Genomic DNA, 72,089 nt, shown 5'->3' on the forward strand with positions numbered 1-72,089 from the left:
TGCTATAATTGGTAAAGAAGCAGAAGTCATTCACATTAGCCAGAATAGGGGAACGTATCACATTTTTTGTGGTTTGCAGACTGACTTTATTTTTGTTTATATTTAGACAAGATGTTGTTGGGGTGGGCGTTGACCCCACTTCTTCACGGTCATACAGTGACCTTGATGTTGGTGTTCCATGAGATTGTTTTTGTTCAACAGACCACCAAGGCCTATCTGGGAGTCAGGCAGTTCCTACTTGTCAGAGACTGCTTTTCTCTTTCTCATGCGTATATTTGTAATTCCATGAATACCTTTTTTTAATTCCTTGAATTTGTGGTGAAATACAAATAAAAGTTTTTTATTTGTAAAAAATAAAAGTTTGTTATGATTTTTAAAGTGGATATCAACAGAATATGAAGCTCTACGTATGCATCATATGTTGCAAGGGTGTGAAATCCAGCTCAATATCATTTGGGAAAAGGGGAATTTATTAGAAGACCCATGTAACATGAGGAAGACTGGAGTGTAGATGGACTATGAGTCAGCTCATAGCACGAGGTTAAATGCCAAGAAACTCCCCATCCACCTCTCATCTCTTCAGCTATCTCCACAGGGCAGGAAATGTAATTGCCTATAATTTCCAAACTTTATTGTCCCAGTTCCAACATAAGATGGAGACTGATACTTTTCCCTGCAGTTATAGTTTAAGAGATCTAAGAGAAAGGTTTTAATTGGGGCAGGCTGAGTTACACGTTCACCTAGTGCACTCAACTAGGACCAAGAATTGTGGAGTATTAGAGAAAGGGTTGTTCTAATTGGAACCACACAGTCAGATCAGGGAAGAAGCATTTCCTGGAAAAAGTAGAATTGAAGTTCTAGGTAAGCAAAAGATTTGAAAAAAAAGATTTAAAGCTGGGAGGAAAAAAAAATCAGTTCTGGGTTCTAGAAGTGTAACATTTGCTATAAAGAGAAAAATAAAAATAAAATAAAAAGAGAGACCCAGTTAGGCCATCACAATTATTTCAGTAAAATATACCAGAGGCTTGAACTAGTGCAGCACCAGTGGGGATAGAGAAAAGAGAATGCTTTCAGTTAGAAATGTTTCAGAGTTAGAATCTACAGGACTAGCTAATTCCATAGATGTGAGGAGTCAAAATTCACAAATAGACCTTACATAGGATTTATCATGTAATATGCCCTGTTCTACACACTTGACATATATTCATTAAGTCCTCACCACAACCTTATGGAGTATTATTTCCATTTTCAGATGGGGAAATTGAGGCACAAAAAGGTTAAGAAGTTAACGAAGGTTGACCGGGTGCAGTGGCTCATGCCTGTAATTCCAGCACTTTGGGAGGCTGAGGCAGGTGGATTACCTGAAGTCAGGAGTTTGAGACCAGCCTGGACAACATGGTGAAACCCCATTTCTACAAAAAATACAAAAATTAGCCAGGCATGGTGGCATGAGCCTAAAATCCCAGCTACTTGGGAGGCTGAGGCAGGAGAATCACTTGAACCCAGGACGTGGAGGTTGCAGTGAGCCGAGATCGCGCCATTGCACTCCAGCCTGGGCAACAAGAGCAAGACTCCGTCTCAAAAAAAAAAAGAAAAAAAAAAGAAGTTACCCAAGGTCATACAGCTGATAAATGGTAGTGTTCACATCCAGCTTATCTGGCTCCAAAATTCATGAGTTTAGCCACCTGCCATGACCTCTCCAAGGTCTGAATTTGGGTGGCTGGTTGTGTACATCAAGGGTGGAAGCACAAATAGACTACATTGTAGACTGGGAGAGGAATGTGCAGAGGAGATAATATTTGGTTTCCTGTACATTAAGTTGTAAATGTGTTAAAAGAGTAATAGAGGGAAATGCCCAATGGGCAATTTGAATATATAACTCGGGTAAGGGTAGAGGCTTAAATTTAGAATTTGTTAGAACCTAAATGGTAGCTGAAGCCAATGAGTGAATGAAATCTTCTGAAAGGAGTAGAATGACGGCCTAACATGCAGCCCAGAGAAAAACAAAGAGAAGGTAGAAGAATGATCTTCAATAATGACCTAGAAATTAACTAACCCAGTGTTTCTGATGATTAGGAGAAATAGGCATCATCATATACTGTTAGTAGGAGTGTAAATGGTACAATTTGTTTGCAGGGAAGTTTGGCAATATCTAATAAAATACAAATTTTCCCTACCATTTTTTGACCCAGCAATTCTACTGGAAATTTATGCTACAAATACACTCCGTCAAAGATATATGTACAACAATGTTCACTGCAGCCTTGTTTAATAAATAAGAAGGAAGAAAGAGAAGGAGGGACGAAGGAAGGAAGAAAAACAGCAACCTCAATGTTCATTAGTATTGTGCTGGCATTCCATACCATAGAATTCTATGTGGTTATTCCATAAAAATAAATACCATGTGGTCATTAACAAGAACAAAGTAGATCTCTGGGAACTTCTATGGAAAGATCATCAACATGCACTAGAAATATTCAGTGATGGGGGAAAAAGACAAAACAACAACAACAACAACAACAACAACCAACAACATATGTTTAAAAAGAAAGAAAAAGATAAGTTATATTAGTTCATTTTCATGCTGCTGATAAAGACATAACCAAGACAGGGTAATTTATACATGAAAAAGGGGTTTAAGGACTTACAGTTCCACATGGCTGGGGAGGCCTCACAATCATGGCGGAAGGCAAAGAGGAGCAAGTCACATCTTACACGGATGGCAGCAGGCAAAAGTAGAGAGTTTGTGCAGGGGAACTCCCGTTTTTAAAACCATCAGATCTTGTGAGACTCATTCACTATCACAAGAATAGCGTAGGAAACACCCTCCCCCATAATTCAATCACTTCCCACCAGGTTCCTCCCATGACACAAGAAAATTAATTCAAGATGAGATTTGGGTGGGCATACAGCAAAACCATATCAGAGGTATAGGAGAATACATGTAATGTTCCTTTAGTGTAAATAATAGGCCTGCTATGCCCTTTTCCACTTACCTGGCAGAAAAACAACCAATATAAAACACAGAATCTTACAGAATCTTTTAAAATCTTCAGAATGGAGGTACAAGAAAAGCAAATCCAGAGACCCAGGAGAGGTCACAGAAGGCACCAGGCAGGCAGCAGCCTCACCTTCTTGAGTCTCCCGCCTTGGCAGCCTTGCACAGAGTGGGCGTGAGCCACGACCTGTACTGAGAATTTCACTGGGCAGGTGCACAGGGGAGGAGGGAAAGAAAAGCTCTAAAGGAAGGGAAGGGTGAGTGCACACCCTTGAGCTCCCCTCTTTATGAGAAACCCGAGATGCCCAATAGAGCATTTAGGCCTGAGAGACGGTGTAGCTCAAATGTGTACACGAAAGACCCAAAGCAAGTTGGCCCTTGTGTAGTGGATAATCTGTTATTATATGTACATATATAAATACATCTGTAAAATAAAAGTTAACACCGTGGGGTGTAAGGTTCAAATAAAGAACTACTAGTCAATGAATCATCTAAAAAGTACCTTAAGTCTTTTAAAAAAAAAAATCTTCCTTAATAAGTGCAATTAACCACAGATGTACTTAAACATAATATACTGAAATCATGCATTTATCTTCAAACAAGTTCAAGCACTTTACTATCTCTGCTATTAACAATGCCATTTTCAAAATACTTCAATAATAAATGAAATATGATATTTCCTTCAACATCCTTCTAACAGCCAATGTCATTTAGTCTCTGCTTAAGGATCTGGTTTTCTCTCAGCAGTTGAACATCATTCCGTAACCTTTACTAGCAGAGATAAAATGCTACCGTGTGGCTTCTGAGCTAGAATTATGATAATTCTCTCAAGAGAATGCAACAGTCTTCTGGCAAGGTCACCACCTCAAACCTGTATTAAAAATAGGAAAACAGAAAAGGAAGAAAAAAAATAGACTCTAAAGACTGTTACTATATAACTTCTTCTCTTGACCTTCCTTTAATAAAATGTGTCTTGAAAGAGAACAAATTAGCTTCAAGTTTAACAGCAAAGAAATTTTAGCCTTCTACCACTAAACAGACATATTTTTCAGAAAGACTAGCAACATAAGATAATCAACAGTTTTAGAACATCCAGACTACAAATTTTGGACCGAGTGCAGTGGCTCATACCTGGAATCCCAGTAAATAATCCCAATGTAAATTAAACTGACACTTGGTGTACACCTTAATCTGCTGTAAACTGACCAGTCTAACATCTCCAGAATTGTCACTTTGGGGCATGTATTAGTTTGCTAGGGCTGCCATAACAAAATACCATAGACTAGGTGGCTTAAATAACAGAAATTTATTTTTTCACAGTTCGGCAGGCTAGAAATCCAAGATCAAAGACATGATTAACTTCATCACCTCTCTCAAGTCCCTATCATCAAATATAGTCACATTCTGAGGTACTGGGGGGCAAAGTTTCAATATATGAATTTTGGGCTGGGTGTGGTGGCTTATGCCTGTAATCCCAGCACTTGGGATTACGGCGGGCAGATCATGAGGTCAGGAGTTCAAGACCAGCCTGACCAACATGGTGAAGTCCCGTCTCTATGAAAAATACAAAAATTAGCTGGGTGTGGTGGCATGCACCTGTAATCCCAGCTACTCAGGAGGCTGAGGCAGGTGAATCGCTTGAACCCAGGAGACGGAGATTGCAGTGAGCCAAGATCGCACTACTGCACTCCAGCCTGGGCAAGAGTGAGACGCTGTGTCAAAAAATAAATAAATTGTGTGTGTGTGTGTGTGTGTGTGTGTGTGTGTGTATATATATATATATATATATATATATATATATATATATATATATTTTATCCCATAACAGATCATATAAAGTTTCTGTACCTATGAAATAGAAAGCAAGACTTTGGCCCACGATGACCAGTGGGGAACTACCCCTGTTAAGCCCTAACTGACACACCAGCCACAACTCCTGTACTTCATCCATAGACAACATAAGGAACATTCATTTTCTCTAACCCCATTCTGAGCATTCATGTTCTTTTAAAAATATTTTGTATTTCCTCATCTTTAGCAACTAAAATAGTTTGCATTCCAATTTAGCAAGAAACCACATAAATCCTAAGTAATGTATTAATTCATCCTACATCCATTTTCTTTTTTTTTTTTTTCTCTGGAGACAGTCTCACTCTGTCACCAGACTGGAATGCAGTGGCACGATCTCCAATCTCCGCTCACTACAACCTCCCACGTTCAAGCGATTCTCCTGCCTCAGCTTCCCGAGTAGCTGGGACTACAGGCGCGTGCCACCATGCCCAGCTAATTTTTATATTTTTAGTAGAGATGGGGTTTCACCATGTTGGCCAGGCTGATCTCAATCTCTTAACCTTATGATCTGCCCGCCTCGGCCTCCCAAAGTGCTGGGATTACAGGTGTGAGCCACGGCGACCAGCCTATCCTACATTCATTTTCTTATAAGAGAAATTCATTTTAGTTCAGTTTTATTGTACCAGATTTACCGGGTCCAAAAACAAAAAGAAAAACAGTTAACTTCTCCTCTAGGTGTTAAGTAGATTTTTTCTCATTCTCTTAACACTTATTGTAACAGAAATTAAAGTGCACAAGACCATCAAAAATATGTGATTTGGTTGTACCCTAAATATGGGGCACATGTCCTCAGGACCTCCTGAGGCTGTGTCATGGGGAAAAAAAAATATAACATACATACACATATATATATATATATTCCAGCCAGTTGTGCTGCCATATTGAAGGTTTCAATTCTTTTTACTGTTCCTGAAGCTTTGGAAGTTTTTCTTCATTTTAAATAATTATTAATGAGGCATACATAGTTCTGCAACTGGTGTTCCAAGTAATGCATACATCAGAACAACTTTTACATGAAGAAGGCTGCAAAAAGTACTCAGTGTCCAGCCCACCAATATGAACAGTGATAAAGGGGACAAATCAGGAGTGTGCCATTACTATTTGCCAATAATTACTAGTTGAAGAATTGCGTTAGTGATACTTAGACAGTACCTCTTTTTATAAACTGGGAAACAGCAGGAAGGGATGGAACGAACATGAAAAACTAGCAGCTGTGACAATAAAGGTCCAGAAATTGATCCTGAGACAGAAGCTGATCACAGACACAGGAGCAGCAGCAGCCACTACATCACATTTTGGAGTTTCTAACAATTTTCCTAAATTAAACTTTATGACCAGACATCTAACGGCAAACTGCCAACAACAAAATATATTTTATAGCATTTTAGTCATAGATAAGCATATGCTTTTTTGAATCTTAATATTATGGTAGAATACTACATATGATATAAATACTAAAGTTTTAAAAGTAAATGTACTAAATCATGGTTTTAAAATAAAGATTTTCTAGGCCAGGTGCAGTGTCTCACCCCTGTAATCCCAGCACTTTGGGAGGCCAAGGCATGTGGATCACCTGAGGTCAGGAGTTTGAGACCAGCCTGGCCAACATGGCGAAACCCCGTCTCTACTAAAAATACAAAAATTAGCTAGGCACGGTGGCATGCACCTGGATCCCAGCTACTCAGGAGGCTGAGGCAGAAGAATCACTTAAGCCCGGGAGATGGAGGTTGCAGTGAGCCAAGATCGTGCCACTGCACTCCAGCCTGGGTGACAGAGTGAGACTCCATCTCCAAAAATAAAAATAAAAAAACAAAGATTTTCTATTTAGAATTGCATAACTTACACTGTACCTTTTAATCAAAGTACAATATATATGCATATATTTTAAAATTAAGTATAACTTAGCTGTCTTGAACATCTAAATATACCACGGAAAGTGCTGGGATTACAGGTATGAGCCACCGCACCCAGGCCACCCCATATCTATTAATGTAAACCAATTCAAATCTTTCTTAGAAGTGGATAGGTTATAAAAAGAACTAAATACACATAAGTAATCCAAGACACTACAAATCACACTCAAACACATCTTTTTATTATATACTAAATTTAAAAATACAAATCTTATTAAAAATGCTTATCAAACATTGTATACATAAGTACTGTCAAATACTATTGGGTTATGACATTATGTACATTTGCTAATGTTAATTAGAAACAGAACAATGTAATATCACTTTGCTGACACTGAATTTCAGAAGTTAAGTGTTTTAAAATTTGGCAACTATGAAGTAGTGATCTGCACAGGAAAATGTTTGGAGAGGTAAAGTAATAATAAAACAAACGGAATAACGCAGATATTTCTGCAGTAAGTGTTAATGAGTACATTTCTTCCTCATCTTCTTAACTCTTATTGTAACAGAAATTAAAGTGCACAAGACCACCAAGAATACTCGATTTGGTGTACCCTAAATATATACTACAGCTGGCTGTGCTGCCATATTGAGGGTTTTAATTCTTTGTACTGTTCCTGAGGTTTTGGAAGTTAATTTTGAATGTGGCTAAGGGAAGGGAGGCCAACACTTTCTAAATTGCACCAAATGGCCTTAAAGTGTAGAAATACCAAAGATAAAAATATTAATTTGGAAACAGATTCAAGGAAATAATCCCTGTCTACTTTGCCCTAGGAATAAAATTAGAATAGGACACAGTTTTACCTCTGGAAAATGCTTACTAAAATCTGTTTCAAAAGACCAGACATGTACAGCAAGCACAATACTGTCAGTTATTGTTCACCACTTATATACTGCATCATAAATACCAGGTATAAATACCTGCCTCTAAAGGGCCACTAGAAATACAGGTAGAAGCATGTGATCACTTTACACTAATTTTACTCATTAGGTATAATTTGTAAAAATAGGTCACCACCCCACCATACAATCAAGGAAGAGGAAAAGAAAAGTTGCTATTCTACAAAAGTGCTCCTTTTAGCTTTCAAACCCAATAGCTTAATTTTGGGTAAAACAAGATTGTAAGGTACGGCCATCAGTTCTAAATAAGCTGATGATGCCATATATACATCCTCATATATATACATATATATATACTCATATATATATGTTTAAATTTCAGTTCTGATTTAACACTAATGTACTAGTACAAACCATTTATAGGAAACATTTTATCGGCCTTATTTACAAACACACAATGAATGACAAAGATACGGAAAATTTTTAAAATTGCAGATAAATGTAGTCATAGTTTACTAAAGATAAAACAAATTTGCATAACTTTTTTTAAAACCAAAGAAAAATCTTTAGAAAGAAACCCCTACCATATACAGTATATCTGTTGGTCATCAGACCTAAGAGGCAAATCAATGTAAGGATCATGACAAAATTTTTATTACTGTTTCTTTTAATAACATATCAATGAGATCTACTTAGAGTACTACCTACAAATACACATTCTCTCATGATTCAGTGAGAATATTAAGTTATTGAATACATTTTTTTTACTCTCATGGCACATTACATTTGGTAACACTAATAAGGTAAATTTAGATAACACTTAAATCATGATTATGAATGTTTAATTGAATATTTTCCTTTCTGTAGCTGTGAAATGTAAAGCTTAGATTTGCTTCCATCAGGCCTCTTAAACCAAACTTCATCATGGTTAATTGTTGTAATTACAGCACTAAAAAGGAAAAAAAAAAAAGAATGAATGAATGAATTACAGTATGTCTCCTCAATTCATTTTAGATTATTACCTATATAAAACCAAAATACACTGGCCTACGACAGTAGACTCTGGTATATAATTGTCATTTACCAGAATGCTGCATATCAGCAGTGCATGCTGCCAAAAATATCACATTCAGCAATACTTAGTAGATCATCCTTTTCTTAATAGAGTTGGTAAAATTTACTATTAGCACTATTAAAAGCACGTTCTTCCTACTCCATCCCCACCCCACCTCTAAAAAAAAAAAAACAAAACTGGAGTTAAAAGCACTACTTATCTGGTATCATACTTGTAACTCATGTCAGTCCTGGCTTCAGAAAATCTTTCAAATACTAATCTCTAATTCCCAATGTCAAACCATCTACAGTACTTATACCAGGTTTTTTTTTTTACACTACTCATCTTTACATAAAAAGATCTACTTCTTGAAATAGATGTGTATTTTATTCTTTTTTTTATTATTATTATTTTTTATTTATTTATTTTGAGACAGAGTCTCACTCTGTTGCCCAGACTGGAGTGCAGTGGTGCAAGCTCAGCTCACTGCAACCTCTGCCTCCCAGGTTCAAGTAATTCTCCTGCCTCAACCTCCCAAGTAGCTGGGATTACAGGCACATGTCATCATTGCCCAGCTAATTTTTGTATTTTCAATAGAGATGGGGTTTCACAATACTGGCCAGGCTGGTCTTGAACTCCCGACCTCGTGATCCACCCTCCTCGGTTTCCCAAAGTGTTGGTATTACAGGTGTGAGCCACTGCACCTGGCCTAATTATTTATTTTTAAAGAGTGAATAGGAATTCTTTTTTTTTCGAGACTGGGTCTCTCTGTCACCCAGGTTGAAATACTCTGTTGCCCAGCCTGGAGTACAGTGGTGTGGTGAAATGAGCCCAAGAGCCTCAAACTCTTGGGCTCAAGCGATCCTCCTGCCCAAGCAGCTAGGACTATAAGCACACACTGCCATATCTGGCAAACTTAATATGAAGCCACAATCAGGGTTCAACCTCCCAGGCTCAAGTGATCTTCTCACCTCAGCCTGAGTAGTTGGGACTAAGGGTACCTGCCACCATACCCGAATAATTTTTTTACTTTATAGAGACGGGGTTCTCTACAAAAAGACCAGCTAGGGCTGGTCTCAAACTCCTCGGCTCAAGTGATTCTCCTGCCTTGGCCTTCCCAAGTAATGGAATTACTACAGGAAAAAGCTATTGTACCTGGCCTCATCTCTTTTTAAACAACTTTTATGCTAAGTAGTGGTAAAATATCTCAAAAACGATAAAATAAATAGAAGAATCCAGGAGTATCATATATAAACTAGTAGTTAGTTCAATGAGCTTCTATGAGAAAAGCTATTATACACAATGTCCTAAAAATTTAAAGACAAAATTATAATCTTACAATTAAAACCACTGTATTTGGAAAATGCGTACTGTAGACTAAACTCAAGTTGTTTTATTTACCACTGATACCTACAAAACCATATTTTGTTACCATAGAAGGTACTACGCTGAGAATTAAATCCTACATCACTGGAGAATGAAAGATGATGAACATTAATATTTTCAAAAGGTCACAACCAGATAAAACTTAGAAGGCTATATAAATAGTTTCATAAACTTTATTTAAGCCTAGACATATTATTAGGACTTTTAAAAGGCAGTTTTCAAGTTACACTTCATTGTTGTTGTTATTGTTAGAGAGACAAGGTCTCACTCTGTTGCCAGCCTGGAGTACAGTGGTGTGGTGAAATGAGCCCAAGAGCCTCAAACTCTTGGGCTCAAGCGATCCTCCTGCCCAAGCAGCTAGGACTATAAGCACACACTGCCATATCTGGCAAATTTTTTTTTTTTTTGTAGAAACAGGGTCTTGCCAAGTTGTTCAAGCTAGTCTTGAACTCCTGGCCTCATGCAATCCTCCTGCCTCGTCTTCCCAAATTGCTGGGATTACAGGTGTGAGCCACAGCACCCAGCCCTAGGTTATACTTTAATTACTATTAATCTTAAGGGTTTTATTAATTTTCCATTTATTTCCTACTCTAATTGATACAAATTCTTTTTATCTAAAATACTCTAACACATCCAAAAAAGTTAAAGATTACTAGTTCCACCAAAAATTCATAATAGTCTGGTTTAAGGGTCATTATAGCACAATCCTAACAATTCACCTAGTAGAAGAATTAAGAAACAGGATCAGCTACCTGGCTAAATAATTTCAACATTTCCCCTTGCATTAAAGTTTGTGTTCATAAACTTAATATGAAGTCTGGTTCATACATATTAACACTGCTGTACACACATGTAATCAAGCCATATGTCAAGTGAAAAAAAAGGATCCACAAACAACTAATGATATAGGTACACTATGGAGGCAGGAAATATTTCATTGACAACAATGTCGTAAATGACAATACTGAGCAACACTGAAATAATAAAGGCTTTTTTACCTTGTAGGACATTCATCCTTTTTATCTATACATATTGTTTGTCCACGTATATACCATTCACCATCATAATATAGTCTTCCCTCTTCAGATCTAGCACTGTGCAGATGTTTTTCCAGTTTCACAGGTGCTAAAGGGATCAGTTCAAAAACTGTTATATTAATAAAACACTGTCAGAAGAACAAAGGGTCAGAATATTAAGAATTAATATCAAACCATGCATATGTAAAAAAGGACTAAAAATATTTCTTAAATAACAAACCTAAAATGTAATAAAAAGATTTATTCCTTACATTCTTTTACATAATCATTAAGTTTTTAATATAACTACTAAACAAAGCTAAACAATGAACAATAAATCATCAATTGATTAATCAAGTACCAGAAGGGGAAGCAGGTATGTTATCAATTATTAGTGCTAATTTTAAGTAGTATATAAAATATAAATGGCCATATTTCAATTGAAAATTATACTTATTCTTTCCCCTGCAGGCATCTGATATATCAAAAGCAGCAGAGTTTAATACATGTTCCAAGTGTTCCCCAGGCTTTTAATTCTAAAAAGGAAATGTCCTAAGTACAACTTCTATTTTTAAATTCCAGAAATCATCTGGCATTAGTCAGATAACTCATACAGGAAAAATAATCTTTTTTATGGAAACACAGTGTCAAAAGCATACCATGAAGTCATTCAAATGTTAGCTCCTGAGAGGGCTTTCCTAACTACTCTACCCACTCCTCAGCTAACTGTTATCTCAACTGCACTGTTCTTTTAGAGTAATTACTATAATCTGTAACTATTGTCTTAACTGTTTATCTACATATATATGATTCCACCTCCCCTAAAGAGGCTCCAGGAGGTCCATCTTTTTTTTTTTTTACCATTGTATCCTTAGGGCCTAAAATACCACCTGGTATATTCTTTCATTTAACAAATGTTGTCTGAACACTTCCTATACACAAGGAAGTATGCTGGGGAAAAAGCTGTGACCAATAGAGATAGGGTTCTAGCCTTTGTGGAGCTTACAATCCAGTTAGGAGACAGACAAAATTAAAAAGTACAAATTGAGGCCGGGAACGTTGGCTCTCGCCTGTAATCCCAGCACTTTGGGAGGCCGAGGCGAGTGCATCATGAGGTCAGGGTATCAAGACCCTCCTGGTTAACACGGTGAAACCCCGTCTCTACTAAAAATACAAAAAATTAGCTGGGTGTGGTGGCGGGCGCCTATAGTCCCAGCTACTCCGGAGGCTGAGGTAGGAGAATGGCGGGAACCCGGGAGGCGGAGCTTGCAGTGAGCCGAGACCGCGCTACTGCAGTCCATCCAGCCTGGGCGACAGAGCGAGACTCTGTCTCAAAAAAAAAAAAAAAAAAAAAGTACAAATGAGTGAAGTGCTATAAGTAAAACTAATAGGATACAATGCTGAAGATAACAAGAGTGGGAGGGAGACACACTCAACTATGATAATGAGATTCTCAAAAGAAATCTATTACCCAAAAATGTTAAGAACCACTGCTCTACAGGTCTAGGCAGCTGCTCTGGCAGTTAATTCCCCAGGGCAAATACTGCTGCAATTTCCTCACATAATACAAAGTTTAAAGGAATCACTGGGTTAAAAATAAAATGGAATTTTTTTTTTTTTCTTAGAGATGGAATCTTGCTCTGTTGCCCAGTGTAGTGGTGTGATCATGGCTCACTGGAGCCTCGACCTCCAGGGCTCAAGTGATCCTCCCACCTCAGCCTCCCAAGTAGCTGAGACGACAAGTACACACCGCCAAGCCTGGCTAATTTTTGTATTTTTTGTAGAGATAGGGTCTCATCATCTTGTCCAGGCAGATCTCAAACTCCTGGGCTCAAGTGATCCTTCTGCCTTGGCCTCCCAAAGTGCTGGGATCATGCTAGGCATAAGCCACCATGCCCAGCCTAAAACAGAAATTGGTCTCTTACAGATGACTTAAGCTGTTTAAATGTGACTAGAAATTCCTTTCCTAAGTATTTCAAATATGTTTTTCTTTTTAATCTAGCTTCATTGTCCTTAGAAGGATTAGGAAATCTCACCTATAGTGAAAGAAGGCAGAAATGGAGAAACTTACCCTAAACACTAATGTCCATCACATTTTGGCAGTGATTTTAGACTTAAAAAAAAAAAAATCAAGGAAGTGTACCTTGATATGAATTTTACTAAGGCATATCAGAATGTGTAAATGTCAGCATTCTGATCTCTCTCCTCAGAAAATGCACACGCAGAGTTTTGCACATAATTTCAGAGGATTCACAGAATCTCTGAAGCCAACCCATAAATTCCAAATACCTCCGCTACAGAATGACAGAGCCCATAAGAAACACTGCATAAATACTTTTTGAGTTACTGATCCAGTATTAGCAATAAGAATGTAGCTGAACACTGAAAGAATTATACCACATTCAGAAATTTTGAAACTTTTACATGAAACAATGACTCCAGAAGAATTCCTCATAATTTCAGGTACGGTGTTCACTGATGAAATAAAACCACTGATGGGAGAGTTCTTTAGTATGTAGATGATTTAACAACCCTGATTCAACAAGTCTCCAAAGAGAGTATTTCTCAGCTCAGACTAAATGACTTACGTTCCGTTTTCACTCTGTGTGGCCCCAATGTAGCCATTGCCTTAACGAAAAAAAAAAAAAAGGAAGAAAGAAGTCTGAGTTCAGACTGAAAATATATTTTGGTGTCTATTTAATATATACATTACTACTGATTAAGTCCAGAACAAAGACAGTAAAGTATAACCATTAGCTGCTCTAATAAATTTTTAATGTCTAAGACTATAAAGAATATGAGGGGTAACAATTTCTCCTAGAGATGTTTTTAATACCTGAAATAATCTCTAACTCTCAACTAAGAAATTTACAAAAATGAAAAACTATAATATGGAAAACAAGCCTCCACTTTTAGGCAAGAACAGAAAAGACTATAATTCTTGAATGTTTAATGATAGGATGCAAGACACATAAGGGTTCAAATGTTCTTTTGTTCAACAAATATTTATCAAGTGTTTTCTATAAGCCAGAACCAGCCAAAGGACTAGGCACAGATGGTGATGTTATTATTTTTAGGCAAACTAAATAAATGTTTTTTGGACTTTTTCATAAATTATTAGTTATATTATAACAGAAAAAATACAAACTGCTGACATGTCTCTAACCCTTAAAATATCCTTCTAGTTGACTGTTATCTGTAATAGTATTAAATTGCCTTAGAAAAATGTTGCAAAAGCAAAGCATATTTACAGTAATCATATTTTGATGTACTAATAAAAAAACATAGAATCTTAAAAAGACTATAAAAATACACTTGTGGGCCAGGCGCAGTGGCTCAAGCCTGTAATCCCAGCACTTTGGGAGGCCGAGACGGGCGGATCACGAGGTCAGGAGATCAAGACCATCCTGGCTAACACGGTGAAACCCCGTCTCTACTAAAAAATACAACAAACTAGCCGGGCGAGGTGGCGGGCGCCTGTAGTCCCAGCTACCCGGGAGGCTGAGGCAGGAGAATGGCGTAAACCTGGGAGGCAGAGCTTGCAGTGAGCCGAGATCCGGCCACTGCACTCCAGCCTGGGAGACAGAGTGAGACTCCGTCTCAAAAAAAAAAAAAAAAAAAAAAAAAAAAATACACTTGTGTTCCACTGCTCTTTAATCATACCTTCCTAATTGTTGTCCAGTCTTCAAGAATATCAAGATCTTGTAGCATATAAACTATATAGGGACGTTGAATAGTCAAGGTCAATTTAGCTGTAAGAATAACACACTTTGAATTATATTTCCAAAGTACTATGTTTCAGCAAATGGAACAATGATTTATGGGCATAATGCTTTGGCATCCTAAATTCTAACTTCAAATTATTCTTCAAGCCACTTAGTACCAGCATAAACACAGTCTAGTACTTCTGATGTCATAACTACATGCCCTTAATTCCATGATATCATTGATTGTAATATATATCACTAACCTAATCACTGGTTTTTAAGGTGGAGGGGAAAAGATGGGGGTAGAGGGATGGTACCATAGGGAATGCCAAAACTCAATATACATATTAATTTATATTCCAATTTCAGAAACATTTAAAGATGTTTTTAAAAAGTACACGAGGCTAGGCGCAGTGGCTCATGCCTGTAATCCTAGCACTTTGGAAGGCCAACACGGGCTTGAGCCCAGGAGTTTGAGACCAGTCTGGGCAACATGGCAAAACCCCATCTCTACAAAAAATACAAAAATTAGCCAGGCGGAGTGGCACGCGCCTGTAGTCCCAGCTACTCAGGAGGCTACGGTGGGAGGAGCACCTGAGCCCGAGAGGTTGAAGCTAAGGTGAGCCATGATTGTGCCACTGCACTCCAGCCTGGGTGGCACAGTGAGACCCTGTCTCAAAAAGACAAAAAAGTACACAAGAATTAAACAATCATACTGTATACTAAATGGCTGTTTCACATCAAAGCCCTTGGTGAACGACAAGTCACATTAATTTTCAAAGTTGAGATCATGATTGAATTTCTTCTCCTCTCCCACCTCTCTTGACCTAAAGTATATACTACATCTTCTGTCTTCAGTCGTTTTATAAATAAATCATCTTTTGCTTATTACAGGATCATGCAAATAAAGTCAATGTTTACAAATAAAAGTTACAAAGGCACGCACAATGGAAAAACGTACATCAAGGAAAAAAGAAACAGAAAATTTGGAAAAGGATATCTGAAACAACAACTGGCTTCTTTTTGTCAGGACTGAAAGGATCCTTCCTCTTTTTTCTTGACTGAAGCTCATCATTCCACAGCTCTGGCAGGTAAATAAAGATTAAGTATTAGTGGGTTTCTGGTGAACGAAGGAGAAAAAAAGACTGTAATTTTACAGTGGCTATTTAGTCACATGTAAAAATGTACAAAATTTCATTGGCAGCTGGGTATATATACATTAAGCTGTACATAATTTCATGAGCGCTATGTGTTTAAGTTTTCCTCTGCCTTTATTAAAGCAAAAATCAACTTGGCACTTAATGACTAAGAACTGATTACCATACTGTCATGCACTTTGTAAAATTTATATTACATGCATTGTCTCACCTAATCCTCAAAGCTACCACTGAGGTAGGTATTCTTATTATTTTCCTTTTACAGACAAGGAGATTGATTTAGAAAAGTGAAGTAACTGTCCATGGTCACCAGACTAGTAGTTGAGGGAGCACTGGCACTAGGCTCAGCTTATCTGACTCCCCATGCCTACCCCAAAGAGAAGTAAACTTTGTAACAGATAAAGTAATATATACTCAAGAACTGTAGGATAACAGAGGAGACCTTCCACTCAACGCAAAAAACCTTTCTGTAATACCCTGAAAAGCCAAATTCACACTTGACTGATCTAATCATTAGTAAGTTATTCCTTTTTCTGAAACAAAAATCTATCTCCCTATAACTTCTATCAGTTTGTCCTACCTTGTATGATGTCAAAAAGGTTTTCATTCCTTCTTCCACATGACAGTCTTTCAAGACTTATAGGGAAAAATACACACTGCAGCTAACTTCCAATACTATTCTTTTTTTTGTTTTTTGGGAGACAAGGTCGCCCGGTCTGGAGTGCAGTGGCGCCATCATGGCTCACTGCAATCTCGAACTCCTGGTATCAAACGATGCTTCCACCTCAGTCTCCTGCATAGCTGGGACTACAGATGTACATGTGCAGTACCACATCCAGCCCTGACACTATTCTGCCAGTAGGTTCCTGTCATACTTCTGTTTCGTCCCTTGTCATGTGCTCCATTTTATACATCTTTCTAAAGTGTGAATTCAAATTACAATAACAATATATTCACCATCACATGAAATTATTTAGAGCTCTTCCCCTTTTCTTCTTTCCTGGGACATTTCATTTACATAATATTAATATTAGAAGACTAAGATATGATGAGACACTAGAGTAAACCAAAGGTTTGGTGCCACTCAAACATCACAATCATATCATTCTCCTGACCTGAGGTAATATCAATGCTGTGCCTATCCTCTTCAAGCCTTCTTATCTTCTCCTCTAGTTCACTCTGGACTGTATCATATAGCAACAGCTTTTCGCTCTGGGGAGAAAAACAGATTATACTTAAGTAGAAAGAAAAAACTTGGTGTATCTTAATTAAGAGTACCAAATAACTTAAAGTACTTTAATATATGATGTTTTTGCTTTTTCAATTAAAAAATTTAAAGAAACGTCAAATACATGAAAGAAATAAAACTAGAAAACATAGAATCTATGCAGAGATTTAACTACATGCAGTTACATTCTGTATAAGAACATCTAAATTATGTGCAAGGTACATTTAGAGGTAAATATTTACTTTAAAAAAACTCATAGCAAACCCCATGGCCCCTTTTAAATATAAGTAGGTCCCATCTGTCACCATAATGGAAAACTTATCCTATAAAGTATATCATTATAAAATGGATATTTTCTCAAAGGAATAATAATTGGGTCATTATGCCTCACTAATATCTCAGCATCATATTAAAATAGGCAAAGAGAAAGATTTAAGTACAAATTTCATAATTATTTAAAATAATTCAATTATAGTCTAAATTATAAAATTACAGACTAATCATATCCAAATCTCTCCATAAAATTATAGACAGATTGAAAAAGACTGGCAAATAGACTAGAACCCAGGTCTACTAGCTCTAGTCCATGTTTTTAATTATATAATGCTGTAGCCCTTATTTAAAAAGCCATAAAATGTATGTAATATATAAAGATTACATAACAAACCTATGGCCGCATGTTTATCTCTAGTGAAGGATATCAGATGATTGGATATAGCTAGATGAGACTGTCTCGTGGAAGCTATTGGGATATAGTTGGATATGACTATATGTAGAAAACACATGCCACACCCATGTAGGCTGTATTCCTGGTGTCAATCAGGAAGCCCTCTCTCTTGAGTTTGAAATTTAGAAACGAGACATGCTTGAAGGGTTTCCTGAGTGTCAGGGAAAAGATGGCTTGTATGAATTTGACGCAAGCCAGGAGCTAAGGAGAAAGCAACGCTGAAAACTAAAACTAGATTTCCCATCAAACATGGTTTCATTGCATGCTGTTCTCTGTACTTACTTCCTTCTACTTGTTCCCTTGCCTTTGGTAAAGTCTTATGAAATATTCCACCTTTATCTATATTGTGCTACAAGACTTGGAAAATATCAGAGAAAAAGGGAGTGCAGTCCCCCTCCACAAGACTATGGTAGCAGCTATAAATAGATCCAATCTCCCCAACCAAAGATGACTCTAAATGCAGAGCTGGAGTGATAAGCCTTTTGCTTTTAAGAATATGAACATTTAATTGGTGTATTCTCTTTTCTTCCTATTGACAAATTAGGCCAAGCAGAAATTCTTTAAAAAATCCACTAATCATTCTTTATTATTTTTTAAAAAGCCACAATGAGACTGCAATGTTTGAAGCATTAAAAGCATCTCTAAAGATACCAGAAGTATACTTTAAAGCAGAACTGCCATGAATCCATTCTCATTCTTATTTCTCTTTTTCTTGGAAAGTTTTCTCCCTTTTCTCCAGCTTCTCAAGACCCTCAAAAAGCTCCCCTGAAGGGAAAATGAAGCCCTAATGGAGCAGCTAGAAGATGCCAAGAAAAGAAGGGGGCAAACTCTCTTGCTTTGGTGACTGTGGAGGTTTTTTTATGTATATATACTTTAAGTTCTAGAGTACATGTGCACAACGTACAGCTTTGTTACATATGTATACATGTGCCTTGTTGGTGTGCTGCACCCATTAACTCGTCATTTACATTAGGTATTTCTCCTAATGCTATCCTTCCCCTATCCCCCCACTCCACGACAGGCCCAGTGTGTGATGTTCCCCACCCTGTGCCCAAGTGTTCTCATTGTTCAATTCCCACCTACGAGTGAGAACATGCGGTGTTTGGTCTTCTGTCCTTGTGATAGTTTGCTCAGAATGATGGTTTCTAGTTTCATCCATGTCCCTACAAAGGACATGAACTCATTCTTTTTTATGGCTATATAGTATTCCATGGTATATATGTGCCACATTTTCTTAATCCAGTCTATCATTGATGGACATTTGGGTTAGTTCCAAGTCTTTGCTATTGTGAACAGTGCCACAATAAACATACGTGTGCATATGTCTTTATAGCAGCATGATTTATAATCCTTTGGGTATATACCCAGTAATGGGATGGCTGGGTCAAATGGTAATTCTAGTTCTAGATCCTTGAGGAATCGCCACACTGTGTTCCACAATGGTTGAACTAGTTTACATTCCCACCAACAGTGTAAAAGTGTTCCTATTTCTCCACATCCTCTCCAGCACCTGTTGTTTCCTGACTTTTTAATGATTACCATTCCAACTGGCGTGAGACGGTATCTCACTGTGGTTTTGATTTGCATTTCTCTGATGGCCAGTGATGATGAGCATTTTTTCATGTGTCTGTTGACTGCAAAAATGTCTTCTTTTGAGAAGTGTCTGTTCATATCCTTTACCCACTTTTTCATGGGGTTGTTTGATTTTTTTCTTGTAAATTTGTTTAAGTTCTTTGTAGATTCCGGATATTAGCTCTTTGTCAGATGGGTAGATTGCAAAAATTTTCTCCCATTCTGTAGGTTGCCTGTTTACTCTGATGGTAGTTTCTTTTGCTGTGCAGAAGCTCTTTAGTTTAATTAGATCCCATTTGTCAGTTTTGGCTTTTGTTGTCATTGCTTTTGGTATTTTAGTAATGAAGTCCTTGCCCATGCCTATGTCCCGAATGGTATTTCCTAGGTTTTCTTCCAGGGTTTTTATGGTTTTAGGTCTTATGTTTAAGTCTTTAATCCATCTTGAGTTAATTTTTGTATAAGGTGTAAGGAAGGGATCCAGCTTCAGTTTTCTGCATATGGCTAGCCAGTTTTCCCAACACCGTTTATTAAATAGGGAATCCTTTCCCCAATGCTTGTTTTTGTCAGGTTTGTCAAAGATCAGATGGTTGTAGATGTGTGGTATTATTTCCAAGGGTTCTTATTCTGTTCCATTAGTCTATATCTCTGTTTTGGTACCAGTACCATGCTGTTTGGGTTACTGTAGCCTTGTAGTATAGTTTGAAGTCAGGTAGCATGATGCCTCCAGCTTTGTTCTTTTTGCTTAGGATTGTCTTGGCAATGCAGGCTCTTTTTTGGTTCCATATGAACTTTAAAGTAGTTTTTTCCAATTCTGTGAAGAAAGTCATTGGTAGCTTGATGGGGATGACACTGAATCTATAAATTACCTTGGGCAGTATGGCCATTTTCACAATACTGATTCTTCCTATCCATAAGCATGGAATGTTCTTCCATTTGTTTGTCTTCTTTTATTTCGTTCAACATTGAAGGCTTCTATGTTCAATAGTTATTTTGGTTTTGTTGTTGTTGTTGTTGTTGTTGTTGTTTTCTGATAGGGAGTCTCCCTCTGTCTCCCAGGCTGGAGTGCAGTGGCACCATCTTGGCTTACTGCAAGCTCCGCCTCCTGGGTTCACGCCATCTTCCTGCCTCAGCCTCCCAAGTAGCTGGACTACAGGCGCCCGCCACCACACCCGGCTAATTTTTTGTATTTTTAGTAGTGACGGGGTTTCACCGTGTTAGCCAGGATGATCTCGATCTCCTGACCTCGTGATCCGCCTGCCTCAGCCTCCCAAAGTGCTAGGATTACAGGCGTGAGCCACAGTGTCCTGCAGTTATTTTGGTTTTTTAAAAATTCTACTCTGCCGGGCGCGGTGGCTCGCGTCTGTAATCCCATCACTTTGGGAGGCCAAGGTGGGTGGATCACAAGGTCAGGAGACTGAGGCCATCCTGGCTAACACGGTGAAACTCCATCTCTACTAAAAATACAAAAAATTAACCAGGCGTGGTGGCGGGCGCCTGTAGTCCCAGCTACTTGGGAGGCTGAGGCAGGAGAATGGCATGAACCTGGGAGGCGGAGCTTGTAGTGAGCTGAGATCGCGCCACTGCACTCCAGCCTGGGAGACAGAGCAAGACACCATCTCAAAAAAAAAAAAAAAAAAAAAATACTACTCATAAGTATAGGTTTGGTTTCAAGATCCCACATCCCTCTAGTCTCCACATCTAGACTTACTGATCCTACTCACTAATAACCCCTTTCCCAGGCTGACGCTGATGCTGTTTCTCATCAGGAGACCTTTAGAGAGCCCCAGGAGAGTGGCCCCAGGCTTCCATTATTGTACCCACCTCACACGGACCTGTATTCAGAACCAACTCCTCTTTGGCAGTTCCCTGACTTAGATGCATCACAATTCTCAACTTCTATCAGGACTGGAGCCCTGGAAGATTTTCATGGGCTAACATTATCAGAGACTGACACATTAAACAGCTACAATAGGTTTTTTTTTAAGCATACTGCATTGGAATAAAAAAATGCAGAATAGAATTTTAAAACTCAGAAACAGACCCTGGCTATGGAGAAATGACAAAGGTGACTTTTCAAATCATCTGGAAAGCTGATAACAATAAATGACAATAGAAAAAAGAGTTTAGGCCAGCCACGGTGGCTCATGCCTGTAATCCTAGCACTTTGGGAGGCTGCGGCAGGCAGATCACTTGAGGTCAGGAGTTCAAAACCAGCCTGGCCAACATGGTGAAACCTTGTTGTCTCTACCAGAAATACAAAAACATTATCCGGACATGGTGGTAGACACCTGTAATCCCAGCTACTCAGGAGGCTGAGGCCCTAGAATCGCTTGAGCCCAGAAGGCGGAGGTTGCAGGAAGCTGAGATCACGCCACTGCACTCCAGCCTGGGTGACAGAGCGAGACTCTGTCTCAAAAAATAAGAAAAATGAGTTTACCTATATCCTGAATAGGTTTTGCTTTACCTTATATATAATTTACATTACACATAAAAGTAAATGGACTAAAGAATTAAATTTATAAAATGAAAGCTAAAAGAAAATATTAAAGAAACAATATACAAGAAATTTCCCAGAACTAAAGATACAAGTTTTTGTATTAAAAAGTTCATCTTGCCAGGCACGATGGCACACCCCTATATTCCAGCACTTTGGGATGCTGAGGCAGGAGGATCACTTGAGCCCAGGAGTTTGAGACCTGCTTAGGCAACACAGTGAGACCCCACCTCTACAAAACATTTTTTAAAATTAGCTAAGCATGGCAGCATGGGCCAGCTGCTCAGGAAACCGAGGCAGGAGGATTGCTTGAGCCCAGGAGTTGGAGGCTGCAATGAGCTACGATTACACCACTGTACTCAAGCCTGGGCAACAGAACGAGACTCTGTCTCTTAAAAAAACATTCAAATAAATACGTAAAATTAAAAGCTCCTCTGGGTATCCAGCACAATGAACAAAAAAAAAGACCACATCAAAGCACATCATCTCACAATCCCACAATACCCAGATGAGAATAAAGAGAAGATCCTAAAAGTATTCAGGAAGAAAATAGGTCATGTACAAAGGATCAGGAATCAAAATGGTAAGAGACTTTACAAAAGCAATGCTGGAAGCTAGAAGATAATGGAACAATGCCTTCAAAATTCTGAGGAAACATGATTTCTATCTAGAATATCATACTCTTAAGTGTGAGAGTGAAGATGTTTTCAGACAGGAAAGATGTGGTGGTTTTAAAACATGTCAAGTAATCCTTTGATACTCCTAACGTCAAATGGTAGAGACTAATACTCTTTCTTGAATACGGGTAGGACGGGCCAGGTACAGTGGCTCACACCTGTACTCCCAGCACTTTGGGAGGCTGAGGCTGGCAGACCATTTGAGGTCAGGAGTTCAAGACCAGCCTGGCCAACATGGTGAAACCCAGTCTCTACTATAAAAAAGGAAAAAATAAGCCAGGCGTAGTGTAGGGCACCTATAATCTCACCTACTCGGGAGGCTAAGGGAGGAGAATCACCTGAACCCGAGAGGTAGAGGTTGCAGTGATTCAAGATCGCACCACTGCACTCCAGCCTGGGTGACTAAGCAAGGCTCCGTCCCCCTCTCCCCCCCAAAAATGGGTAGAGTGTAGCAACTGACTTATAATGAACAGAATGTGGCAGAAATCTAGGTCATAAAAACAGTCACCTCTGTCTTGCTATCTTGGATCACTAAGTCTGGAAGAACCTGGGCACCAGGTTATGAGGACACTCAATCAGCCTGCGGAGAGACCCATGTGAGAACTAAGACTTCTCACCAAGAACCAGCAACAACTTGCCAGCCTGTGAATGAGTCACCTTGGAAGCGGATCCACCTCCAATCAAGCCTTGAGATGACTGCATCCCTGGCTGATATCTTTACTGCAACTTCATGGGATTGCCTGACCCAGAACCATCAAGCTAAGTTGCTCCCAAATTCCTGGCCACTAAGACTGCAAAATAATAAATGTTTATTGTTGTGTTAAGCCACTAAGTTTTGGAGTAATTAATTACAAAGCAATAGACAAGCAATACAAGAAGTCTCAAAAAACTAACTTCTAGAAATCCTCTCTCAGGATGCTACTGAAAGATACACTCTACCAAACTTAAGGAGAAAATAAGATGCTAGCAGAGGAGAGGTGAAGGGGACATCAAGGTTGCTGGTAAAGAGATGCCCCAAAAAGACAGATGCAGCTGGCCTCCATCTGAAAGGGAGTGAAGGGCTCCCTCCTGGAAGCAACCCCTCTATCCCTCCTGTCCCCTATCCTCCTGCTCCATCTTTCAGATGGAGACCAGCTGCGTCTGTCTTTTTGGGGCATCTCTTTACCAGCAACCTTGATGTCCCCTTCACCTCTCCTCTGCTAACATCTTATTTTCTCCTTAAGTTTGGTAGAGTGTATCTTTCAGTAGCATCCTGAGAGAGGATTTCTAGAAGTTAGTTTTTTGAGACTTCTTGTATTGCTTGTCTATTGCTTTATAATTAATTACTCCAAAATGAGGCTGATGGATTATCTGATGCATTTGATCACAGAGAAAACAGAATAAGAACTTCAGTATCTGAAAGAAGCAAATATGAGGGGCTTTTCTAGGTCATTCTAGAAGTCATCAGAAGACACTGTTTACAACTAACTTTAAAACAAGAAGCAGTTTTGACCTTTACTGGACAGGAGTTTAAATATTCATATATTGAAAACTTATGAGAGGTCCAGTGTTTTTTTTTTTGTTTTGTTTTTTACTTTTCTTGAGTCCATTAAGTAACATGCTTTTTATTTTGTGGAATACTCAGGCTTCGTGAAAAATCAATAAAACTGTATATGTTTAGCTTAAAAAAAAAAAAAAAAAACCAGCATTAGGAGACCTTCATAGATCTGCTAGGGTCTGTGGGAAGAATTGATAAACACAGAGAAAACTAACAAATAATAAATGAAGCAAGTATTAATTCCAAAGGTTAAAAAAATACACAAGATGGCTCACACCTGTAATCCCAGCACTTTGGGAGGCCGCGGCAGGCGGATCACAAGGTCAGGAGATCAAGACCATCCTGGCTAACACGGTGAAACCCCATCTCTACTAAAACTACAAAAAATTAGCTGGGCATGGTGGCGGGCACCTGTAGTCCCAGCTACTTGGGAGGCTGAGGCAGGAGGATGGCGTGAACCTGGGAGGCAGAGCTTGCAGTGAGCCGAGATCGCGCCACTGTACTCCAGCTGGGAGACAGCAAAACTCCGTCTCAAAAAAAAAAAATTACACAAGAAAAATTTTAAACATAATGTAACTTTTGACTCAGTAAACAATATTTAAAATTTAAAACAAAAATTGTAACACAACAGTATTAGAAGAATGGAACAGAGAAATCTTCAGCTTCCATAATAGGAAACCAATAGATGACGTTTAAAACTGCTTTATTTAGAAATATGAGGGCCAGGCGCAGTGGCTCATACTTATAATCCCAGTACTTTGGGAGGACAAAGCAGGAGGATCGCTTGAGGCCAGGGGTTCAAAATCAGCCTAGGCAATATAGCAAGACCCCCATCTCTATAAAAAAAAAATTTTTTTAAAGAAATGAATATAAGGCTAAAAATCCAAAGCAATTGATAAATGAGTTAGAAATATAATTGCCACTGGGATATAGAATTTAAAAATAGGACAGGAGACTACTGTTTTTCATCATAAATTATAAGGCTATGCCTTCAAAAATATATACACACATTACTTGCTAACAACATATATATATATGTGTGTGTGTGTATATATATATGTGTGTGTGTGTGTGTGTGTATATATACATTTTTTTTTTCTTGAGACGGAGTCTTGCTCTGTCGCCCAGACTGGAGTGCAGTGGCACGATCTCATCTCACTGCAACCTCTACCTCCCAGGTTGAAGTGATTCTACTGCCTCAGCCTCCCAAGTAGCTGGGATTACAGGCAGGTGTGACCACGCCCAGCTAATTTTTCTATTTTTAGTAGAGACGGGGGTTTTATCATATTGGCCAGGTTGGTCATGAACTCCTGACCTCAAGTGATCCGCCTGCCTCGGCCTCCCAAAGTGCTGGGATTACAGGCATGAGCCACCACGCGCGGTCACAGCAAATTTTTCAGAAGAGTGTCTAGAGACATAGCATGCTCATAAAATGCTGCTTGAAAATAAGTTAGGATACAAAATAGTACATTCAAAATCATACCAGCTGGTTTTTTGAAAAATAGGCCAGGCATGGTGGCTCACACCTGTAATCCCAGCACTTTGGGAGGCTGAGGCGGGAGATTACTTGAGGCCAGGAGTTTGAGGCCAGCCCCTGGGCAATATTGCAAACACTGTGTCTACCAACTATACAAAAACTTAGCCAGTGTGGTGGCAGATGCCTGCTGTAATCCCAGCTACTTGGGAGGTTGAGGCACAAGAATAGCTTAAGCCTAGGAGGCAGAGTTTACAGAGCTGAGATCGCGCCACTACACTCCAGCCTGGGCGACAGAACAAGACTCTGTCTCAAAAACAAAACCCAAAAAAAAAAGTACATACTTATTAACAGTGATTACCTCTGGTTGGAAGATTATAGTTGATTTTATCTTTCTTTAGACTTATTTCTCAATAGACGTTTACTAATGTCATAATCAGAAAAAAATTAAGTGAATAAACAACCAAAAGATCAGACCCCTGAATACTTTTCACCAATTTTCTCAAGAACCTGAATCCTAACATCAACACTGAAGGCTTCTGACTGAGACCTTGCTACCACCTGCTGTCAGATCTTAATAGTCACATCCCAAGCCCTGTGGTGAGGCTTAACTGAGATAACCTAAATAAAGCATCTCCATCTGTCTTAGTGTCTGGCACATTGTCATATTCTATACATGTGATTTCCTTCCTTAATTTGATACAAACCATCTGCTGCCGCTTGCCCCTGTGGTTTCGGGGATACTTTCTGTATGCACGCCTGTGTGAACGTGTCCAGTCTCTGGTCCTGCCCCTCCCCTCTATCTGCTGCTAAACAAACTTTTATTCTGACAATCGGCAGGGTGTCTTCCTTCTTTCCACTTCCCTTGCCTCGCAGAATTATTTCCATATGAGTCAAATGTAAGAACAAAAGAATAAGCAGATCAAAAGCCCTGAATAATGACATTCGGATTAAATGGTAAACTGCATGAATGAGTAGAAAGATCAAATGATTTCAATCCTGGTTCTGCTGCTCACTAATTTTGTGACCCTAAGCAAATTACTCAACTTCTATTAGCCTCAGTTAACCCATTCATAAAATTGAGATAATTCCTATTCCATAATGTTGTTGAAAGGATTAAAATGACAGAGTAAATAGAAAATATACAGCATTTTGGATAGGTTACCTTTCACCATGCTTCATTTCCTCTATCTAGAATGTCTTTGAACTACCAGTAACTTCAGATTAATTATATAAAATAGATAATTTAAAACAGATTACATGTTAAACATAAAAATGTCAGGCCACAACTAAACTATTAACAGAAGAAATTTAGGTTAATATTTAGCATCTTCATGACTTTCAAAGCTGAAAAATGATAGAAGAGAAAGAAGACCAATGTGTTTGCTTAAGTAAAAAATACTACTTGTTGACTTCTGCTTCTTAGAATACAGTGGACTAGATACCCAACATACCTAGACAGATTTCCTGGATAAAATATCACAAACATCCTTTTAAAGGTATTCCTAAACTCTTAAGAAAATAAAGTTGTGGCTTGACACATGGCTCACACTTGTAATCTTAATGCTTTGAGAGGCTGAGGTGGGAGAACTGCTGAAGAACAGGAGTTCAAGACCAGCCTGGGAAACACAGCAAGACCCCCATCTCTATAAAAAAAAAAAAAAAAAATAAGAAAATAAGGGATATCCCCAAGCACCCAAAATCAACAAGGAGCTAGAAACCAGCATGTTAACCTGATGAAGCTGTGGCTTCCTTAAAGGAATTTGCTGGTATCAATAACCTAGAGGCATGTTTTTCAGGGCTATCTGGGAAAAAGAGAAAGGTCCTGGGCCTAATGAGAGTAGGAAACTGGAACTGGGATCTCTGCACAAAGCCCTGGAAGACTACAATGTGAAAGTAAACTAAAAAGATCCACCTGAGGGAAATATGTCTGTCTCTGCCTAGGCAGTAAGTGGGAGGGGGAAAGTTTTCCCTGAAACTATGTCCTCTCAAGCATAACTTCTATGTACTTGAAATTCAAACACAGACTACCTGCACCTTGCAAGAAATCCCAAGCACAAAATTAGTCATTGGCTGGTGGCACACCATGATGTCTAGCTGAAACAATCCAGCAGAAATAAAAGTAGAGACTGAGGAGCTACATCCTCGGACCAGTGCTCACAGAATTCCTATCAATAGTCTGCCTTAGGTCAGAATCATAACATAGGAAATAAGCTGTGAGATATGGAAGAAACAAAAACCAGCAGACTTAGACAGCAAAGAACTTCAGGTAATAATTTACAGAATAAAGAGATATGGAGTTCCAGAAGAAGGATGTAGAGAAAATGGAACAGAAAAAATATCAGAAAAGATAATGGCTGAGAAATTTCCAGAACTGAAGGAAAGTATGAATTCAGAAAGCACAACAAACCCAAGTCAGGAGAGAAAAATAATCTATATGGGGACACACAGTAGAAAAACCGAAGATCAACAAAGAGCTTAAATGCAGCCAGTAAGAAGGAAACCCAGCTTATCTACAAATGACTGCAGACTTGCTCTTAAGCACAGACTGTGGAAAGTAAGATCCTAAGAACTTTAAGAGAAAATAACTGTCATCCTAGGATCTTATATTCCTCTACACTGTCCTTCAAGAATTACTCCAAATAAAGCTATTTTCAGATGAATAAAAAGTGAGTTTACCACTAAGAGAATCAGTGAAGAGATGCCTAGGATGTTCTTTAAGACGCAAAAAGGAGCCTGCATGGAAGGGTTGTAACTCAAATAACAGTGAGCAAGAAACCAATAAAATATGGATAAACCTAAAAAGAACTAACTATATGAGACCAAAATAATGTCTCATTTGAAGGGGAAAAAGCAAGATGGAACTAAAATACTGAACAACTATAACATGTATTACAATTTGGAAGGGGATAACTGTAGTTAGAGGGTTCTAAGGTCCTTTATAGTATGAAGGTGGGCAGAGTTAATAATTTTTAGATTCTATTAATATAGATATGCATGCTGAAAATTTAAGGCAATTATTAAAATAGAAATGGAAGGTATGGGGGTAATCACTAACAGAAATAGAGGATATAACTTTATAACAAAATTTTTAAAACTTGATAAATTAGCCCCTCCAAAAAAGTTATGAAGGAATTAAAAAGGACAAATCAGAAAAAATAGAAAACTCAAAATATGTTAGCATTAAATATCAAAATATGGGTTGGGCACAGTGGCTCATGCCTATAATCCCAGAACTTTGGGAGGCTGAGGCAGGAGGATCGCTTGAGCCCAGGAGCTCAAGACCCAGTCTGGGCAACATAGCCAGACTGTGCCTGTACAAAAAAAAATTTTTTTTCTTAATTAGCCAGGCGTGGTGGCTTGCACCTATAGTCACAGCTACTTGGGAGGTTGGGGCAGGAGGATTGCTTGAGTTCAGGAGTTTCAGGCTGCAGTGAGCCACAATCACACCACTGCACTCCAGCTGAGCAACAATGAGACCGTCTCAAAAAATCATCATCATCATCATCATCAAAGTAATCACTATAAATATAATTGGACTAAATTTATCAGTTAAAAAGTAGAAGTAGTCAGAATGGATTTTAAAAAAATCATCAAGATATATGCTATTTAAAAAGTGATAACATAAAATATAAGGCCAGAAAAAAAGTTTTTAAAAAAATGAAAAAAATTTCATCACACAAATGCCATGCCAAATAAAACTAAGGCGGCCGTTTTAATTATCAGACAAAATAGACTTTTTAAATCCCTTTTTAATGTTTTTCTGTCTCTGAAACATGGACAGAAGAGCATTAAAATAGGATAAATATTACATTTTTAGAAGGATATAAAAATTTTTAAATGTGTGAGTATGATAATAAAATTTCTCTATATATAGATAGATGGATACAAATATAAAGCAAAGACTGACAGAAATATAAGGAGATATTAAGAAAACAATCCCATTTACAACCACAACAACAAAACAATTAGGAATAAACAATTAGGAATAAAACAATTAGGAATAAATTTAACCTAAGAGTTGAAAGACTTGTATATTGAAAACAACAAATATCAATAAAAGAAATTAAAGAAGACACAAATGGAAAGACATCACAGTTCGTGGATTGGAAGACTTATATTGTTACAATGTCAATACTACTCAAAGCGATTTACAGATTCATTACAACCCCTATCAAAACATCAATGGAGTTATGCATGGTGGCACATGCCTGTAGTCCCAACTATTATACTTAGGAGACTGACTTGGGAGGATCACTTGAGTCCACTAGTTTAAGGCTACAGTGGGTATGATCATGACACTGCGTTCCAGCCTAAGTGATAGAGCAAGACATTGTATCATCAAAAAATAATTCCAGTGGGTTCTTCTTTTATCTGGTTCACGTTCTGCCATGACAGTGGCATTTTTCACAGAAATAGAGAAAACAATCCTAAAATTCATAAAGGAACCACAAAGGACCCCATATAGCCAAAATAATGCTGATCAAGACAAAGCTGGAACCATCACATTACTTCATTTCAAAATATATTACAAAGCTACGATAATCAAAACAGTATAGTACTGTCATACAGACCAATGGAACAGAATAGGGAGCCCTGAAATAAACTTATCCATGTATAGTCAAGTGATCTTCATGCCAAGAATACACAATGGGAAAAAAACAGTCTTTTCAAAAGATGGTGTTTGAATGCTACAATGAACAAGGGAGTGCACCTATCTCTGAGCTACTGGTTTCGTTTTCTTCAGATGTATGCCTGGAAGTGGGGTTGCTAGCTCATATGGTGGTTCTACTTTTAATTTTCTGAGGCACCTCCATATTGTTTTCCAAAATGGCTGCACCAATTGACATTCCCACCAACAGTACACAGGGGTTTCCTTTCTTCCACATCCTTTCTAACACTTATTTATCTCAATTTAATTTATTATATTTTCTATGAAAAAAGCACCTGTATGCTTAAAAGCTAAAACCACATGCCAAGGAATTCTTAAAAGAAATCTTAACCTCCTCCTCCTGTCTTCTTGCCCTTCCTCTCTCTCTCCTATAGGTTTTTTTTTTTTACTAGCTTTTTGTACTTCTTTTCACAAAAATAAGCAAGCAATACAGACAAGCACTTATATTTCTATTCCTCTTTTTTAAAGAATAGTACACTATCTACACCCCCCCCCCTTTTTTTTTTTTTGGAATACTTTTTTGTTTAAACATCTGGAAATCACTTCATGTCAACTCATAGAGGTCTTCCTGATTCCTTTTTACATCCTCATGGTACTCCATTGCCGGAAAGTAGCAGAGTTTATTCAACCTTTCTCCTGTAGACCAACACCTGTGTGGTTTCACATTAACCAAAGGATCAAATAATAACTTGTAATGAAACAAATCCACCAGATGGTAATGGGAAGTACATTATCTATAAGCTATTCTTGCCAAATATATTAAATCTGAGTCTAATCATGAGGAAGCAAAAGACAAATCAGATTGCGAAACATCCAAGATAATCTTCCTGGACTTTTCAACAATGTCAAGACCAGGAAAGGCAAAGCAATAAATAAGAGGGAGCTAAGAAGTGAAGGAAACAAAAGATACAAGAAACCAAATTCTGTGCTTGATCCTTGGGTGGGTCCAGGATTAGTTGAAAACTAAAACTGGACAAAACAAAACTAAATAATGTTTTGGGAGACAACTTTTGTGAGAACTGTATATTAAATGAGATTATTAAATCGATGTTAAAATCCAAAAATAAAATGGTGTTGGGAAAACTGGATATCCACATGCAAAAGAATGAAACTGGACCCTTACTGTACAACACACACAAAAATAAATTCAAAGCAGATTAAAGACTTAAACGTAAGAGCTGAATGTAAAAGCTGAAACATAAAACTGAAACTATAAAGCTCCTAGAATAAAACATAGACGATAAGCTTCAGGACACTGGTCTTGGCACTGCTTTCTTTGATATGACACAAAAAGCACAGTCAACAAAAGCAAAAATAGACAAGCAAGACTACCAACACTAAAAAGCTTCTGCACAGCAAAGAAAACAACAGAGTGAAAAGGCAACCTACTGAAGGCCGGGCACGGTGGCTCATGCCTATAATCCCAGCAGTTTGAGGGCTGAGGCAGGCAGATCACCTGAGGTCAGGAGTTCGAGACCAGTCTGACCAACATGGAGAAATGCCATGTCTACTAAAAATACAAAATTAACCAGGCGTGGTGGTGCATGCCTGTAATCCCAGCTACTCAGGAGGCTGAGGCAGGGAAATCACTTGAACCCAGGAGGTGGAGGTTGGGGTGAGCCAAGATCACACCATTGCACTCCAGCCTGGGCAACAAGAGCGAAACTCTGTCTCAAAAAAAAAAAAAAAAAAAGGAAAGGCAACCTACTAAATAGGAGAATATATTTGCAAACCATATATCTGATAAGGCAGTAATATCCAAAATATATAAGAAATTTGGCCGGGCGCGGTGGCTCAAGCCTGTAATCCCAGCACTTCGGGAGGCCGAGACGGGCGGATCACGAGGTCAGGAGATCGAGACCATCCTGGCTAACACGGTGAAACCCCGTCTCTACTAAAAAATACAAAAAACTAGCTGGGCTAGGTGGCGGGCGCCTGTAGTCCCAGCTACTCGGGAGGCTGAGGCAGGAGAATGGCATAAACCTGGGAGGTGGAGCTTGCAGTGAGCTGAGATCCGGCCACTGCACTCCAGCCTGGGCGACAGAGCGAGACTCCGTCTCAAAAAAAAAAAAAAAAAAAAAAGAAATTCTTCGGCCGGGCACAGTGGCTCATGCCTGTAATCTCAGCACTTTGGGAGGCCAAGGTGGGTGGATAACTTGAGGTCAGGAGTTTGAGACCAGCCTGACCAACATGTTGAAACCCCATCTCTACTAATTAGCTAGGCCTGGTGGCACATGCCTGTAGCCCCAGCTACTGGGGAGGCACAAGAATCGCTTGATTCCGAGAGACAGAAGTTGCAGTGAGCCGAGATCACACCACTCCAGTCTGGGTGACAGAACGAGACTGTGTCAACATAAAAAAAGAAAGAAAGAAAGAAAGAAAATATTCAACTTAGTAGCAAAAGCCCAGATGATCAGATTTTAAAATAGGCAAAAGACCTGAATAGATATTCTTCCAAAAACATAAAATAGACAAAGGTATGTGAAAAGATGCTCAATATCATTAATCATCAGGGAAATGCAAATTAAAACAATGTTTTATCACCCCACACCTGTTAGAATGGCCATTATCAAAAAGACAGGTGACAGGCTGGGTGCAGTGGTTCATAACTATAATTTCCACATTTTTAGAGACCAAGGTGGGAGGATCACTTGAGGCCAGGAGTTTGAGACCAGCCTGGGCAACATAGCACGACCCCATCTCCACAAAAATAAAATAAAATAAAATTAGCCAGGTGTGGTGGCACATGCCTACAGTCCTACCTACTTGGGAGGCTGAGGTGAGACAGCTGCTTGAGCCTGGGAGTTTGAGGCTGCAGTAAGCTATGATCATGTCACTGCACTCCAGCCTGGGCAACAAAAAAACACTGTCTCAAAAACAAACAAAAAGACAAAAGATAACAAGTGTTGGTAGCAGAAATGTGGAGAAAAAGGAGCCCTTGTTCACTGATGGGAACTTAAACTAGTACAGCCATTATGGAAAACAGCACAGAGGTTTCAAAAATTTAAAAATACAACTACAGGCCAGGGTACAGTGTCTCATGCCTGTAATCACAGCACTTTGGGAGGCCAAGGTAGGAGGATCACTTGAGCCCAGGAGTTGAGACCAGCCTGGGCAACACAGTGAGCCTCTGTCTCTATAAAAAATTTAAAAAGAAAAAGGAAAAAAATACAATTTCCAGTAATTCCACTTCTAGGTATACATCCAAAGGAAATGAAATCAGTATGTCAAAGATATCTGCACTCCCATGTTCACTACAGCATTATTCACCTCCAAGATACGGAAGTTCATCCACAGATGAAACGTAAGTGTCCATCAATGGATGAACGGATAAAGAAAACTGATATATATACACACAACAGAATGCTATTCAGCCTTAAAACAGAAGGAAATCCTGTCACTTGTGACAACATGAATGAACCTAGAGGACATTACTAAAGTTAAATAAGTCAGGCATAGAAAGATAAATATTATCTCATTTACATGTAGGATCTAAAAAAAATCAAACTCATAGAAGAGTAGAATGGTGGTTACCAAGGAATGTGGCAGTGGGCAGTGGGGCAGGGTATGGGAAATGTTCACCAAAGGGTACAAAACTTCAGTTAGACATGGGGAATAAGTTCTGGAGATCTATTGTACAGGATAATATTATAACAGGTAATAATAACATATCGTAGCCAGATGCAGTGGTGCACAACTGTATTCCCAGCTACTTGGAAGGCTGAGGCAGCAGACTCACTTAAGGCCAAGAGTTCAAGGCCAGCCTGAGCAACATAGAAAGACCCTATCTCTAAAAATAAAAAAACTAATAATAATAATAATGTATTGTATACTGGAAGCTTGCTAAGACAGTAGGTTCTAAATGTTCTCATCACAAAACAAATGGTATGTGAGGTGATGGCTATGTTAATTAACTTGACTTAATCATTCCACAACATATACATATATCAAAACATCATGCTGTACACCATAAGTATATACAATTTAAACATTTGTCAATTTAAAATTAATTACTTTTTTAAAAAGAAAACAGTCTGGAGCATTCTGAAAAAAATATCACATAATCCAGCAATCCCACTTCTGGGTATTAAACCTAAAGAATTGAAATCACGATCTCAAGGAAATATTTGTACTTCCACATTCATTGCAGCACAGTTTATAACAGCAAAGACGTGGAAACCACCTAAATACCCACAGACAGATGAATGGGGTAAAGAAAATGTAGTCAATACACAGAATATTATTCAGCCTTAGGACAGAAGGAAATCCTATCATTATCAGCAGCATATGGATATCATGCTAAGTGAAATAAGCCAGTCACAGAGGAAAATAGTGGATGATACCACTTGTATGAGGTATATAAACTAGTCAGACACACAGAAGCAGAGAACAGAATGGTGGTTTCCAGGCGTGGCAGAGGGGGAAATGGGGAGTTGCTATTCAACAGGTATATAAAGTCTCAGTATGACAGATGATTAAGTTCTAGAGATCTGCTGTACAACATTATGCCTATAGCTAACCGTATTGCACCTCATCATTAGTACTCTTAGCCTCCAAATCTCAAATGGTGAACGACTACTGTTTTGAAGAGAATGGTACGTTGAACTTTTTAGGAAATAAAGAAGGAAACAGCCTGGGCAACAAAGTGAGACCCTATCTCTACAAAATATTTTTAAAAATTAGCTGGGCACAGTGGCACACACCTATAGTACCAGGTACTTGAGAGACTGAGGTGCAGGATCATTTGAGCTCCAGAGTTTGTGGCTTCAATGAGCTATGGTCGTGCCACCGCACTCAAGCCTGGGTGACACAGACCCTGTTTCTAAAAAAAGAAAGAAGAAGAAAAAGAAAACTAACTGAAAAAAAAAATACAAAGAGCTGGCCAGGTGCAGTGGGTTAGGCCTGTAATTTGAGCACTTTGGGAGGCAAAGGTGGCAGATCACTTGAGCCCAAGAGTTCGAGACCAACCAGGGCAACATGGTAAAACTCCACCTTTACAAAAAAAAAAATATATATATATATATATATATATATATAAAGTAGCCAGGCTGGTGACACATGGTTGTAGTCCCAGCTACTCAGCTACTGGAGATGCTGAGGTGGGAGGATTGCTTGAACTCAGGAGGCAGACGTTGCAGTGAGCTGTGATCACACCACTGCACTCCAGCCCAGGCAACAAAGGGAGGCACTGCATTTTGTTTAAAAAAAAAAACAAAAAACAAAAAAAAAAACAGCAATATAAACAAATCCACCATCACAGAGAGAAATTATGACATGTTTCTCTCAGTAAGGGAAAGATAAAGTAGACCAAAAAATGAGTTTAAAAAAGGAGTCCATATTTATACAAATTAATTAATTGAATGTATTATGAGGAACAAGGTATTTGCATAGTTTCAAAGTCCTTCTCAAAATATTTATCACAATGGGAAAAAAGTAAGTTTATCTGGGGAAACCTGGAAGACATCACTTAAATCAAGTGATCAAAGTGGATATCACCAATAATGGTACATATCAAAACTGTACTGCTTGACAGAATTCAACGAGAAGAACACAGCATCACCGCTGGGATTTTTCTGCCAGATGCAAAACCTGAATCGAATCATGAAGAAATAGCAGACCAACTCAAAACTGAGGAACATTCTACAAAATAACTGGCCTGAAATTTTCAAAAATATAAAGATCATGAAAGTTTAGATAAGACTAAGGAATTGTTTCACATTGAAGGAGACTAAAAAGACATGAAAACTAAATGCAATGACAATGACAACATGTGGTCTGATTTTTTTTTCTTTTTTTTTTTTTAGACAGGATCTCACTCTGTCACCTAGGCTGGGGTGCAGTGGCATGATCATGGCTCACTGCAGCCTCAACATCCTGGGCTCAAGTAACCCTCTGCCTCAGTCTCCCGAGTAGCTGGGACTACAGGTGTGTGCCACCATGCCCAGTTTTTATGTTTTGTTTTGTTTTGTAGGGACAGGGTCTTGCTTTGCTACCCAGGCTAGTCTCAAACTCCTAAGCTCAAACAGTCCTCCCACCTCAGACTCCCAAAGCGCTGGGACTACAGGCATGAGCCACTGCACCCAACCCATTTCCTGATTTTGATGACTATACTTTGGCTATATAAAAGAATGTTCCTCATTTGTTTCTAACATACATTAAAAGACTCAGGGGTAATAGTGCATCATGCTGTTAACTCACTCTCAAATAGTTCACCAAAATGAGTTCTATGTACTTTCTTACAACTTATTGAGTGTGACACTATTAAAAATCCATATCATAGCCAGGTGCAGTGGCACAGTCCCAGTTACTCGGGAGGTTGAGATGGGAGGACTGCTTGAGGCCAGGAATTCAAGGCTACAGTGCACTATGATCACGCTAGTGAATAGCCACTGCACTCCAGTCTGGGCAACCCAGTAAGATCCCCCCATCTCTAAAAAATGTGTGTATGTGTATATATATTACAAAGACAAGATGTACGAAACACTCATGGAACTACTGCACTCTTAAATATATACTTCTGTGGAAGAGAAAAATACAGAATATTCTTAACTCAGTTTATGAATCTTGTGATCAAATAAAAGTACAAGAATTGACAATTAAATCAATTAAATCTCACTTGCAAACAGAGAAGAAAAAGAATCATTCCTGGAATCCAAGAATGGTTTAACATTAGGAAATCCATTAACAACCTAAGTCACCACAGCAATAGATCATGAGAATAAAACCATGACTAATTCAATAGATGCAGACAAAGCATTTAATAAAATTTAACTATTGGTAAAAAGTCTGAGAAAAAAAGAAGAGGAAATTTCCCCAACATGACAAAGAGTATTTACCAAAACTCAAAAGAAAATATCATACTTATTGGAAAACTGTTAGAAGCATTCCCTTAAGATCAAGAACGTAACAACGATGTTTGCTTTCACCGCTTCTATTCCATGTTGTATTGGAGGTCTTATCAGTGCCATTAAAACAAATAAAACAAGTAAGAGGAAGAGGAAAATAAAAGAAACAAGCTGCTATTATTCACAAATGACATTATTACATGGAAAATAAGAAAATCTGCAAATACAAATTATTAGAATTAAGAACAGAGGTCCAACCTGGGCAGTATGTGAGATCCCATCTCTACAAAAAAAATTTTTTAATTAGCTGGGTGTGGTGGCATATGCCTATAGTCCTAACTACTTAGGAGCCTGAGGTGGGAGGATCATTTAAGCAGGGGAGTTCAAGGCTGCAGTGAGCTATAATCAGGCCACCACACGGCCCGGGCGATACAGTGAGACCATGTCTCTAAAAAAAAAAAAATTAATTAAAAAAGAGAGGTATGTAAGGTTGCTGGATGTGATATCAATATATAAAATTATTTTTGATATAGCAGCAAAAAATAAAAAGTAATTTTTTTAGTGATGTGGTCTTGCTATGTTGCCCAGGTTGGTCTTGAACTCTTGGACTCAGCAATCTTCCCACCTCAGCAACTCAAGGAGCTGGAACTACAGGTGCGCACCACCACACAAAAGTAACTTTTTGGCTGTGGCTGGCAAGATGGCCAAATAGGAACAGCTCGGGTCTGCAGCTCCCAGCAAGATCAATGCAGAAGGCGGGTGATTTCTGCATTTCCAACTAGGGTACCTTGTTCATCTCAATGAGATTGGTTAAACAGTGGGTACAGCCCACAGAGGGCGAGCCAAAGCAGGGTGGGGCATCACCTCACCTGGGAAGCACAAGGTGTTGGGGAACTCCCTCCCTAGCCAAAGGAAGCCAGGAGGGATTATGCCGTGAGGAATGGTGCATTCCGGCCCAGATACTAGGCTTTTTCCATGGTCTTCACAACCCACAGACCAGGAGATTCCCTCAGTTTCCTACGCCACCAGGGCCCTGGGTTTCAAGCACAAAACTGGGCAGCCTTTTGGGCAGACACCGAGCTAGCTGCAGGAGCTTTTTTTCATACCCCGGTGGCACCTGGAACGCCAGTGAGAAAGAACCATTTACTCCCCTGGAAGAGGGGCTGAAGCCATGGAGCCAGGTGGTCTTGCTCAGCAGATGCCACTCCCAAGGAGCCCAGCAAGCTAAGATGCAATGGCTTGAAATTCTCCCTGCTAGCACAGCAGTCGGAAGTTGACCTGGGACACTTGAGCTTGGTGAGGGGAGGGGTGTCTGCCATTACCGAGACTTGAGTAAGCAGTTTTCCCTTCACAGGGTAAACAAAGCCACCAAGAAGTTGCAACTGGGCAGAGCCCACAGCAGTGCCACAAAGCCACTGGAGACAGACTGCCTCTCTAGATTCCTCCTCTCTGGGCAGGGCATCCCTGAAAGAAAGGCAGCGGCCCCAGTCAGAGGCTTATAGATAAAACTCCCATCTCCCTAGGACAGAGCATCTGGGGGAAGGTGTGGCTGTGGGCACAGCTTCAGCAAACATAAACATTCCTGCCTGACAGCTCTGAAGGGAGCAGTGAATCTTCTCCCAGCACAGCACTCAAGCTCTGCTAACAGAAAGACTGCCTCCTCAAGTGGGTCCCTGACCCCTGTGCCTCCAGACTGGGAGACACCTCCCAGCAGGGGTGGACAGACACCTCATACAGGAGAGCTCTAGCTGGCATCTGGTGGTTGCCCCTCTGGCACAAAGCTTCCAGAGGAAGGAACAGGCAGTAATCTTTGCTGTTTTGTAGCAAAGTGATACCCAGGTAAACAGGGTCTGGAGTGGACCTCCAGCAAACTCCAGCAGACCTGCAGCAGAGGGGCCTGACTGTTACAAGGAAAACTAACGAACAGAAAGAAATAGCATCAACATCAACAAAAAGGATGCCCACAGAGAAACCTCATCCAAAGGTCACCAACATCAAAGACCAAAGGTACATAAACCCACGAAGATGAGGAAAAATCAGTGCGAAAAGGCTGAAAATTCCAAAAACCATAATGCCTCTTCTCCAAAAGATCACAACTTACCAGTAAGGGAACTTACCAGCAAGGGAACAAAACTGGATGGAGAATGAGCTTGACGAATTGGCAGAAGTAAGCTTCAGTAGGTGAGTAATAACAAACTCCTCCAAGCTAAAAGAGCATATTCTAACCCAATGCAAGGAAGCTAAGAACCTTGATAAAAGGTTACAGGAAACGCTAACTGGAATAACTAGTTAAGAGAACAACATAAATGACCTGGTGGAGCTGAAAAACACAGCATGAGAACTTCATAAAGCATCCACAAGTATCAATAGCTGAATCAATCAAGAGGAGAAAGGATATCGGAGATTGAAGATCAACTTAATGAAATAAAGCATGAAGACAAGATTAGAGAAAAAAAAAATAAGAGCAATGAACAAACCCTCCATGAAATATGGGACTATATGAAATGACCAAACCTACGTTTGATTGGCGTACCTGAAAGTGACAGGGAGAATGGAACCAAGTTGGAAAAAACTCTTCAGGATTTTATCCAAGAGCACTTCCCCAACATAGCAAGACAGGCCGACATTCAAATTCAGGAAATACAGAGACCACCACAAAGATACTCCTCGAGAATAGCAACCCCAAGACACATAATCGCCAGATTCACCAATGTTGAAATGAAGGAAAAAATGTTAAGGGCAGCTAGAGAGAAAGGTCGGGTTACCCACAAAGGGAAGCCCATCAGTCTAAGAGCAGATCTCTCTGCAGAAACCCTACAAGCCAGAAGACAGTGGAGGCCAATATTCAACATTCTTAAAGAATTTTCAACCCAGATTTTCATATCCAGCCAAACTAAGCTTCCTAAGCAAAGGAGAAATAAAATCCTTTACAGACAAGCAAATGCTGAGAGATTTTGTCACCACCAGGCCTGCCTTACAAGAGCTTCTGAAGGAAGCACTAATATGAAAAGGAAAAACTGGTACCAGCCGCTACAAAAACAAACCAAATTGTAAAGACCATCAACGCTATGAAGAAACTGCATCAACTAACAAGCAAAATAACCAGATAGCATCATAATGACAGGATCAAATTCACACATAACAATATTTACCTTAAATATAAATGGTCTAAATGCCCCAATTATAAGACACAGATTGGCAAATTGGATAGAGTCAACACCCATTGGTGTGTTGTATTCAGGAGACCCATCTCATGTACAAAGAAACACATAAGCTCAAAATAAAGGGATGGAGGAATATTTACCAAACAAATGGAAAGAAAAAAAAAAAAAAAAGGAAGGGGTTGCAATTCTAGTCTCTGATAAAACAGACTTTAAACCAACAAAGATCAAAAAAGACAAAGAAGGGCATTACATAATGGTAAAGGGATCAATGCAACAGGATAGTTAGGAACTAGCTATCCTAAATATATATGCACCCAATACAGGAGCACTCAGATTCATAAAGGAAGCTCTTAGAGACCTAGAAAGAGACTCCCACATAATAATAGTGAGAGACTTTAACATCCCACTGTCAATATTAGATCAATGAGACAGAAAATTAACAAGGATATTCAGGACTTGAACTCAGCTCTGGACCAAGTGGACCTAACAGACATCTACAGAACTCTCCACCCCAAATCAACAGGATATATGTTCTTCTCAGCACCACATCATCCTTATTCTAAAATCGACCACATAGGCCAGGCATGGTGGCTTACGCCTGTAATCCCAGCGCTTTGGGAGACCAAGGCGGGCGGATCACAAGGTCAGGAGATCGAGACCATCCTGGCTAACAAGTGAAACTCCATCTCTACCAAAAATACAAAAGATTAGCAGGTGTGGTGGCGGGCGCAGGTAGTCCCAGCTACTCAGGAGATTGAGGCAGGAGAATGGCGTGAACCAGGAGGCGGAGCTCGCAGTGAGCTGAGATCGCGCCACTGCACTCCAGCGCGGGGTACAGAGATAGACTCCGTCTCAAACAAAAAAAAAAGGCCAGGGGCAGTGGCTCACACCTGTAATCCCAGCGCTTTGGGAGGCCGAGACGGGTGGATCACAAGGTCAGGAGATCGAGACCATCCTGGCTAACATGGTGAAACCCCATCTCTACTAAAAATACAAAAAATTAGCCGGGCATGGTGGCGAGCGCCTGTAGTCCCAGCTACTCGGCTACTCCGGAAGTGGAGGCAGAAGAATGGTGTGAACCCAGGAGGCGGAGCTTGCAGTGAGCCGAGATCGCACCACTGCACTCCAGCCTGGGCGACGAGCGAGCCTCCATCTAAAAAAAAAATAAAAATTAAAAATTAAAAAAAATTAAAAAAAATAAAAAAACAAATAAAAAATAAAATAAAATAAAAAGTTAAAATAAAAATAAAAAATAAAATTGACCACAGAATTGGAAGTAAAACACTCCTCAGAAAATGCCAAAGAACGGAAATCATAACAAACAGTCTCTCAGACCACAGTGCAATCAAATTAGAACTCAGGATTAAGATATTCACCCAAAACTGCACAACTACATGGAAACTGAAGAACCTGCTCCTGAATGAATGACTACTGGGTAAATAACAAAATTAAGGCAGAAATAAATAAGTTATTTGAAACCAATGAGAACGAAGACACAACATACCAGAATCTCTGGGACACAGCTAACGCAGTGTTTATAGAGGGAAAATTATAGCACTAAATGCCCACAGGAGAAAATGGTTAAGAGCTAAAATTGACACCCTAACATCACAATTAAAAGAACTAAAGAAGCAAGAGCAAACAAATTCAAAAGCTAGCAGAAGACAAGAAATAACAAAGATCAGAGCAGAACTGAAGGAGATAGAGACTCAAAAAACCCTTCAAAAAAATCAATGAATCCAGGAACTGGTTTTAGATAGACCACTAGCCAGACTAATAAAGAAGAAAAGAGAGAAGGATCAAATAGAACCAATAAAAAATAATAAAGAGGACATCACCACTGATCCCACAGAAATACAAACTACCATCAGAGAATACTATAAACACCTCTATGCAAATAAACTAGAAAATATAGAAGAAAAGGATACATTCCTGGACACATACACCTTCCCAACACTAAAGCAGGAAGAAGTCGAATCCCTAAATAGACCAATAACAAGTTCTGAAATGTAGGCACTAATTAATAGCCTACCAACCAAAAACAAGCCCAGGACCAGATGGATTCACAGTCAAGTTCTACCAGAGGTACAAAGAGGAGCTGATACCATTCCTTCTGAAACTACTCCAAACAACAGAAAAAGAGGGAATCCTCTCTAACTCATTTTATGAGGCCAGTAGCATCCTGATACCAAAACTTGACAGAGACACAACAAAAAAAGAAAATTTTAGGGCACTATCCCTGATTCATACCAATATGAAAATCCTCAATAAAATACTGGCAAACCGAATCCAGCAGCACATAAAAAGCTTATCCACCATAATCAAGTCATCTTCATACCTGGGAAGCAAGGCTGGTTCAACATACACAAATCAATAAACGTAATCCATCACATAAACAGGACCAATGACAAAAACCACATGATTATCTCAATAGATGCAGAAAACGCCTTCGATAAAATTCAACACCCCTTCATGCTAAAAACTCTCAATTGACGAACGTATCTCAAAATAATAAGAGCTATTTATGACAAACCCACAGCCAATATCATACTGAATGTGCAAAAGCTGGAAGCATTCCCTTTGAAAACCGGCACAAGACAAGGATGCCCTCTCTCACCACTCGTATTAGACATAGTATTGGAAGTTCTGGTCAGGGCAATCAGGTGAAAGAAAGAAATAAAGCATATTCAAATAGGAAGAGAGGAAGTCAAATTATCTCTGTTTGCAGATGACATGATTGTATATTTAGAAAACCCCATCATCTCAGCCCAAAATCTCCTTAAGCTGATAAGCAACTTCAGGAAAGTCTCAGGATACAAAATCAATGTGCAAAAATCACAAGCATTCCTATACACAAATAATAGACAAACAGAGACCCAAATCATGAGTGAACTCGCATTCACAATTGCTACAAAGAGAATAAAATACCTAGGAATCTAACTTACAAGGGATGTGAAGGACCTCTTCGAGGAGAACTACAAACCACTGCTCAAGGAAATAAGAGAGGACACAAACAAATGGAAAAACATTCCATGTTCATGGATAGGAATAATGAGTATCGTGAAAATGGCCATTCTGTCCAAAGTAATTTATAGATTCAATGCTATTCCGATCAAGCTACCACTGACTTTCTTCAAAGAATTAGAAAAAACTCCTTTAAAGTTCATATGGAACCAAAAAAGAGCCTGCATTGCCAAGACAATCCTAAGCAAAAAGAACAAAGCTGGAAGCATCATGCTACCTGACTTCAAACTATATTACAAAGGTACAGTAACCAGAACAGCATGGTGCTGGTACCAAAACAGATATATAGGCCAATGGAACAGAACAGAGGCCTCAGAAATAACGCCACACATCTACAACCATCTGATCTTTGACAAAACTGACAAAAACAAGCATTGGGGAAAGGATTCCCTATTTAATAAATGGTGTTGGGAAAACTGACTAGCCATATGCAGAAAACTGAAACTGGACCCCTTTCTTACACCTTATACAAAAATTAACTCAAGATGGATTAAAGATTTAAACACAAGACCTAAAACCATAAAAACCCTAGAAGAAAACCTAGGAAATACCATTCAGGACACAGGCATGAGCAAAGACTTCATGATGAAAACACCAAAAGCAACGGCAACAAAAGCCAAAATTGATAAATGGGATCTAATTAAACTAAAGAGCTTCTGCACAGCAAAAGAAACTATCATCAGAGTGAATAGGCGACCTACAGAATGGGAGAAAATTTTTGCAATCTACCCATCTGACACAGGGCTAATATCCAGAATCTACAAGCAACTAAACAAATTTATAAGACAAAAACAACCCCATCAAAAAGTGGACAAAGGATATGAACAGACACTTATCAAAAGAAGACATTTATGCAGCCGACAAACATGAAAAAAAGCTCATCATCACTGGTCATCAGAGAAATACAAATGAAAACCACAGTGAGATACCATTTCACACCAGTTAGAATGGTGATCATTAAAAAGTCAGGAAACAACAGATGCTGGAGAGGATGTGGAGAAATAGGAAAGCTTTTACACTGTTGGTGGGAGTGTAAATTAGTTGAAACATTGTAGAAGACAGTGTGGCAATTCCTCAAGCATCTACAACCAGAAATACCACTTGATCCAGGAATCCCATTACTGGGTATACACCCAGAGGATTATAAATCATTCTACTATAAAGAAACATGCACATGTATGTTTATTGCAGCACTGTTCGCAATAGCAAAAGACTTGGAACCAACCCAAAGGCCCATCAATGAAAGACTGGATGAAGAAAACGTGGCACATATACACAATGGAATACTATGCAGCCATAAAAAAGGATGAGTTGATGTCCTTTGCAGGGACATGGATGAAGTTGAAAACCATCATTATCAGCAAACTAACACAGGAACAGAAAACCAAACACCGCATGTTCTCACTCATAAGTGGGAATTGAACAATGAGAACCCATGGACACAGGAAGGGAGACATCACACACTGAGGCCTGTCGGTGGGTGGAGAGCTAGTGGAGGAACAGCATTAGGAGAAATACCTAATGTAGATGATGGGTTGATGGGTGCAGCAAACCACCATGGTACATGTATACCTATGTAACAAACCTGCACATTCTGCACATGTATCCCAGAACTTGAAGTATAATTTTTTTAAAAAGTAATTTTTTTAAGTTGTTACTTAAAAAAAATAATAAAATTGGGGCCAGGTATGGTGGCTCAAGCCTGTAGTCCCAGCATTTTAGGTCAAGGTGGGCGGATCACCTGAAGTCAGGAGTTCGAGAGCAGCTTGGCCAACATGGTAAAACCTTGTCTTTACTAAAAATACAAAAAAAAAAAAAAAAAAAATTAGCCAGGTATGGTGGCACATGCCTGTAGTCCCAGCAACTTGGGAGGCTGAGGCAGGAGAATCGCTTAAACCTGGGAGACAGAGGATGCAGTCAGCCAGGATCATCACACCACTGCACTCCAGCCTGGGCAACTGAATAAGACCTTGTCTCAAAAAAAAAAAAAAAAAAAAAAAAAGAAGAAGAAGAGAAGAAAAAGAGAAAAGTAAGAGTATCAAGTCACAGAGTTATCAAGACTTACGAGACTAAAAGCAACAGAAAAAGATACTGTGATGCTGGTGCAGAAATAGCCAAACAGAACAAATGAAACAAATGGAATAAATGAAAAAAGTTATTAACAGGCCAGCTCATATATTGGCATTTGATATACAAAAGAGAGAAAATTGCTGATTTGTGGGGAAATAAGGGTATATGTAATAAATAGTGTTGGCATTACCTATCCATATACACAAAAAAATAAAATTAGAACCATACTGTTTTTCTTTTTTTTTTTGACCCAGAGTTTTGCTCTTGTTGCCCAGGCTGGAGTGCAGTGGCACGATCTTAGCTCACTGCAACCCCCACCTCCTGGATTCAAGCGATTCTCCTATCTCAGACTCCTGAGTAGCTGGGATTACAGGTACATGCCACCACGCCCAGCTAATTTTTGTATTTTTAGTAGAAACAGGGTTTCATCATATTGGTCAGGCTGGTCTCAAACTCCTGACAAACAGAGAATCAAATCATGAGTGAACTCCCATTTACAATTGCTACGAAGAGATTAAAATACCTAGGAATACAACTTACAAGGGATGTGAAGGACCTCTTCAAGGAGAACTACAAACCACTGCTCGAGGAAATAAGAGAGGACATAAACAAATGGAAAAACATTCCATGCTCATGGATAGGAAGAATCAATACCATGAAAATGGCCATCAGGTGATCTGCCCGCTCAGCCTCCCAAAATGCTGGGATTACAGGCATGAGCCACCACATCCAGCCTAGAACCATACTTTATACCATACACAAAAACTAATTAAAGGTAGTTTTGCAATCTAAATGTTGAAAGAAAAATGTCAACTTTTAAAGGAAAATACATCTTTCTACCTCAAAATAGGAAGACACAAAAAGCACATCCTTGGCTCACACCTGTAATCTCAACACTTTGGGAGTCAAAGCAGGAAGACTGTTTGAGCCCAGGAGTTCGAGACCAGCCTGGGCAACATAGTGGAATCCCTCCTCTACAAAAAATTTTTAAAATTAGCTGGATGTGATGGCATGCATCTGTAGTCCCAGCTATTCAGGAGGCTGAGGCAGGAGGATGGCTTGAGGCCAGGGGAGAAGAGGCTGCAGTGAGCCATGATCATGCCACTGCACTCCAGCCTGGGTAACAGAGTGACACCCTGTCTCAAAACAAAAGAAAACAAAACACATCCCATAAATAAAAAGATAATAAATTCAACTACATTAAAATGTAAAACTTCTTTGCAGCAAGTGATCAGAAAGAGTGAAAACATCGTACCACCTGGGCAAAAATATTTGCAAAGTATATAACCAGCAAAGCATTTATAGCCAGAATATATAAAGAACTTATATAGTCAATGAGGAAAAGACTAAAAGCCAACACAAAGGCAAGAAATACAAACAGGCACTTCATAGGAAAAAATATCCAAGCAGCTAGTAAACGCCAAAAAGATAATCAATCTCAGCTGTAATTATGAAAATGAAACAATGAGCTCTATCATTTTATACCTAACTACTCTTAGTTTACAGCATATTAAAGTGACAGAAGACTCGTTATAGAACTTGTCCTCTTATTTCTACCTGTATATCTATAATCTTGTCTTGATTTGACAAAAAGTTATCTGCAAAATGGGCACTATGGGGTTTTTTTGTTTGTTCTTGTGGTAGCTATTATTTCTAAGACAGGGTGTCACTCTGTTACCCAGGCTGCAGAGCAGTGGCACAATCACAGCTCACTGTACCCTCAACCTCCCAAGGGCAAGCAATCCCCCCACCTCAGCCTCCTGAGTAGCTAGGACTACAGCCACCTGCCACCATGCCCAGTTAATTTTTCTATTTTTTGTAGAGGCGGGGTCTCACTACGTTACCCAGACTGGTCTCGACCTCCTGAGCTCAAGCAATCCTCTTGTCTCAGCCTCCTAAACTCTTGGGATCACAGGTGTGAGCCACCATGCCTGGTGGGCACTATGTTTTTTAAATGCTATAAATATTTTTAACCCATTTATGCCTAGTGTTCCATTACTGAAATGTTAAGCTTGTGGGAATTATTTATATCCTATTGCTCAAGGTCATCACCAAGATCTGATTTTTCACACACACACAAAATTGCAACCTTCAGCATAAATGGGTTAAATGCAAAATAAACAGAACATATAGAAAAATACACCTTTTTTTCCCCATAAATAGAGAATTCTGCCCAAAGATGTGGAAATAGGTCTAGACTGACAGAAACTAATTCTATAGCTCAAAATCCTAACTGCACCATTGGGTGTATATTTTGTAAGTCTAATCCACATTATACTAATTACACTAATATTTTCAATAATGCTAGGTGACATAATCATTGCAAAGTCTTTTTAAAGTAACAGCTGCAAAACTTCTAAAATCATTTCAGGTTTTTTCTATGGTCCTTTCTTTGTGTCCTATCTCTAATACAACTTCCAATGCAACTCTATTCTTTTTTTAAATCACACACAAATGATGAGCTAAAGTACTATTTAATTTTGTTTTACTTCGTTTACTTTAACTACTACACTCAGAAAACGCTTGAAGAGATGAAATTAGCTTAAAAGTTATGCAAAATGACAGTACCTCACAATGCTGGCGAGAAGCTTGAATTTCACATTCATATTTGTTCTTTACAGATTCTAAGCAGAGCTCTCTATAGATTCCTGCAACCAAACACAATTACTCTGATTATGTTAGCAATGAGGAGTTCCATTATCACTTCCCTACAGGAATTCTGTCCTCACTGTATTTAATAAGATGGATCAAGAAAAAATTGAAAAGTGAGTCTAACTTTATCTTTAAAGACGAAAAATAAAAAGGCTCACTTAAAATACATATCCAAAAAGATTAGAAATTAAGAGTTTAAGAGCTAGAAAGAAACTGTACTGGTAGTTTTTGTTCTTAACCTATTCTTCTAAAGATTACTCCTAAATGTTTGATACAGAATGATCAAAATGAAAATAAAACTCTTTTTCTATGAAAAACAATCTCTCGAGTTTCTCAAAATAGAAATGGAGACAATAAACTCTGGTGTCATCAATCACATGTACTCTAGAGTAACAGTTAGATACTATACCCCACCAAAACCACTTTTTTTTAAAACTATTATTTTCAATCCAAAGCTTCCATGAGGAGTAAATGTATATAAACTGATATAACAAAATCAATTATGTTTGGAGTGCTCCTGACAGGACTTTATCTGGAGGAAAGATACCCAGGATACCTTAACTTAGACCTAACAGGACAATAGTATAAAATAGGTGACATGGCCATGCAAGTATGTCACTACAAAAACGGCACGCAAAGAGCTCTGGATATGTATTCTAAGCTTTATGCCATGGTTGGCCCTAGAAATGTAATTATCTCTCTTTGTATAGTAAAGGCAAGAGACAGATACCTGGAACTATGTCATCAGCAACACATTCACACACACTACTCTGCAAAATCAAAATATAAAAGAGGCCAGAGTAGAAAAGTAAATAATCAACTCAAGTATTATTTCCTGATCATCCATGTAACCTAAAAGAACAAAGAAAATTAGGGATATTTTTGCTTCTAAGTCAATATGTCAATATGTAAGATAGCAGTGAAGAGTATCGTATCATCCACATAATACTAAGCACTCAAAAATAAAATTTGGTTAAAGGAGGGTTTAGTAAAAAGCCTTAGGTATTATCTAACAGGTACATAAGGATCAATTAGTGCCACAACCACCATCTCCACTAATTAAAGTTTAGTTTTTGACTATGAAAAACCATATATATCCCTTGATTATGAGTGCTAGGACATGATACTGAGGCTGGATCCCACTTACAAACATAAGACTGAAATGTAACCATACAAATATAGTGCATCTTTGTTTATTCGTAGCCACAAATGAGTAATCAAACTTATCAAAGTAAAAAAGAAAAAATAAATTATCTAGTTCAAGGCAAGTTTCCTGTTCTATAATATCCTGATCAAAAATTTTAAAATTTTTTTTATAAATTAAAAAAAATCCTATCACTCTTATATATTAAAAAAACCAAGAAATTAAAATTAAACTTTAATTTCTCTAATAGGGAATTAAAGTGTGACAGTAACAGTCTCTCTTAATGAAAGTATCATGGTTTCCAGTTGTTTCACCACATGTGGAACTATCTTCTCAACAATACTATAAGCAACTTGAGGGTTTTTTTTTCTTTAATCCCCCACAGCATCAGAGCAAAGCAAGAGGTATTTAATAAATATAATGACTGTGGGCTAACTGAAAGTAAAATATTCTGGTTGATGTAAATGTGCTTGTAATCCCATCAATATAAAACACTTACTTGATAAACACCTTTTAAAGCTATTGAAGAGTACATTCTATACATGGAAAAGATTCTTCACTTTCCTACCTGCTACCTTTGTACGAATTTGCATATTTTCCTGTAAAGTTGCCAGCGGTTCCAAGTATTCTGGTGCTTTTCCAGCTATGACTTCTTGTAGTTTTGCATCCACCTGACTTAATCGTTCTTTATAAAGTCTTAACAAAGCAAAAAATTAATATGTTAATTTAAAAATCTCAACAAAGGCTAACAATGTGCCATTTCTACACATTATTTGTTCCTAATATCATTTATATTCTAACAATCTATCAAATGTATTTTTGCCTTGATCTCAAGCAGAGAACTGTTACATTATTTGACTTTATGTACATAATCACAAAATAGATATCTATCATGTTTAAAGTATCACTCTTTAATGGTCAATTACCAATACAAAAACTAAAATTGAAATAACTACTTTTTGGCACTATTAATTTTTGTTTTCGTTTTAACCACAGAACAATAAAACCAATTCTAAGACAAAAGGTCATTTAAACACTGAGTTTAAAAGAAACAAAGAAATCATTTTGAATAGACATTACCAGTTGTCAAAATAAATAATTACTTGGCTTCTCTCTACTTTTCCTGAAAAGGAGTCAGTATTACTGTAGTCAGCCTACTTAATTTTATGCATTCTTTTTTTTTTTTTTTTTTGAGATGGAGTCTCGCTCCATCCCCCAGACTGGAGTGCAGTGGCGCTATCTCGTTCACTGCAAGCTCCGCCTCCAGAGTTCATGCCATTCTCCTGCCTCAGCCTCCCGAGTAGCTGGGACTATAGGCACCCGCCACCATGCCCGGCTAATTTTTTTTTTTTGTATTTTTTAGTAGAGACGGGGTATGACCGTGTTAGCCAGGATGGTCTCGATCTCCCGATCTCGTGATCCAACCGCCTCAGCCTCCCAAAGCGCTGGGATTACAGACGTGAGCCACCACACCAGGCCCAGCCTACTTAATTTTTTAAAAGAACAAAGAGGAAGTAGACTAATGAAGGTAAACCAATGTCTTTATGACCTGACGTATTAAGTTTGTTTCAACTACAAATGAAGAAGCCATAACAAAATTAGTTGCTCAATGAACAAGGAACTCAAAAATGGGGCAAGAGGTCCCTGTTACTTACAAATATTCTAATTTGTCAGCTGTCACACCAATACCTTTAGAGTATGATACAACTCAGTGTTTATTTTTGGCAATAATCCTGCAGGACAGAATCTTTTTTTTTTTTTTTTTAAAGACAGGGTCTTACTCTGTTGCCCAGGCTGCAGTGCAATGGCACGAGCACAGCTCACTGCAGCCTTGACCTGGGTTCAATTGAACCACCTGCCTTAACCTCCCAAGCAGCTGGGACCACAGGCACATACCACCACATCTAGCTAAATTTTAAGTTTTTTGTGGAGACCAGGTCTTCCTATGTTGCCCAGGCTGGTCTCCAACTCCTGAGTTCAAACCCACAAAAAACCCCTGCCTCCAAACCTTCAGTTTAGTTAATGAGGTCTTTAGTAGATAAACAATAGCTGAGCCTCTTTAAAATTGGTCAGTCCCATAAAATACAAAATACAAAAGGAAAAACAGCTGAGACTGAATCTAGTTGCTCTTGTGCTAGTATACAAGTGACAAGGTTGAGATTCAGTGACAACAGCCTTCTAAAGTCACTACTTACTGATCTTTGAGATCGGTAAACTGTTTTTCAAGATTGGACATTTCATCCAAACATTCCATTCTTCTTCTTTCACAGTCTTCATCATCCATTTCTGTTAATAAAAATGCAAATATAAAAGATAAACTTAATTTTCAAATTTATCTGAACATCTCAAATATATCTGAACGTAATTCAAATAGGAAGAAAAACTGTAATATGAAGGCAAGACCTATATTAAGCCTTAAAAGAAAATAAACATTTATCAAAAATAATAACTTCTGCTGGGCATGGTGGCTCATGCCTCTAATTCCAGCAGTTTGGAAAGCCAAGGCAGGAGGACAGACTGAGCCCAGGAGTTCGAGATCAGCCTGGACAATACAGGAAGATCCCATCTCTACAAAAAAAAAAAGATATTAGCTGGGCACAGTACCATGAGCCTGTAGTCTCACCTACTGGGAGGCTGAGGCAAGAGGATCACCTGAGCCCAGGAGTTGGAGGCTGCAGTAAGCCATGATTGTGACATTGTACTCCACCTTGGGTGACAGACTGACCTAGTCTGAAGAAAAAAAAAAAAATCCACTATAGATTTAATCTAAAATACAGATAAGTATATAAAACTATACTGGTCTCTAGACCCTCTTATTTTTATTCATTTTTAAATCACTTTAAAGGACTGACTATGACTATAAAGTAATTAGCCCACTTTTGGTTTGTTTTCCACCAACTCACCAGAATGTAGCACCAAAATGATTGTGTCCTTTAAAGACTAACATTGCTCAAAAACACTTTTGGGATTCTTCTTTCAAACTGCTCACATGGCTGATTTGCCAGTCATATAAAAAAAGAAAAGTGGCCAGGCGTGGTGGCTCATCCCTGTAATCCCAGCACTTTGGGAGGCTGAGGCCGGAGGATTGCTTGAGCTCAAGAGTTCAAGACCAGCCTGGGCAAGATGGTAAAACCCCATGTCTACTAAAAATACAAAAACTTTGCCAGACATAGTGGTGGATGCCTGTAGTCCCAACTACTAGGGAGACTGAGGTGGGAGGATCGTTTGAACTTGAGAGGCAGAGGTTGCAGTGAGCCAAGACTGTGCAAGCCTGGGCAACAGAGACCCTGTCTCAAAAAAAAAGAAAAGTGAAAGAAAGGCCAGGCACAGTGGCCCATGCTTGTAATCCCAGCACTTTGGGAGGCCAAGGCAGGTGGATCACCTGAGGCCAGGAGTTCGAGACCAGCCTGACCAACATGGAGAAACCCCGTCTCTACTAAAAATACAAAATTAGCTGGGCGTGGTGGCACACGCCTGTAATCCCTGCTACTTGGGAGGTTGAGGCAGGAAAATCGCTTGAACCCAGGAGGTGGAGGTTGCGGTAAGCCGAGATCGTGCCACTGCACTCCAGCCTGGGCAACAAGAGCGAAATTTCATCTCAAAAAAATAAAAAAAGAAAGAAAAAGAAAAAAGGAAACTAATCTTATTTTGTTTACCACAGGCTCTCCTGGTCTGCCATTCCTACGTTCCCATTGTTTTGTCTCTCCATGTTACTATCAGTCAGTGAGAAAGAGGCAAATGAGGATGAAAATACAAACTTTTTAAGGAAAGCAACTGTTAATTACCAGGTCTGTCCTATAGTCCACATTTTCTATGTTCACATCACATATATTCATTCATCAAAATAACTGAAGCACAAAATGATCTGCATCTTGATCTTCATCAAATAAAATCAAACTATGAGAAAGAGTTAAATCATGTTCAATTATTTTTATATAACAAGGAAGGCTATGACTTTTTTTCTAATTTTCTAAAACAGATTAAAAATATTTCTGGCTCTTGATTGCTTACTTCTTGGCTGCTTAAAACTTGGTCCCTCAAGATGACTCATTATCCAAGTTCTTTGGACAGTAGAGGCTTTTCTGTAGCCTTAGAATTTGCTCAGTACCAACATTTGAGAAGAAAACACTGTTAAAGTTTAACATGAAAGACATATGGTAGAACAGAGATGCTTTAACAGAAGCAAGTGCAAAATGTATTTAAACAATTTCTTTGCACTTAAACTTTTGACTTGCAGTTCAAATTATTACCACATTCTTCAAAAATTAAGTTGTCCATTATTTTCTGGGATGGAATTTTTAAAAGTTAAAAATCACAACAGTCAACATAAAAATTATAGGGGGAGAATTTTAACAAATGGAATTTTATGAGATCCTAGCTCCTATCATAAATGCAAGAACATTTGAAGATAAAATACTTTAGATCTAAGAAATATATTCACAAACAGTCCAGGTGCAGTGGCTTACGCCTGTAATCCCAGCACTTTGGGAGGCGGAGGCGTGTGGATCACCTGAAGTCAGGAGTTCAAGACCTGCCTGGCCAATGTGGCAAAACCCCATCTCTACTAAAAATACAAAAATCAGCCGGGTGTGATGGCAGATGCCTGTAATCCCAGCTATTCAGGAGGCTGAGGCTGGAGAATCACTTTAACCCAGAGGCAGACGTTGCAGCGAGCTGAGATCATGCCACTGCACTCCAGCCTGGGTGACAGAGTGAGACTCTGTCTCAAAAAAAAAAGAAAAAAAAAAGAAAAAGAAATATATTCCCATACAGTTTAGATGTTCTCCTTTCTCTATATTCCCCACTTTTGAAATCTCACCTACTTTCAAGGCAAGGCAGATGACTTACAAATTATTCTCCCCTTCCATATCAGGCAGGTTCCAATGTCACACTTGCATTTGTCAGTTGGGCATTCTTAAACACACTGCCATCACTCCAAAAGCAACATGTCGGCCAGGCATGGTGGTTCACACCTGTAATCCTAAAACTTTGGGAGGCCGAGGCGGGCGGATCACCTGAGGTCAGGAGTTCGAGACCATCCTGGCCAAGATGGTGAAACACAAAAATTATCTGAGCATGGTGCCGCATACCTGTAATCCCAGCTACTTGGAGGCTGAGGCAGGAGAATCGCTTGAACCCCGGAGGTGGAGGTTGCAGTGAGCTGAGATCATGCCACCGCACTTCAGCCTGGGCGACAGAGTGAGACTCTGTCTCAAAAAAAAAAAAAAAAAAGCGACATAACATGTCTGGCCGGGCACGTTGGCTCATGTCTGTAATCCCAGCACTCTGGGAGGCCAAGGCAGGTGGATAGCCTGAGCAGGAGTTCAAGACCAGCCTGACCAATACGGTGAAACCCCGTCTCTACTAAAAACACAAAAAATTAGCCAGGCGTTGGCGGTGGGCACCTATAATCCCAGCTACTGAGGAGGCTGAGGCAGGAGAATTGCTTGAACCCCAGAGGCAGAGGTTGCAGTGAGCCGAGATGGCACCATTGCACTCCAGCCTGGGTGCCAAGAGCAAAACTCCTTCTCAAAAAAAAAAAAAAAAAGAAAAAAAAAAGGCCAGGTGCGGTAGCTTATGCCTGTAATCCCAGCACATTAGGAGATCGAGGCGGGTGGATCATGAGGTCAAGAGTTCGAGACCAGCCTGGCCAATATGGAGAAACCCTGTCTCTACTAAAAATACAAAAAGTTAGCTTGGTGTGGTAGTGTGTGCCTGTAATCACAGCTATTCGGGAGGCTGAGGCAGAAGAATTGCTTGAACCTGGAAGGTGGAGGTTGCAGTGAGCCAAGATCATGCCATTGCACTCCAGGCTGGGCAACAGAGCGAGACTCCGTCTCAAAGACAAACACAAAAGCAACATGTCTGAAATACTCTTATCTTTCACCTTCATCTCAAATCTTTCACTTTTCTATTTCTGTTGATGCTACCGCCACTCTCCTTGTATCTTGGTTTTTCTCTTACCTTCAATCCTAAACTTGCATTCATCAATCCTGTTTTGTGCTTTCTTTGAAATCCCTCACATCTATATTTTCCTGTTCCTTTCCGACCTCAAGTCCTTTTCCCAAGGTTTTCATGCTTTTGAATAAGCCCTAAAAACTCTGGCCCTTGTACTTTTTCTTACATTCCTCTCCCTAGGGATACCCACAACCCCAACCCAAATTCTACTCATTCTTCAAGATAATTAAAGTAATTCCACCTTCTTCAGCTAGGCTTTGTGACTACCACCCAATATTGAAACGATTTCCTCTGCCTCTGAATTCCCACAGCAATATTTAGTTAAGCATTCATTTGGCATTTTAATCAAGTGGTGATGTATGACAGCTCTTTAAGTGAGCCCAGATAATAACTATTTATCCCTCATATTGAGTACTATCCAGTGCTGCACAAAGAAGTCACTCATAAATATTTTTGGATGGCTGATTTATTGATTGAAATTATATCCTTCCATGGAGATATGCTTTGCAAGGGAAACATGAAAAGAGGGCATGTGGGTGATACTAGGCTGTCATCAACCTATCATCTAATGCTTCCTTTACATGACCAAAATCAGGCCAAGACAAAGAAGTCAGTCTCATCTCCATCATTTCAATCGAAGGAAAATAATCCCGGTAATCACAAATTCCATTTCACTTTGGAATAAACATTCCTAAAAGTTTGCAAAATTTATGTGTGGTGTTAATCTGCCCTCCTTCTCTCCTACCCCAAAATAATTTAAAACAGCCCAAAGTTAGAAAAAAATTGAAGGGAAGAAAAGACTTGGAGAATTTTCAACGCTGCCAAAATTCAGCCAATTTATAAGCATATGAAGATCCAAAATGAGCCCGAATGTTGGTCCCTTCCTCTCAGTCTTGCAAACTTCAGGGAGCTACTGAACGGGACAGCTCTCAAGTTAGCCCCCGAAAAGGCACTGATGTAAAAGTGCTGACCGGCAAGTTGACTTGGAAACTGAGGTTAATTACTAAGCCGACACTCGGCCCCGGCAACCCACTAGCGCTGAGAAGTGAGGGTTGCAAAGCAGAAAATAGGGAAAGCGGTCGGTGGGCTGGGGAGAGGAGGCATTTCCAGTTTGTCTGCTGCGGGAAGTTCTCCGCCTCGGCCGGTCGCCCCAGAGCACCACCGGGGGCAGGACTGCGCCGCGTTCGGGAGCCGGGCAAGCCCAGGCCCGCCCCGCCCCGCCGCTGAGACCCGTCATGAACCAGACAGCGCCCAGCGACCGGTCCGGGTGCAGCCCAGGGCCCGGAGCCAGTCTCCGCCCCTTCCCTCTGTCCCCGCCCCGCTTTCCCAGCAGGACGCAGCCGCCTGGCGTGCAGAGAGCGGCCTGTCGCGCGCTGGGCGCCGGGACTCAGGGTCCCAGCCCTGCTGGGTCGCGCACCTGAGCTATCTCCATCTTCGGAGACCGACGAGCTCTCAGTGTCCTCGTCCTCGGAGCTGCTCCCCTCATTTTCGGCGTAGTCCACCTCCATCTCATCGTGATGGTTGGTCTCCTTCTTATCCCCTCGGGAATGGACCGGCATTTTCAAGCCGCGCCGCCGCTTCCCACTCCCGGCGCCCAGCCCGGCCACCGCCGCTTCAATGAAGGGCGCGCGGAACGCCCCGACCCACCCAGCGGCCGAGCCTGCTCGCCCCCTTGGCTCCTCCCCGCCCCCGGCCCGGGCCTCACAACCTAACCCGCAGGCTCTGCGATGGGAGTTCTGCCATTGGCGGAGGCCGTCTACCGAGCCAGTGGGCGGGGCTTGCCCTGCTCTGGTACGATTGGTTGTCCGTAATTACGACGCGGCCTTCCGATGCTTGCCGGGAGTTGTGGTCCGTAGGGCTCAGACCTGCAGGGGCTGCACGCTTCCATGTCTCGGCATCCCTGATCACTTCTTCCTTCTGGACTTCAAGTCCCACAAGGCACGAAAGCTGACCCTCTGGATCGCAGTTTATAAACTAAACAGAAACAGATTGTGCGAATTTAGTGTGTATTTATCTATTTCCCGCCAAGTGGTTGTTTGACCTGCCTGACTTGTCAGATGTGAAAATGTCTTTTGCCTAAAAGGATCTTTGCCTGCTCATTGAGCCTGGGGACCTGGAGAACCGTCTCTTTTACTAAGTACCTTTATTACCTACCACTAATAAACTGTTTTATTTAATTATTAACTATAGACGATAACTTGTAGTTTCTATGTTGCGCAAAAATCTTTATTCTTGAAACTTTTACAATACGGAAAGTAAGTTTTATATTGGCATTTTCAATCTAGTATTTTTTGCATTTATTTTTTACCAGATGCAGTCGCAAAGTGTCATCAGTCCTGATTTAACTTTAGTTTTCAATGAAAAATACATACTTAGTGAGATGTACTTTCTCAAAAAAAGGGTACATAGACAAGGAAGACTCAGTAACTCATTAACTGACCACTTATCCTCTGTATCAGGTATCTTGGTAAGCTCTTTACATGGGTTTATTGAGTTTAATTCTCAATTTAATAGCCCTGAGTTAGGTGTCATTGTTACTCCCATTTTACAGATAAGGAAACTTCATTTGCAAACCAATCTTAAAACTATATTTTACCCCTTGTAACGACAGGGTTTCTTCTTGAAGTGGCAATTTGCTATTGAAAAATACTACAGGCCGGCAGGGTGGCTAACACCTGTAGTCCCCACACTTTAGGAGGCCAAGGCGAGCAGATCACTTGAGGTCAGGAGTTCGAGACCAGCCTGGCCAACATGGTGAAACCCAATCTCCAGAGGCTGAGGTGAGAGAATCGCTTGAACACAGGAGGTCAAGGTTGCAGTGAGCCGACATCGCACCACTGCACTCCAGCCTGGGTGACAGAGTGAGACCCTGTCTCCTGTCTCAAAGAGAAAAAACAAAAGTTCATAGAATATTGTGGATTGTATAGCACTGCATTCTCAAAGACAAGGGTCAAAGATACGCAGTTAAATTTGCAATTTTATTTAGTTATCTATCTATTTATTTAGAGACAGGATCTCGGTCTATGGCCCACGCTGGAGTGCAGTAGCAACCTCAAATTTCTGGGCACAAGTGATCATCTCGCCTCAGCCTCCCAAATACCTGAGACCACAGGCACATGCCACCATGCCCAGCTAATATTTTCTTTTTTTTTTTTTTTAGTGACAGGGTCTAGCCCAGGCTGGTCTCGAACTCTAGTCTCAAGCAATCTGTCCGCCTCAGCCTCCCAAAGCACTGAGATTCCCAGGTGTGAGCCACTGTGCCCGACCTAGATTTGTAATTTAATGACAGAAAACTTTTAAGTTCTACACATCTCTTACACAGTAAAATACAAAATAAGGGATGTGTATTATATTTAGTGTCAGCCTACTTCTCCCTTACTCATTGTACAGTATTCTCCAAAATTGAACTCCTTATAGTTTCTAAACACACAAGCTGTTTCCCATTTCAATGTTTTTGCACATTCTACTTCCTTTACAACCCTGTTCCTCTCCTTTTCTTTTTCAAAGCCACTTTTTAGACAACACACATCACCGTCAGCACCTCTACCATTCAAGGCACTCCTGTTCCTTCAGGTGACTGCTGTATTTTGAAATTTGCAAGTTTATCACAATATATTGTGATATATATTTGTTCACAATATATATTGTTCCTATCACAATATATTGTAAATTGTTTAGCAAATGCATCTCACCTATTGGATTGTGAGTTCCTTGAGAGCAGAGGCTGTCTTAATCTGAAATGCAAATACAAAGGCATTTGGTAGTCAGGCAGGTCAAGTTACAAGATGTAAGCTTTACATGAGTGGTACGGATTAAAGGTGGCAGCTGCTTTTGGCCCCAGCCAATTGTTACTACCTGAGAATTTTGGCCTACTGATGTCAGACCTTCTGATTTCAAAGAGAAACCAGAAATTTGGATCTCTATGTGAAATATCTAGAACTATAAACATTATCTCAAGTGATGTTTTTTGTTTTGTTTTGTGTTCTCTAAACTTCAGATCAAACAAAAACAGCTGGGGGTAAAATCCCCGGCCTCTAAATATTTGTTATATCAGCAGCTATCAGAGTGTGTGCTAAATCATAACACTTAGATTTATGGTGACTCAATGTGCCAAGTGTGTTACGTGCTTTAAATACATTAATTCACTGAATCCTCATAACAATCCTGTAAAGTCGATACTATTATGCCCTCCATTTTATAGATGAAAAAACCCGAGGCACAGAGCAGTTACAGTACTTGGCCAAAGTCACACTGCTACTATGTAACAGATCTAAGATTTGAAGTTGAGCAGTCTGACATAAGAATCTGTGTGCAACCACTGGCATACAGTGCGCCTCTCGTGGTTGCTGTTCCTGCTGTTCCAGGAAAAACAGAGGGAAGGTGGAAAGGAGGAGGCATGGGTTCTTGCCCTCGTTCTCCTGGTAACCAACTGATAAAGTTTGGCAAACCACATAATCTCTGATCTGTTGTAAAATAAGAAGTTTGCAGTGTATTAACTTTAAGTTCTCTTCCAGCTCTAAAATTCCTGTCATCATTAAATTTATTTTTATTTATTTATTTTTTTTTTTTTGAGATGGAGTCTCGCTCTGTCGCCCAGGCTGGAGTGCAGTGGCCGGATCTCAGCTCACTGCAAGCTCCGCCTCCCGGGTTTACGCCATTCTCCCGGCTCAGCCTCCCGAGTAGCTGGGACTACAGGCGCCCGCCACCTCGCCCGGCTAGTTTTTTGTATTTTTTTAGTAGAGAGGGGGTTTCACCGTATTAGCCAGGATGGTCTCGATCTCCGGACCTCGTGATCCGCCCGTCTCGGCCTCCCAAAGTGCTGGGATTACAGGCTTGAGCCACCGCGCCCGGCCATATTAAATTTATTTTTAAGGCAGACAGAATAACAGAAGAGTATGCAATTAGAGTTGCATGAGAGTATTTTGCCTAAGGTAAGAGTTTCTCTCACCTCCTCTCAAACAGATTTTAGAAAAGATGCTTAGGCAATGTGAGAAGAACCGTAACAGGGAAAAGTTAATAAGGCTAAAAAATAATTTTGTTGATTTAGAAAATACAAAATAAAAAAAGTCATGGAAGCAGAATGAAGTTTCCTTAATCAAGGCAGTTAAAAGGGTAATAATGATAATTATTATATTATTATTACTATTACGCAGTTGGGAGGTCCAGGATGGCTTACATTTATGTAGCACTTCACATTTTACATACGGCCTATACAAACATTAGATATATTTTAAGTCTCACTTTTTATTAATCCATCCATATTTACATATTTGTAGAGCTCTGAAACTCATAGCCAGTCATCATCAAAATCTCCTACCTCTTCATTCTCTTCCCTGAACTATTCCCTCAATATTCTTGTTCTAAAGGAAATATGGCTCTCCGTTAGGACCTTGCTTCCTTTGTACCCTCCTCCTCCTCCTGAGCCTTGTCATGGAGTAGATATGCTCCTCGTTCTCCTTTTTTCATCCAGAGGCTCCTGCTTCCCTCTTGCCTAAAATCTGCCAGTTTGTCATCAGGATATACCACACAGTGTATATGTGGGTGTCATCTATGTACCCCAGGGTCACTCCCTCTCATGTTCTGAAGAATTTAGCTCCTGGTTCAGTGTCATTCTCTCCAGTAACACGCCTATCATAATTGTTGGTAGGTAATCCCATAGCACTCCATCTCCTACTGGGTTTGCTCTGGTACAAAGTAGACATATAGTAATGTTGGCATTTTCCTTGTAGTTTTCCTCCCCTATCTTCTTTGGGGTATACTATTTTTCTAGTCTGTTTTGTGTAATATTTTAAGTCATAAATATTTAAACACAGAGAAAGATATTCAGAACATTGCATATGTAACATAGTACCTACCTCTCAGCTCTGTCAAATCTTAGCATTTTACATTTGCTTCTCAATTCTAATTCTCTCCTTCCCTTTCCAGAGTAATCATTATCCGGTTTTTGGTTACCATGTGCTTTTGGTTACCCATGCATTTATACATACTATTTTTGTATATGTATCCAAAAATAATGTATAGTATTGTTTGGCCTGTTTAAAGTGCTCATATTTTTATTTTATTTTATTTATTTATTTTTTATTTTAGAAAAATTTTGTGGTTTTATTGTACCGTGAGGCATTGAAGCATCTGAACAAATCAATGTCTGGGCGGTGAGGCAGCTTCTTTCTCTTCACTTCTTTGGGTTACTAGAGCAACTTGTCAGTAGATTAAAAAAAAAAAAAAAAGGACAACCTTTTGCATTACTTAAGTCTTTCCAATGCATGCGCTGGTACAACACAAACTTCTCTCCTCAGATGCAACTAGTCTAGCGTCCAGACATCATGCACAACACCTCGGCGGCGGCAGCGCACTGCACCCACTCCCACCACCGCCCTGCTCATCTGTGCATGATATTTGGAGCATCTGGAGGAGTGGGAATAGCACTGGGAAGAGGAGGGAGGAAGAAACAACGTGAGTGCCTGCTGAGAGGAGGTCAGCCGAAGTTATGCAGGGCGAGCCTAAACATGTCATTGGTGCAAACCCAAGCATTGTTGATGTTCTTTAATAGGAACATCTGGTGGAACTCCATGATGGGGGTCTTCATCTGCCTTAAGCTGGCCCACAGCCGTGCTGATGATGCAGCTATGTGGCGTGGGCTGATGGTCCTGCGCAGTGATGCTGTGCTGGATTTTCTGGAACGGAAGGCTAGACAACTTCTCCACAATGGGAGCTTTCCCCTGGAACGGTTGTCCTTCCCACTTAAGGCATGATGTGTCAACGTAAATTGCGCCTAGTTGGGTTCTATCGTTATCAAATAACTGGTAGTAATGTGGAATTTTATTCCACATTAGATTGGATCCAATCTGCTCCCACATTGGCATGTCTCCCATTCTGGAGCGTCACCTGACCTCGCGAAGACCCGAGGGACTGGCATGATGGCTGCAGCGGCGGCAGCAACCCAGCATGGTCTCAAAGTGCGCATATTTTTAAGTGGTCTCATGCATTACATATGCTACAACTTGACTTTCTCCTCAGTGATGTTTTTGAGATTTACCCATTGTGATTTAGGTAGCTCTCATCCGGTTATTTTTACCTGCCGTAACATGTTCAATTTAGTAAATATATTCTACTGAATGAATATTACAGATTACCCATTTACCTATTAATGGACAGGGAGGCTGCTCCCAATTTTTTCACTATTAGAAACAGTTGTCTCAGACCCAGCACAGTGGCTCACGCCTGTAGTGCCAGCACTTTGGCAGGCTGAGGCAGGCGGATCGCTTGAGATTGGAAGTTGGAGACCAGCCTGGGCAACATGGTGAAACCCCGTCTCAACAAAAATTACAAAAATTAGCCGGGTGTGGTGGTGTGTGCCTGTAGTCCCAGCTACTTGGGAGGTTGAGGTAGGAGGATGGCTTAAGCCTGGGAGGTCCAGGCTCCAGTGAGCTGTGATTGTGCCACTTCACTCCAGCCTGAGTGACAGACAGAGTAAGCCCCGTCTTTAAAAAATAAATAAATATATAAAATAGTTGCCTCGGTGAACATTGCATTTTTTGTTTGTTTGTTTTTGTTTTTGTTTTTGTTTTTAGACAGAGTTTCACTCTTTTTGCCCAGGCTAGAGTGCAATGGCACCATCTCAGCTCGCTGCAACCTCCGCCTTCCAGGTTCAAGCAATTCTCCTGCCTCAGCCTCCCGGGTGGCTGGGATTACAGGCGCCCACCATCACGCCCAGCTAATTTTGTATTTTTGGTAGAATTGGGGTTTTACCATGTTGGTCAGGCTGGTCTCGAACTCCTGACCTCAGGTGATGCGCCCACTTCAGCCTCCCAAAGTGCTGGGATTGCAGGGTGAGCCACCGTGCCCAGCCTTGAACATTGTTGTGTGCACCTTTTCTTCAGGCATAATTGTGAGAATTTCTCTAGGTCAGTGTCTCCAAAGTGGGAGGGGTATATTCAAGAACTGTATCCTGGGGGGCAGGAAGGAAATATTACAATATGTGTTTATAAAAATTTTAATTTCATCTTTGTTTGGAATAAAGTAGGTATAAGGAAGCAGTTAGAATTCCAGGTTTTACTCTGATTTACCCTCATTATATTCCTTGTGCTTGTTTTTAATCAGCAGACTCAGCTTCTGAAATAAAGCAAACGTAATTCCAGCTCCACCACATGGTGGCGCAGAGACATCAGCTACACAATCCATAAACTTTGTCTACTGATTGACTCAGGCCAAATGCTAGGAGTTGGAAAAACAAAGGACACCAGAGGCTGCTACTAATAGCTAATATCGAATCAGGATAAATATTCTCATCATTCAAACTAAAGGGGCTTTAGGACCTACACCGACAACTAGATGAGACCAACTTATAATTATTCCAACTACATGAAACTGTGATTCCAATGTTTTAAGAATGAAACAATCCCCCAGGCTCAGTGGCTCATGCCTGTAAACCCAGTACTTTGGGAGGCTGAGGGGGGCAGATCACTTGAGACAAGGAGTTTAAGACCAGCCTGGTCAACATGGTGAAACCCCGTTTCTTCCAAAAATACAAAAAGTAGAGAGCATGGTGGCGCATGCCTGTGGTCCCAGCTACTTGGAAGGTGGAGGCATGAGAATTGCTTGAACCCAGGAGGCAGAGGTTGCAGTGAGTCAAGATTACACCACCACACTCCAGCTTGGGTGACAGAGCAAGGCTCTGTCTCAAAAAAAAAAAAAAAAAAGAAATTGCAAGCTGAACCAATTGAGATGTTTATAGTGTTGGCTATTATTTGTGCTGTTAATCATCAGACCTCTTCAATCAGGGCATGACCAAGATTAACTTTTTCCTCCCAGACTGATGGGGATGGTCTAATGCTGTGGGCTTCATCTTCAACATCATCTTGTTCCTTTTTAAAATAAGTTTTCTGTTTGTAAACTGCTGATTTATTTGGAGCATCATCCCCATACACTTCTTGTAAAGCATCAGTGAGTTCACTATCCTTCCATCCAAGCTTCATCATAAATTTGGTGTTTGTTCTTGCTTCAACTCTAGCAGAATTCACATTGCTCTGATAGAGGCTCTTTACAAACTGATGTTTTATTCTTCTCAGTGCCTCAAACTAGATTCTGTTCAGACATGTTATAACAAGTTAATATAAGCTTATTTTGTTGAAAAAAAAATTGACATCTATAGTTTTGGGATTTTTCTTTGTTTTGTTTGTTTGTTTGTTTGATGAGATAGGGTCTCCCTCTGTTGCCTAGCTTGGAGTGCAGTGGCGTGATCACAGCTCACTGCAACCTCTGCCTTCCGAGCTCAAGCAATCTTCCCACCTCAGCCTCCCGAGTAGCTGGGACTACAGGCACGTGCCACCGTGCCTGGCTAATTTTTGTATTAGCCGTGGACAACATGTCTCACCATGTTGCCCAGGCTGGTCTTGACTCCTGGGCTCAAGCCATTCACCTGCCTCGGCCTCCCAAAGTGCTGGGACTACAGGTGTGAGCCACTGCACTCAGCCAGTTTTTGTTGTTGTTGTTTGTTTGTTTATAATACACATTTTTAATGAACTTTTTGAAGACCCCCTCATATCTCTGTCTCAATTCTTGGAAGGCAAGATTAACAACCTAGTTTAGGTTTGGTGATGTGGAACTTTATCATGGGTGACTCCATTTTGATTCTTAGTCTGATCTGTGGGGGCCTAGTGCAGGAACTTAGTCCAAAACAATAGCCTCCTATAATTTGTATTTAACCTGAAGTACTGTTCTGGATTCAATAGATTCATTGGTGAACAAATGAGACACAGCTTATTACTTCATAGAACTTAGGGAAAAGTAGAGAGATAAATATTAAGCAGCTTTACAAACTGAGGTATGCTCTCTGATGGTGTTATGAGAGCATAATACAGAGACCCAATTGAGACTGGGAGTGGATGGCAGGTAAGGCTTCTCTAAAGTAGTAATATTTCAGCTAAGACTTTAGAGATAAGTAGGAGTTAGCACAGATTGGAATGAGAGGAAGGACATTATAAGCTGAGAGAATAGTATATGTGAAGGTCCTGAAGTAGAAAAAAACTTGGCATATTCATGTCTGAGGAATAAAGAGACCACTGTGGATGGTTATTAATGTTCAAGAATGAAAGAGACACAAGGTGAGATTGGTGAGATAAGCAAAGGCTTGATAAATTATGGTAAGGAAATTACAATTTTTTTAAAAATCCTAAATACAGTAGATATTATTAGGGAGTTCATAAGAGGAGAAGATAAGATTAGACTAGTGATAAAATTACATTGATTTGAGATTAGATCTTATAAAAAGATGACTGGTTGCTTCGTAGAAAATGATACTTTATCTCAATATCAATCAGATACTGTGATAAAATATTCTGACAGCTTAGACAGGTAGAGGCTGTGTGGGGGAAACAAAATAGATAAATTTGAGATATTTGGGAGTTAAGATTGACAAAACTTGATAGTAAATCAAATTTGGGGCATGAGAGAGAAGATTAAAATATAGTTTACATGTCTCCATATTTCAGCCATTTCCTTATGCTACTAAATAATATCAGCAGTCATTGCTTCAAGAAATCTCCTTGACATATTTTGCTTGAGTTCTATACTCACTGTGTATGATTTTCAGCTCTCTGTTCATAATAAATCATATTTCATTTAATGCTTCTTGACTTGTCTGTGAATGTTACTTGCTTTCTTTAAAAACTAAATATCAAAAGATAACTGAACACAATAAATCATGATCGATGCAATTACAACAGAAAGATATGGTCAGGCACGGTGGCTCACGCCTGTACCCAGCACTTTGGGAGGCCAAGGCAGGTGGATGGCTTGAGTACCCAGGAGCTCAAGACCAGCCTAGACAGCATGGTGAGACCCCATCTCTACAAAAAATACAACAATTAGCCAGGTGTGGTAGTGCATACCCATAGTAACAGCTACTCAGCAGGCTGAGGTGGGAGATTCACTTGAGCCTGGGAGGTTGAGGCTGCAGTGAGCCGAGAATTGTGCATAGCAAGATATTACAAAACATATTGACATTGGAACTGATGTGCAAAAGCAATGATGGGTGAAATAGCTGGTCCCTTAGCATGAAGGCAGTGGTACCAAACTGTACTGATATTCATTGTATTCTTCATTGTCACACACAGTAAAAATGAAAAGCCAGTTTCACTTAAGACGGTCCTTGATGAAGCAGATGCTCTTTATATGCTCATTTTGTCACAGAAAATACTGAAACTATGTGTACATAATGTTTAGAATTTTATAAGGAGCAAGGACTAATACTGCATACTAAAATACAATGGTGGTCTTAATAAAAAAATTGTGCAATTGAGTTGTGAACTGACCTAGCGACTTTATTCAGAAAATGACATTTTTACATGAAAGAAGTGATAAACAAACTACAGTAATTCAGATATGGGTATTTGGCATATTGGCAAAAATAAATAGAATGCGCCTGTCATTTTTAGGAGAACAATTGACATTATTTGTTACCAAAGATAAAATTTAAGCTTCTAAGTGAAAAATCAGAAATTTGAAAAACTTTTACCAACCATTGTATGAAAACTTTCCAATACTTAAAGGCTTTCTGATGTATGTGAGGTTTTTTATTTAATGCAATGTATTAGCATTTTAAAGATCTGTGTAAGTCAGTAAACAATTATTTTGATGAATGCATAATGTTACAAAATCATGTATGGGTGAAAGATCTATTCAAAGCACAAGACTTTAATGTAAGGAGTACAAAATGTTTACTGATAGGCTTTCATATTCCTTACTGCAACTCATCTTTAAGAAACTACCTCTTGCTGGGAGCTTGACGTTGGGTACACGTGGACATCATCTTTATGCCAGACACTGGAGACTACCAGAAGGTGGCAGCAGGGAGCAGAGAAAGGGTTGAAAAACTATGGCGTACTATACTCATTCCCTGCGTGATGGATACAATTGTACCCCAAACCTCAGCATCACGCAGTATACCCATGTAACAAACCTGCACATGTGCCCCCTGAATCTAAGATAAAAGTTGAAATTTTAAAAACTACCACTTGTTGCCTTTTATTGTAGTGTCAACAGTTATCTGAAAAAGATATTAAAACACTCTTTTTACCAATTACATATACATAGGAAGCCAGATTATCTTCATATATTTCAATCAAAAAAGAATAGTGTATGTAAGAATCCAGCTGTCTTTAATTAAGCCAAACTATAAGCAAATTCGCAAAAAAAAAAAAAAAGGCAATAACAATTTTCTCACCAAATATTTTTTGTGATAGAAAAAAATAGATTTTTTTTTCCTGCTGAGTAGTCTAGGGGAAATTTTTTAAATTTAAATAAAAATATATATTTTTTTGAGATGGAGTCTCACTCTTGCCCAGGCTGGAGTGCAGTGGCATGATCTCGTCTCACTGCAACCTCCACCACCTCCCAAGTTCAAGCAATTCTCCTGCCTCAGCCTCCTGAGTAGCTGGGTTTTCACCATGTTGGGCAGGCTGGTCTCGAACTCCTGACCTCAAGTGATTTGCCTGCCTTGGCCTCCTGAAGTGCTAGGATTACAGGCATGAGCCACCACGCCCAGCCAGAAATTATTCTATATGATACTGTAATTGTGGATACATGACCCGATGCATTTGCCAATAATCACAGAACTATTTTATAGCATATAGAATGAACCTTAATGTATGCATATTAAAAGAAATCATTTAAGAGTCAGAGGATCCTGGCTGGAACACAAAGTGTGACAAAATAATCAAACTGTATTATAATGTATGAAACAACCTCACTAAAGAAGGTATAGAAAAAGGTACTTATTTGGGAATAAGTGGAATCTGTAAGACTAAAGGCAAAAGAAAATATACATATGCACTGTACTCTAGTTAATAAAGTTGTTTCTCATGGGAAGATAGGTTAACAATCCTGATACTGTTATACATGTACACTGCAATTTAATAATTAAGTAAATGTTTGGTATATGGTGGGAACCAAGTATCCTATTGTTGAGTTTATAAGTAAAGGGAGGAGGGTAGAATGATTCATCTAGTAATGGATTAGAGTTGAGGCACCACACAGGTATTAATTCACATTTAGCTTAATACAGATACAGATGGTTACATACAGAAATATTTATAGGTATGTGTATATAGATGTGCTAGTAAACATATGTGTACAGTTGGCCCTCCATATCCATGAGTGCTGCATCTGTGGATTCCACCAACTAGGAATTAGAAAAAAAAAGGAAGGTTACATCTCTACTGAACACCTACAAATGTTTTTTCTTGTCATTATTCCCTAAACAAAACAGAATACCAACTATTTACATAGCATTTACATTGCATTAGGTATTTGAAATAATCTAGAAATGATCTGAAGTATATGGGTGGGGGTGGAGCACAGTGGCTCACACCTGTAATCCCAGCACTTTAGAAGGCCAAGGCAGGCGGATTGCTTGAGCCCAGGAGTTCAAGACCAGCCTGGGCAACATGGCGAAACCCAATCTTTACTAAAAGTCAAACAAATTAGCTGAGTGTGGTGGTGAGCCCCTGGGAGGCGGAGGTTGCAGTGAGCCGAGATTGTGCCACTGCACTCCAGCCTGGGTGACAGAGTGAGACTCTGTCTCAGAAAAAAAAAAGAATAGTTTCACCACCCTAAAAAATATCCCATCCTTCACCTATTCAATCTTCTACCTCCCCTCAATCCGCTTGCAACGACTGATCTTTTTACTATTGCTATAATATTGCCTTTTCCAGAATGTCATATAACTAGAATCATACAGTATGTAGCCTTTTCAGACTGGCTTATTTCACTTAGCAATATGCATTTAAGTGTCATACGTGTCTTTTTGTGGCTCAAGAACTCGTTTCTTTTTATTGCTGAATAATATTCCATTGTATGGATGTACCATAGTTTGTTTATTCATTTAACTATTGAAAGATATCTTGGTTGCTTCTAGTTTTTGGAGTTAGGAATAAAATTGTTATAAACATTTGAGTGTAGGTCAGGCGTGGTGGTTCATGCCTGTAATCTGTAATCCCAACACTTTGGGAAGCTGAGGCAGGGGGATCCATTGAGGCCAGGAGTTAAAGACCAGCTTGGGCAAAATAGAGAGACCTTGTCTCTACTAAATTTGTGTGTGTGTGTGTATGTGTGTGTGTGTGTGTGTGTGTGCGAGATGGAGTTTCACTCTTGTTGCCCAGGCTGGAGTGCAATGGCGCGATCTCAGTTCACTGCAACCTCTGCCTCGCAGGTTCAAGCGATTCTCCTGCCTCAGACCCCCGAGTAGCTGGGATTACAGGCATGCACCACCACTCCCAGTTAATTTTGTATTTTTAATAGAGAAGGGGTTTCTCCATGTTGGTCAGGCTGGTCTTGAAATCCTGACCTCAGGTAATCCACCTGCCTCGGCCTCCCAAAGTACTGGGATTACAGGTATGAGCCACCACATCCAGCCCTCTACTAAAATTTTTTAAAAATTAGCTGGACTTTTTGGCATGTGCCTGTGTTCTCAACTACATAGGAGGCTGAGGTGAGAGGATTGCTTGAGTCCAGAATGTTATATATCTATGTGTGTGTTTATATACATGTGTGTATATATGTGTGTGCATATGTGTGTGTATATGTGTGTGTGTGTGTGTGTGTATATATATATATATTTTTTTAGACTCACTCTGTCACCCAGGCTGGAGTTCAGTGGTACAGTCTCGGCTCACTGCAACCTCTACCCCTTGGGTTCAAACAAATCTCCTTCCTCAGCCTCCTGAGTGGCTGGAATTACAGGCGCGCCTCACCACGTCAGGCTAATTTTTTTGTATTTTTGGTAGAGATGGGGTTTCACCATGTTGGTCAGGCTGGTCTGGAACTCCTGACCTTGTGATCCGCCCGCCTCGGCCTCCCAAAGTGCTGGGATTACAGGCATGAGCCACCGCGCCCAGCCCTCACAAGTAATATTTCAAAGGTAATTTTCTGGGTTTTATTTCCATGATAATTATGTCAGCTGTGAGGAAGACTTATACTTTCAAAGAATTTTAATATTTAAATCAATGGGAAGAGAAAACCAGGCAGTGGGATGGGTGTGCCATATCTAAATCACATTATGCTAGTTTGTTTTGCAATGGTGTTTTCATTTTTTCTTAGGTATGCCAGCCATATAATTATTATTAATGATATGTTACATTTTTATTCTCTAAAATTATGTCACTCATTTGCCAAACATTTACTGAGTGCTTATGCAAGAGAAAGAAAGGGAAAGTGACAATCATTTTTCTATTTGACACATATTTATTGAGCCTATCTTGCAAAGAGCACTTTGCAAGAAGACTGGGATACAACTTGAGACAAAATCTATATGGTCTCTGTCCTCAGGGAGTTTACAATCTCATTAAAGAGCGAATCTTTAAACAGTTACACAAATTACTCTATTTAAATTCTATGAAGGAAAGGAATGTTATGAGATGTGTCATTCATTATAGAAGTAACTTTCAATACTTTTCTCACCTAATTATCACAATCACTGATGTAGTTTACAAATGAGGAAAATGAGGCTGAGACTGAACTACATGCCAAGGGCCCGAGAGCAAGTAAGTCCTTGCAAGTAAAAAACAGAATGTCTAATTTAGGTCTATGTCATTCTAAAGATCATGCTTGAAAACACTGTATTATAGCCTAAATTTCATGAAACTGTGAGGGACAGACCTTATTTTGATTTTATTAATAAGAAAACTGGTGCTGAGAGGAACTAGAACGAAAATCTCTTGAACAATTCCCTTATTTTTCTATTACGTTATAAGCTTCCTCAAAACTTGTATGGTTTGTAAGTTTGATGATATAAACAAACCATACATGGAGAAACTGAACAAATTTTTTGTACATTAAAAAATATAGGATTGTTGTTGAAACAACCTACCATTAAGCAAAGTACTATATTTTAACACAATTCTGGCAAATGCCTTACATCTCTCTTCTTTGCTGATTTTGTTATTTTTCTGTTAATCGCGTATTTCATTGGACAAGTCTATTGCTATGGGTGAGAATAAAGAAGGAAACAGTTCTTCAAACAAGCAAACTCACTCTTTATCAAATTATTTTGTGGAGGAAAGTTTCCTGACCAGGGGCAGTGGCCTCACGCCTGTAATCCCAGCAGTTTGGGAGGCTGAGGCGGGCGGATCACTAGACTCTAAGAGTTTTAGACCAGTTTGGGCAACATGGCGAAACCCCGTCTCTACAAAAAACACAAAAATTAGCTGGATGTGGTGGCGGGCGCCTGTGGTCCCAGCTACACGGTAGGCTGAGGTGGGAGCATCACCTGAGCCTGGGAGGCTGAGGCTTCAGTGTGCCGAGATCGCACCACTGCACTTCAGCCTGGGCGACAGAGACCCTGTCTGGAAAGAAAAAGGAAAAAAAAAAAAAAAGGTACCAATAAAAATTTCAATTTATGTCATTCAGAATTTCAAGGATTTTTTTTCAGCTATTGCAGATTCTTCAGATGACTCCATCAATGCAATAAGAATCTTGAATTTTTCTTTGCAGAGGAAAAACTGACAACATATTCATCTTTATGTGGGGTGCAGAGAGGGAAAAGATTTTTAAAAACACAATAGAAAAAGGAAAGCAAGATTACTTTTATTTAAAAAACCTAGATAGCTCTGCTTAAGCCTTTCTGTTGTCAATTCGTTTGCAGCAAAAAACAGGGATATGATATAGCAAACAGAAAAAATATGAAAGAAATCACATACATAGTGCAGGAAATATTATTAGTAATAGATTTAGGACAGAATAAATTGCCCAACTGTAGCTTCGTTTATCTTTCTGCTACAGGATCTGGTGGCCACAACAACTTATGCATATTTTCAAAGATAAGTCATGGACATATTTAATAAAGATTACTTCTCTTTTCTTATTACTATCATTTTGCTTACAATGGAGCACGCAGTAACTACCTTCCTTGCCTTTCTTGAGATTCTCCTTTGG

At 39.5% G+C, this 72,089-nt stretch overlaps 1 protein-coding gene and 1 pseudogene across 2 annotated transcripts; both read right to left on the bottom strand.

Moving 5' to 3' along the window:
- Positions 1-6,922: 6,922 nt before the first annotated feature.
- BRMS1L (BRMS1 like transcriptional repressor) lies at positions 6,923-56,911 on the bottom strand. Of its 2 annotated transcripts, XM_023189658.3 has the most exons (11): positions 56,578-56,795; positions 52,988-53,099; positions 51,398-51,488; positions 49,771-49,898; positions 47,975-48,054; positions 17,038-17,134; positions 15,766-15,849; positions 14,722-14,786; positions 13,647-13,686; positions 11,041-11,167; positions 6,923-8,551 (listed from the first exon to the last, which is right to left on the bottom strand). In XM_023189658.3, the coding sequence occupies exons 3-11, from the start codon at positions 51,484-51,486 to the stop codon at positions 8,434-8,436; spliced, it is 828 nt and encodes a 275-aa protein (XP_023045426.1). In that variant the 5' UTR covers positions 51,487-51,488; positions 52,988-53,099; positions 56,578-56,795; the 3' UTR covers positions 6,923-8,433. The 2 variants fall into 2 exon arrangements, with proteins under 2 accessions (XP_023045426.1, XP_023045425.1); XM_023189657.1 differs by lacking the exon at positions 52,988-53,099 and having other exon boundaries at positions 56,578-56,911.
- Positions 56,912-61,635: 4,724 nt separating this feature from the next.
- LOC111524455 lies at positions 61,636-62,032 on the bottom strand (annotated as a pseudogene).
- Between the last annotated feature and the right edge of the window lie 10,057 nt (positions 62,033-72,089).

This window comes from Piliocolobus tephrosceles, chromosome 6, assembly GCF_002776525.5.
Source record: "Piliocolobus tephrosceles isolate RC106 chromosome 6, ASM277652v3, whole genome shotgun sequence".
Taxonomy (NCBI): domain Eukaryota; kingdom Metazoa; phylum Chordata; class Mammalia; order Primates; family Cercopithecidae; genus Piliocolobus; species Piliocolobus tephrosceles.

Excerpts from the sequence above, each read along its gene's own strand:
- BRMS1L (XM_023189657.1), bottom strand. The coding sequence starts at position 56,719 with ATGCCGGTCCATTCCCGAGGGGATAAGAAGGAGACCAACCATCACGAT. Across the intron at positions 49,899-51,397 it reads TTTACCGATCTCAAAGATCA|ACTTTATAAAGAACGATTAA; the intron begins GTAAGTAGTGAC and ends TGCTTTGTTAAG. Across the intron at positions 11,168-13,646 it reads ACACAGAGTGAAAACGGAAC|CACCTGTGAAACTGGAAAAA; the intron begins GTAAGTCATTTA and ends TGATCCCTTTAG.